This window comes from Sciurus carolinensis, chromosome 14 (genome assembly GCF_902686445.1).
Source record: "Sciurus carolinensis chromosome 14, mSciCar1.2, whole genome shotgun sequence".
In the NCBI taxonomy this organism is placed as follows: domain Eukaryota; kingdom Metazoa; phylum Chordata; class Mammalia; order Rodentia; family Sciuridae; genus Sciurus; species Sciurus carolinensis.
The window spans coordinates 58,489,938-58,562,026 of NC_062226.1; the positions used below are offsets into that span (position 1 = coordinate 58,489,938).

General features: G+C 35.4%; 1 protein-coding gene across 1 annotated transcript; it reads right to left on the reverse strand.

Annotated features, from left to right (window-relative positions):
* Positions 1–29,036: 29,036 nt before the first annotated feature.
* Positions 29,037–30,476, reverse strand: LOC124964582 (elongation factor 1-alpha 1-like). Its single transcript, XM_047525050.1, has one exon. It carries the CDS (start codon positions 30,438–30,440, stop codon positions 29,052–29,054), a length of 1,389 nt encoding a protein of 462 aa, XP_047381006.1. The 5' UTR covers positions 30,441–30,476; the 3' UTR covers positions 29,037–29,051.
* Between the last annotated feature and the right edge of the window lie 41,613 nt (positions 30,477–72,089).

Here is a 72,089-nt window from a genome sequence, read left to right on the forward strand (position 1 = left end):
CAGTTCCAATCTGGTGATCTCTGAGTTATCTCTTCCAAGTCTAGAGAGGGTTGGGTGATGGACTCTGCATTCTATTCTCCTACACCCAGCATGTGATCTGAGACTCTCAGAAAGAAGTTTATTGGAGTTGTCCATCCAAGGGGGAAGTGAAAACCCATAGGGAAACATTGTATACACACACCCCTAAAAATGTAACCACTGTGGGCCAGAACTGAGAATATATTCCATAATACCTGAAACCCCAGAAGGAAAACACTCCATTTCAAAAGCCTAGCCAAACAAACAAACAAACAAACAAACTGGATCCCAGCAAATGATGAAGGAACAATAGCAAATCTCAACTCCTCTACAGGGCAAAATTGAAGCAGTGGGAGAACAAAGGATCAAACAGCCTAATATAGTTCTAAAACAATTTTCACTTTCCTTATTGACTAATTTCTCAACCAAGTCAAGAAAAATCACTCCAGTTTACCTCCCAGAGGAGTGGACTGCTAAAGAACTTTATTAATAAGTATTTTTAAGACTTATTAGTATAAAGCATTAGTATAAAGTGACTGTATCAACTAGGGATTAATATTTCCTCTCAATATGGTTTTAGTGATTGGACACAGTATAGAGTTCAAATTGAGTAAAAATGGTCATATCAAGACATCTGCCCAAACCAGGACACATAGTAAAAAGAAAGCAGCTTGCTAAAATGTTCTGTATATAAAAGTGGAAGTGATAATCACCCCAGGAGATAGACAGAAACACTAACAATATAAGAAAGCATGGTAACAAACCATCCCAAAGAGTTCATTACACAACTGACCACATTGACACCACAGTGAAGGAATTGCCAGAAAAAGAATTTAAAATTTTGATGATTGAAATGTTCAATGAACTAAAAGAAAATCTAAAGAACAAGCTAAGGGAATATACAGGACACAAAAGAACATTTCAATATAATGACAGAGACATTGAAAAAGAATAAAAAAGAAATCCTAGAAACGAAAGATTCTATAAGTCAAATTAAAAATTCAGCTGAAAGCATCACAAATAGATCTGATCACAATAAAGACAGATTTTCAGGTCTCAAAGATGTAATATACAATCTTGAAAATAAGACAATAAATGAAATATGTTGAGATAATTACCAGAATATTCAGAATATTTTAGAAATTTGAGATAGCTGTAGGAGTCAAAATAAATAATCATTGGCATAGACAAAGGCATTAAAATAAAAATTAAAAAACACAAACTTTTCAATGAAATAATATCTGAAAATATCTCAAATGTTAAGAAATGAGATGGAAATCTAAACACAAGAGACTTTAGAATCCTAAATAGATTAGATCAGAAAACATCCTCTCTAAGTCACATTTCAATTGAAATACCTAATATACAGAAAAAAGATAGAATTCCAGTAGTTGCAAGAGAAAAATGGCAGGCCACATTAAGATGTGAACCAATTAAAAATTCCATTGATTACTCAGGCCAGACCCTAAAAGTAATGCAGCCTTGGAATAATATATTCCAAGCTCAGAATGAAAATGGGTATCAAGCAAGATTGCTGTATGCAGCAAAACTATCCTTCAGAATTGAAGATGAAATAAAAACATTCCATGACAAGCAGTTTCTAAAAGAATTCATAACCAGTCAAAGTAAGAATCAATAAATGGAATGGATTCAAACTAAAAAGCTTTTTCTCAGCAAAGGACACAATCAATAATGTGAAAAGAGAGCCCACAGAGTGGGAGAATATCGTTTCCACTTGCACCTCAGATAGAGCACTAATCTTCAAAATTTAAAAATAACTTACAAAACTTTACATCAAAAATACAAAGAACTCAATCAATAAATGAGTCAAGGAACTGGACAGAAACTTTACAGAAGAAGATATACAGGTGATTAATAAATATATGAAAAAGTGTTCAACATTTCTAGTAATTAGAGAAACAGTGTGGAGATTCCTCAGAAAACTTGGAATTGACCCACCTTTTGACCCAGTTATCCCACTCCTCGGTTTATACCCAAAGGACTTAAAATCAACAAAGTATAGTATCACAGCCACATCAATGTTTATAGCAGCTCAGTTCACAACAGCTAGATTGTGGAACCAACCTAGATGCCCTTCAACAGATGAATGGATAAAGAAACTGTTGTATATATACATAATGGAATATTATTCAGTCATAAAGAAGAGTAATATTATGGCATTTGCAAATAAATGGATGGAATTGCAGAATATCATGTTAAGTGAAATAAACCAATCCCAAAAAATCAAAGACTGAATGTTTTTTCTTTGATAAGTGGATGATGTTATATAACAGGGGTTGGGGGGTGAGAGAAGAATGGAGGAACTTTAGATTATGTAGAGGCAAATGAGAGGAAGGAGGGGGCAGGGGTAAAAGAAAAGAATTCATAACCCCTAAGTCAGCACCATGAAACATATTGAATGAAATATTATATGCCAAAGAAATTTTTAAAAATATCAGAACAAATGTCTGAATGAATTTCACTAGAAGAAAAGTCAATTAAATGAGAATCAACTGTGAATTAAATATTGCAAATGAATTTAAATGACAGGAAATAAAAATCATCTTTTTATTATAACAGTGAATTTAAATGGTCTAAACATTCCAATCAAAAGACATAGGTTGGCAGAATGGATTAAAAAAGAAGACCAACTGTATGTTGCTTATAAGAGACTAAACTTACAGGCAAAGACATTCACAGGCTCAAGGTGAAAGGATGGAAATAGATATGCAAATGAAAACTGAAAGGAAGTAGGAGTAACTAATATCTGACAAAAGGAAGACTTCAAGCCAAATTTAATAAAAGAGACAAAGAAGGTCACTTTATATCAGTTAGGGGACTCATTAAACAAGATATAATGGTTGTAGATATTTGTGCCCCTAATGTCAATTCACTTACATGCATAAAACAAACCCTATTCAATATAGAGAATCAAATAGATTCCGAGAGAATAATACTAGGAAATTTCAACACACCTCTCTCACCAATTGATGTCATCCAACATAAATATGGTTCAAAACTAAAAAAAAATGCTATAGTTAAATTGACTTAACAGACATCTACAATAGCCCATCATCAACACCTGAATTTACTTCCTTCTCAGCAGCACATGAAATCTTCTCTAATTAGATCATATTTTAGGACATCAATCAAGTATTAGCAAAAAGAAAAAAAAAAAGAAAAAAGAAAAATAAACCTTGTAGTCTATCAGATCATAATGGAATGAAATCAGAAATCAGTAACAAAATAAAAAAACAGAAACGACTTTAACTCCTAGAGATTAAGTAATACAATTTTGAATGAGAAATGAATCATAGAAGAAAGCAGGGAAGAAATAAAGACTTCTTAGAAACTAATGAGAAAAAAAGGTGCAACATATCAAAATCTGGAATGGTATGAAAGCAGGTTTAAGGGAGAGTCTATAGCACTGAATGCCTACGTAGAAAAAAGAAATATCTCAAATAAATAATCTAAGGTTTTCTTAAGACTCTAGAAAGAGAAAGAATGAACTAATTCTAATATAAGTAGAAAACATGAAATAATTAAGAGCAGAGATGAAATTGAAAATAAGAACAAAAATGCAAAGGACTTTTGAATTAAAAATTTGGGTCTTTGAAAAGATAAACAAGATTAATAAACCCTTAGACAAACTAACCAAAAGAAGACCCAAATCAACGAATTAGAGATGAAATAGAAGTTATCACCATAGATACTTCTGAAATCCAGAGAATCCTTGGAAATAGTTTTGAAAAATTTTACTCCAATAAAGGAAAATATAGAGGATTACTGACAAATTTCTAGACACATATGATCCATCAGAATTAAATTATGATGATATAGAAATTCTAAACAGAGCAACATCAGGAGATGAAATAAAAGCAGTAATTAAAAGCCCCCCCAACAAAGAAAACTCTGAGATGAGTTGGGAACTCAACTGAGTTCTTCCAAAATTTTAAAGAAAAACTAAAGCTAATATTTCTCAAATTGTTCCATGAAGAAAGACTCCAGAATCCATTCTATGAAGCAGTTATCACTGTGTTACTAAAACCAGACAAGAACATATCAAGAAGATCAATATCCCTTATGAACAAAAATAAAAAGTCTTCAATAAAATAACATAAAACTACATTATTAATCTCTAAATTTAGAAGGTATTGTTAGAGAAAGAGGAAGAACTGAGATTACCTACCAGAAATTATAGGATTGTTTCAGAAGGCATTTATTTTTCCTTCAAGTTAGATTACTTTTTTTTAACTATTTAAACAGGAGACTATATACCATAAATTAAATGTTTAAATCTAGAAATGATATAATTTCTTGCTCATTTCTACAGTTGTCCAACTATGAAACAGAACTATTCTCAATCTCAGATTACTTGAACTTTGCTCTGAAAGAGAGATTTTTACCAATAATTTTTACAATATTTTCTTTTTTTAGGGGGGCGTACCAGGGACACTTAACCAAAAAGCCACATCCTCAGACCTTTTTTATATTTTATTGGCAACGGAGTCTCACTGAATTACATAGTTCCTCACTAAGTTACTGAGGCTGCCTTTAAACTTGTGATCCTCTGGCCTCAGGCTCCTTATCCACTGGGATTACAAACTTGGGCCAGCATACCTGACTGTTATAATCATTTAATACATTAAGTGATTCTGAAATGATTATCACTTATAATTATTTAATCACTGTTCTAGGTAAAGCAAATATAAAGATAAAAACATATAAGCCAGTAGAAAAGCTATGTGCAAGCTCCTGGTTAGATTTTGGAGTTCACTACTGAACACCGTTTGGAAGGAGAACATTCTGGTCAATATACCTACAGGGTTAGCCCTCTGACCAACAACCTCTTTTCAAGGTTGTACTTTCTGTAAGTGCAGGGCCAGGAGTCAGATCTAAGATGTAGTTGAAACAAATGAGGCTCTTGTCTCAGGTCCAAAATTATTAGTTCCCCCCAAAACTCAATAATCAAGAAATATAGTAGTTTTATGTACAATTTAAAACAATACAAAAATAATGTCCAAAAACCCACAATGAACTGAAAAAAAAATTTATATGATGACTAAGTAGAACAGTGGAATACCGATACATAATGTAATGCATACAAAAAGGAAAAAGAAAATGTATACTCCTATTAACGCATTTAATGTTATCTTCCCTTTATTAATAATATGAAAATAGGAGAAGATATTGATTCTGAAAATGAGTTTGCTTTCATTAAGATAAGATAAAATTATAATTAAAAGTACAATTTAAAAATGTTTTATAATAAATGCAATTTTTAAAAACATTAGTCAATTTAAATATAAAAATTTTAATTTTTGTATTTTCAATTTTTAAATATCTCTTACTTTCATGTAACAAAATAGACTGTTTGTGTGTCTTGTTTAGAAGTGAATAGCGCTCAGGTCAAATTGATTTGCTCATGATTTTCCTGAGAGAACCATCTCTTGTCCTCATTGTAGTAAGACAGGATAGACTCCATTCTCCAATGTACTTTATTCTGAAAGTTTTCATGAAGTTCTGCAACTATTACCTTTCTCTTTCTCAGCTTCTCACTCAGAAAGTTCACTCATTCTATGTTTAGTCTACACTATCCTCCTATATTCAAACAACATAAATGAGACATTATTCAGTGACTGTTCATTAACATTGGCACTATAAGAATATGAACAGTGATACCATGAAGGATATGGAACACAATTTGCACATTAAGTGAAATATTATCCACAAACAATGAGCACCATAATGGAAAAGAAAGACTTTCTTGCAATGAAATGTTAGAAAAAGAACAATCATTTTATTTCTAATAATTATGGAAGTTTCTATAAATGCTAAAATTCATTAAGTTTATGAATCACTGGAGGAAGGTAAGTCATAAATACAATGAGTGGATAAAGACTACAATGGAATATTATTTTAAGATGAAAGGAACTAGCAAGAGGAGAGTAGAATGTGAAGGGTATTATTTTTGTTCAAGCTAATTTAAGGAAAGATATTTATAGCATAGGGGGAAGATATTGGCTAGCAAAATATATGTTGCAAATTCAGATAAACAAGTAATTCACAGATAACACATTTTCAAGATCATCATTGTCCATAATATCACCATTATCATTATTGTTGGTAAAATTTTCAGTACCTAGAATTGTTCAGTGAGAGTACTAAGGTGTGAAGAGCTTATTATGAGGTTAGTGTTACTATGCTCTCCATTTTTACAATTGAGATAACTGCAACTCAGAAATACTAAGAGCTTTGCTCCAAATCACATAATGATTTAGGACAAAGTTGAGGTTGGAAACTCAGGTTTTTAATCTATTGTAGTTAACTCTCTCTAACACATGACAGGGAAGCATCACCAGGAATCCATTGTCATGTTGAGATTGAACATTTTTTGACCCTTACTAACCCTATGAACTGATAACAGAAACTGAATCATTATCCTACATCACTTAAGAGAGTATCTGAAAACATCATCTCCCTCATTCTCAAAGTGAGGAGTCTGAGTCCCTTCAAAGGGCTGAAACAAAAGGTCATACAACTAACTACATCTCAGGTCACACTGCCCACATTTTAAAGTTTTATTCTCCAGATATATTATATAGCTCTACAGAAATGCACTTTGTCTTCATATTTCTTTGATGATTATTTTAATTCTGATTTTAAAAGAATAGAAACATGTTAATTTGTTTACAGCTTTTGTGAGATTCAAAATCTATTCAAGTTCCATGTATCCTCTTAGTGTGCATTGCTCCTCACCTACTTGGATTTTGCCCCTTATGGTGGTACTGAACTTTTTTTTGGTGGAGCGGGTGGGTACTGGAGATTGACCTCAGGGCAGTTGACCACTGAGGCACATCCCCAACTCTATTTTGTATTTTATTTAGAGACAGAGTTTCCCTGAGTTGCTTAGCACCTTGCTTTTGCTGAGGTTGGCTTTGAAATTACAATCTTCCAGCCTTAACCTCCCCATTGACTGGAATTACAGGCGTGCAACACTGTCCCCAATGGTACTGAACACTCTGAGATAGGAACTGTGTTGCCTGTTCTATCAGAAATTATTCTTTCTATCAAGATTCTTATTACATAGTTAAAGGAAAGCATATGTTAAGGGCATAGTTATGTTAAAGAGCATGAGCATAGTACTTAAATGTCTTTGAATCCTACCTCTGCCATTTTCTAGTTATGAGACCTTGGATAATTATTTTTAAAAAGTCTCAATTTTCTCTTCTAAAAAAATGGGTATATTAGGTTTGGAGTCTTTAATGTACTTCCAGGTCTTATAGGTAGATAGAAAATATTAGCAATTATAGTAATGATAATATTAACTACGCAAAGTATGTAGTGAATTAAAATTTATAATAAGATTTAACTAATGTTCACATAAAAACAAATTTTGTCCTATAACTAAATAGTAAGTCTCATAGTTAACCTATAAACAAATTTTATAAGACTTATTTATGGTCATATTGGTCTTTGTTTTGATACCTAATTTGGAGTACACCTGGACTTCATGGTGTTCCAGTGCTATTGGGTTCATGCTAAAAATCAGACTAGAAAAGTTAGATTTAAAGATCACTAGAAAACAAAAGGGTATTATTGTTATTATAGATATTGTGATTAGTTTAGGTAACCAAGAATGTTTAAGAGCTACATGGATATGGCCAGCTCTAGTCAACAAATTCATGTGTAAATTTGAATATTTTCTTTACCTTATTTCAGACTTCTTTCTTCTTTGGAAATATATGAAATTCCTGAGTCACAGGCTTGCTGAGGGACAGAGTAGGCACCCTAAACATTAGCTGCCATCATTTCATCACCACAATATTGCAAGCACAGATTTATGAATTTTCTGATTAGTATATAAACCAATAGTAATTGGATAGCTATTCCTTTTAAATGATGTCTTTTTGAACAATGTATGAAAGTTTCAGGAATATTGAAATCTTTAGTACAAAACATGCTGATTTTTATAGTTTATTTTGTTCTTTCAACTGAAAAAACATAGTTCAGTTAAATCACAAAATTGTCTGAAAACTATAATTTCGCCACATCCAACACAATGCATTTGCAAACAATGGGCACCATAAGGATTACTTTCTTGGCCTGACCAGGTGGTGCACGCCTGTAATCCCAGAGGTTTGGGAGACTGAGGCAGGAGGATTACTAGTTCAAAGCCAGGCTCAGCAACTCAGTGAGACCCTGTTTCTAAATAAAATACAGAAAGGGACTGAGGCTATGGTTCAGTGGCTAAATGCCCCTGAATTCAATCTCCAGTACCAATAAAAACCAAACCAAACCAAACAAAAATCAATCACTTTTTAAACATAGAGAGCATTTGATCAGGTTTCTACTTCCTTAATTAACTTTGTGTCTAGATTACCAAAGCTATAGCATATACTTGATCTCCCAACTCCACAAACCAATATTTCAAACAACTCATGAATTTCTTATCTGTTCACATTTTTCCCAGCGATAAAATATTGCAAAATAAACTGAGTGAATTGATTGGGACCATGAATTTTTTGAAACTGATATCATTATTATTTCCTCATCAATGTGCTAACATAGATTGTATTTTGACTTCAGAACCTGCTAACTCTGAATATACCTAGATGCCCAGATGTTTTTATGTAATCATCATAAAATAGGAGTAATCACTCCGAAAGGCCCATATTATCCTTTGTATATAAACAGAAATTCAACCAGATTTAACAGAGTGTCTTCTATATGTTGTAGAAAGGTACTAGATGTTGGATCATTGTATTTTCTATGCTATACATTTGTTTTTAACATTTTTAATAGATTTTGAACTCAGGGTATTTTTTAATTTAGTGTACAACATTTTCATTGATTAGCTTAACATTTGACAAGGCATTGAACCATTAGTTTCTTTCAGTTTTTGACTATTAATTAAATCCATATATATTTGTTTACTTAAGTAATGTGTAGCAGAGTTGTTTTACAAATGCAAAGTCTAATACATAGTCTGTAAAATAAAGAGAAACAACCTCTTTCAACAGTAAGAGTCACATCTGTCAAGTATGCTTTGTTTTAATATGCAAATAAATTAATAAGTAAAGCAAGGAAATGAAATGCCTGGGTAATGTGGTTCTGTGTGTATTCTGAGTCTTACATATTTAGCGTAAAACTTAACCAAAAATTGATTTCCTCTGTTGTTCACTTTGAGGAGCCCAGATGAACCTCCTTGACTAAGTAGCTGGGTCAGATTCTTTGACCCTGACTGAATTGTGTTGTTCCTTGTCTTATTTCAGTACCCTGGGATTCACTTTGCTCCTTTCTTCTTTACTTCTGTCCTTTCCTCTTTAATATTGTCACATTCAACTGTATACTGGTAAGCATCCTCATCAAGACCAACTGTGTTGGGGGAGCTTTTTCTCCATCTCCCCTTTCAGCATTTTTTTCTGCCTGTGAAACAAACTTAACTAGACTGTTATTTTTTATACTCCTCCCAGTGCTATCATGGTCACATCTCTGTTTTTCTAAATCAGTTAAAATCACATGGAGCACTATCTGCCACAGCTGCCCCATCTCAGCCACCTCCATCGTGGGATGCCCCAGCTGCCATTGTCATCTCAAGATGCAGCAGTCTTCACCTTGGGATACTGGCCAGGGCCTGGAAGTCCATTATCAAGGCGTTTGCAGGTTTGGCTACACCTGAGGTCTTCCTGCTACTGTGCTAAGAGCCACCATCTTACTGCCTCTGCACATGGTCACTCCTATATGTGAGCATATCCCTAATCTAATTGTAAATTAAAACAACACTGAGATCTTGGTCATGCAGCATGGTCAAGCCTATTGAAACTGAAAGCCAGATCCATGAGTTTGCAGTTAGAATTTTGTGGGCCTGTCTGAGAATAGCAATCCTGTGGAAAGTCAGAAACTGGGAGCATTTCACCTGGGAGAAAACAAGTTAGATAGGCTGGAGAGAGCCAGGCTATCCACAGCTCTGTGAGGCCAGAAGTGCATGGAGATGGACTGGGCTGGATATAGAGGTGAGAAGGTTGGAAGAAGGTGTGAGGGCATCTAGCTCTCAGTTTACCCAGCCAATCTGTCCAGCAACCACTGAGTTTCCAGCACCCACTCAGGACTGCACTTGCTGGGCCCTGGCACCAGCCTGGTCCCTGACTCCCTCCCCAGTCTGGCATCCACCAATCCCCTGGTTGCACTAGGTCTGGCACCCAACAGGGCCCTTAAGTCCCCCAATTCCCAGTCTCCCATCCCCTCCCTAGTCACCAACCTGGTTCAGCACTTGCAGCTGTGTGGTCAGCCTGTAGCTCTCAGCACCTGATCTGCCCAATACAGAACAGCTCTCCATGACAGGTGCACAAATACCAGTCCTCAGACCTCAAGATGGGAAAAAGCATATCTCTTATATGGACAACATAAAAGAAAAAGCAGAGATTTTCATCCTCGTGTAAGTTAAAGTGGACTTCAAGTCGAAATTAATCAGAAGATTCGTACTGCTTAAGGGAATGATACATTAGCAAGACATAGCAATTGTGAATATTTATGCCCCAAACAATGGAGCATCTATGTACATCAAAGAAACCCTTCTCAATTTCAAGAGGCAAGTAGACCACAACACAGTAATACTGGGTGATTTTAACACACTGTCTCACCCCTGGAGAGATCTTCCAAACAAAACCTAAACAAGGAAACTATAGAAATAAACCATACAATTAATAATTTAGGCTTAACAGACATTTTATCCATCAATGAGCAAATACATTTTCTTCTCTGCAGCACACAGATCCTTCTCTAAAATAGACCATATGCCACAAAGCAACCCTTTGCAAATACAAGAAAGAGAGAGAGAGAGAGAGAGAGAGAGAGAGAGAGAGAGAGATACTAACCTGTATTCTATCAAATTACAATGGAATGAAATTAGAAATCAATGATAAAATATAAAATAGAAGCTACTCTAACACCTGGAGACTAAATAATACATTATTGAATCAGGAATTGATAGCAGAAGAAATCAGGGATGAAATAAAAAAATACTTAGAGGTAAATGAGAAGAGTTATAAAACATCTCAAAATCTATGGGACACTATGAAGGCAATGATAAGAGAAAATCTCACTGCATTGAGCTCACTCATTAAAAGAATAGAAAATCAATGAATAAATGACCTAACATAACATCACAAAACCCTAGAAAAAGAAGAGCAAATCAACACCAAAAGCAGTAGAAGACAGGAAATAATTAAAATCAGACCTGAAATCAATGAAATTGAAACAACAGAAACAATTTAAAAAATTGGCAAAACAAAAAATTGGTTCTTTGAAAAAGTGAATAAAATTGATAAACCCATAGCCATGCCAATGAAGAGAAAGGGGGAAAAAAACTCAAATTACTAAAATTTGTGATGAAAAAGGATCATGAGAAACACAAGTGAAATATAGATGATAATCAGAAACTATTTTGAAAATTTATACTCCAATAAAATAGAAAACCTTGAAACATCAACAAATTTCTAGAGACCTATGACCTTGTCAAACTGAATCAGTTTGAACTGAACATACACAATTTAAAAAGATCAATTTCATGCAATATAATAGAAGAGGCCATCAAAAGCCTACAAATTAAGAGCCCAGGACCAGATGGATTCTCAGCCCAGTTCTACAAGACCTTCAAAGAAGAACTAACACCAATACTCCTCAAATTATTCCATGAAATAGAAAAGAAGGGAAACCTTCCAAACTCATTCTATGAGGCTAGTATTACTCTGATACTAAAACCAGACAAAGACATATCAAGGAAAGAAAATTCAGACCAATATCTCTGAAGAACACAGATGTAAAAATTCGTAATAAAATCCTGGCAAATTGCATACAAAAATATATTTTAAAGGTAGTGCACCATGATCAAGTGAATTTCATTCCAAGGATATAAGGATGTTTAACAAATAAATCAGTAAATGCAATTCATGACATCAATTGATAATCTCAATAGATGCAGAAAAAGCATTTGACAAAATACTGCACACCTTCATATTTAAAACATGAGAAAAGGTAGGGGTAGTAGAAACTTACTTCAATATTGTAAAAACCAAGGTTAACACCATTCTAAATGGAGAAATTGAAAGCATTTCCTCTAAAGATCAGAACACCACTTCTTTTCAACATTGTCCTTGAAACTCTAGCCAGAACAATTAGAAGAAAGAAATAAAAGGGATACAAATAGGTAAAGAAGAACTCAAACTATCACTATTTGCTGATAACATGATTCTTATTTAGAAGATTTAATAAACAGAACCAGAAAACTTTAAGAACTAATAAATGAATGCAGCAAAGAACCAGGATATAAAATCAACACACATAAATCAAATGTATTCCTATACATCAGTGATGAATACACTAAAAGAGAAATTAGGAAAACTAGCCCATTCACAATAGCTTCAAACAAAACAAAACAAAACAAAACAAAACCTTGGGAGTCAATCTAGCGGAAGAGTTGAAAGACCACTACAATGAAAACTACAGAACACTAAAGAAAGCAATGAAAGAAGACCTTAGAAGATGAAAACTTCTCCAGTGCTCTTGAATATGCAGAATTAATATTGTCTAACTTACCATACTAGAAAAAGCATTGTACAGATTTAATGCAATTCCCATTAAAATCCCAATGACATCCTTCATAGAAATGGAAAATGCAATCATGAAATTTATTTGGAAAAATGAGACCCAGTATAGCCAAAGCAATCCTTAGGAAGAAAAGTGAAGCAGAAGGCACCACAATACCAGACCTAAACTACACTACAGAGCAACAATAACAAAATGGCATGATATTGGCACCAAAAGAGACACATAGACCAATGAAGACACAGAGAAAACCCCACATAAATACAGTTATCTTATACTAGACAAAGGCATCAAAAACATTCATTGAAGAAAGGATAGCATCTTCAACAAATGGTCCTGGGAAAACTGGAAACCCATATGTAGCAAAATGAAATGAAACCTATACCTCTCACCCTGCACAAAAATCAACTCAAAGTAGATCAAAGACTTAGGCACTAGAACAGAGATCCTGTGCCTAATAGAAGAAAAATTAGACCCAAATCTTAATCATGTCAGCTTAGAACCTGACTTCCTTAACAAGACTTCTAAAGCACAAGAAGTAAAATCAAGAATCAATAAATAGGATGGAAACAAACTGAAAAGTTTCTTCACAGATAAGGAAACAATAATGTGAAGAGAGAGTCTATAGAACAGGAGAAAATCTTTACCACACACACCTCAGATAGACCATTATTCTCCATGATATATAAAAAACTCAAAAAAAATTAACAAAAAATAAACCAAATAACCCAATCAATAAATGGATGAAGGAACTGAACAGACACTTCTCAGAAAAAATACAATTGATCAACAAATATTTGAAAAAATATTCACCATCTCTAGCAAATCAAAACTACCCTAAGATTTTGTCTCACTCCAATTAGAAAGGCAATTATCAAGAATACAGGCAACAATGAATGTTGGTGATGATATGGGGGAAAAGATATACTCATAAATTGCTGGTGGGACTGCAAATTGGTCAAAATCATTATGGAAAGCAGTATGAAGATTCCTCCAGAAAACTTGAAATGGAACTATCATTTGACCTAGGTATCCTACTCCTTGTCATATACCCAAAGGATTTAAAAGTCAGTATACTATAGTGACCAGTCACATCAATGTTTATAGCGGCTCAATTTACAATAGCTAAACTATGGAACCAACCTAGGTGCCCTTCAACAGATGAATGGATAAATAAACAGTTGTACATATACACTATGGAATATTATTCAGCCTTAAAGAAAAATTAAAAAACCAAGGCATTTGCAAGTAAATGGATGGAGCTGGACAATATCATGCTGTGTGAAATAAGTCAATCCCCCAAAAACAAAGGCTGAATGATTTCTCTGTTATGCAGATGATCTATGTACATATACGATTACATGACCTTACATGACCAGTGTACCTCTACATCATGTTCAACTAGAAGACTGAGAAGTTATACTCTGTTTATGTATGTGAAGTTATACTCCGTTTATGTATGTGTCAAAATGCATTCTATTGTTATGTATTAATTAGAACAAATTCAAAAAATAAAGAAAAGTCAAACACCAAAATCTCATGGAATGCTTAAGTTCTACACAGACAGGAGAAAGTCAAGTCTACCCTAAATGTTTGTGGTACCCACATAAACACCAAAAAAACAAACAAACCAACAAACAAGCAAACAAACCCACATAAAGGCAAATTAACATGAAAATTCTATCAAAATATAGAGGTTTATATAGTTCACAAAGATTTTGTGAATTCTAGTCCCAAGTGGCAACAGTCCTGTGATGTAATGTACCAATGGGTACCAGTGTCCATTTTGCTCTGTTTGGCCACATTGTGCTCATTTGGAAAGCTACTTGGACATTTCTTGCCCTGAAACTATACTGTACCATCCAAGTATAATAGAATTAGGATCTTTCTCCTTAATATTAAACTAAGAATCTAGAGAGCTTTTTTTTAACTTTTAAAATGTAAATAGGTTATTCCACTGTTTTTCCTAAATAATGGGTTTCATACTTCAATTCCAAGGGAGACTTAAAATCTGAAACATCTTTGTATTCTATGCTCAATATTCACAAAGTTTCCCTTGGTATCATTAAGGTAAAAGAGTTGGAGGAAGGAGTATGCACATTTATTCTTTAGTGAAACATTCTGTTGCATAAAATGCAAAATCTTTACTTTTAATATCTGAATTTTAAGCATGGATAGAATGAATTTTTTTAAAAAATTGAAACAATTACAACAGAAGAAATTTCACAAATATCTAGAAATCATAGTTTCAGATTTATAATGGCAGACTTAACAGTTAGGCATTTAAGTGGATAGGTTTTGGTGTTCAAAAGACATATGTTCAACTGCAGGTGTTTCACTAGCCTTGTCAACAAAGCAAGCCAACCAAATCCCTCAACTCCTTAACTAATAAATCTATATTATTTAACATGTGGGATTTGGTTCCAATTATCATATTTTATTAATTCTAAATCATATGATTTATTTTCTTTGGATTTTCATATTTTGGAAGTGAAGATGTATTTTATAATCAATATGGGATAAAAGCATTGAATAATATTTTAATCCACAAAAATAAAACATCCTGTAATTGAATAAATTTGACCATGTAACAGGAGTCTGTATGCCCAGTGATTAAAGAGTTTGCTTTGTAATGAGACTTTAGACAAATTTTACTTCTGCATTTAAGTAGATACATGACCTCGGAAAATTGTTTTACCACTATTACCATTTTTCTGACCTGTGAAATGATTTCAATATAAACAATATAAGCCTCATTTTGTTGCTGTTGGCAGATATGGTGTGATGTTTAGAACTCTGTAATATAGTCAATACTCAAGGAAATTTAGCTAGCTTTTATAAAGTGATTTAAAAGTCTCCTTAAATTTAGGTATTTTGTGTTTTCTTTCCTTTATTAAACTATAATTATTGTATATTGCAGAGTCCCCTGAGGTTATACTGATAACTTTCTCCATGAAGTTCTGCACATACAGACCAGTGATGTAGTCACAGCTAAGCTTTTGTTTTAGACCACTATCCTTTCTGACACTTTCACTGAAAGATTTCAGAATGCTCATTGTCTTATTGTGTTCTGAATGGTTAGAGTTAGTTCAGAAATGTGAATACTCCTAATATACAAATTAGAACAGATGCAAGAACAAAAGAATGTGATAAGACGATTCAAGAGGGAAAAAATCAGTGTTTGAGTGGATTTCTATCCATCTGATGGATTGGGTTTCAGAAATTTCTCTAAAAGCGTTGCCATTCTAAAAGTTCACATTAAAGGAAAACCTCAGGTTTTGTCCTCCAGAAGTGCTGCTTTCCTATACCTGAGGCTTCTTGGCAGGGTGATGAGTGCCCAGCATTTGGAGATTTTTATTCAGGCTCCCACACTGGGATTGGTCTTGGACCAAAATGAACTATGAAAAGTCTGTGTGACTAATGGAGAGGGCACAACTTTTCAAACATCCTTAAATCTGTATATCCATATTAGTCTCCTCGATCTTTCATAATTAAAGTACCACACAGCAGATGGCTTAAAACAACAGAAATTTACTGTCTCACAAATCTGGAGGCCGGAAGTCTGCATCATGGCATCAGCAGGACCTGTTTCCCCTGAGTACTCTACAAAAGTGTTCTTCCTTGTTCGGTACAGTCTCAGGTAGTCCTGGTTGTTTCTTGACTTATAGATGCACCACTTGAACCTTCCATCTCCCTCTGTCTTTGCTTGGCATCTCCTTGTTTATTTCTGTGTGGTCACATGACAGTCTTTCTTACAAAGACATCTGTCATATAGAGTTAAGGTGCCATTCTGCTCCAGTATGACATCATTTTACCTTAACTAATTACATTTTCAAAGACTATTTTCAAGTAAGATCACATTCTGAGCTACTGGAGATGAACATTTTAGTATACATATTTTAGGGGTCTAATCGAATCTGCAATACCCTTATAGAGACATGTAGTAATTTAAAAACTATTGTGTTTTACCATTCAGCTGAAGCATCAGTTAGGCCTTTCGGATATACAGAAACGTCATACTTCCTTAAGCCTAGCATAGAGGTAAAATCCCAATCTACTTATCAACAGCCCAAACCTGTGAGCAGTCCCCAAATGAAAGTGTGAGGAGCAGGTATTTGCATACAACTCCCCCTTTCCCATAAACAAGGCTTAATTAAGATTACTTAAGATAACTAACTGATGAACACAACTTAATTCAATTTTATGTTTGTTGTTTATTTTGCTTTATTTTCTTCATTTTCTTATTAATGCTTGTGATTATTTGATTACATTGTATGCATTTCTTTCTCTTCCACTTTCCAATAATTTTTGACTTTTCTATTCTATCAATAGTTAACATTAATGATGCACTTTCCCAGGGCATATAAGCAAATAAAATATGTTTCTCTTCTATTGTATGAGAACACAGTGGTTCCCTTTCCATTCTCCTCACCAAGTAAATTAAGACTTTTGGACACTTCTATACCTGCAAAGCCTTCCACACTAGCCTTAGGTAATAACAATAACTGACATCATGGAACACTTGTAGATCAAGCACTGTTTTCTATTCTTTATATATATTAACACATTTAATCATTACCAAGCCCTCTGAGATGAACTCTATTATTATATACTCTAAAATAAAAAAATGGCAAGAAACCAATTTATTTTCTACTCTTTTGTTCATGAATATATCCCAAGATATAAAACAGTGATTGGAACATGGTAAGGATTCAAAAAAACATGTATAATAAATGTATCAACAATTAGATGAGGGGAATGATACAGAAGAGTGGTTACACAATTTACTTATTTAACTGATTACCCTTATTTAATCGACAGCATCTGGTAGAGTCTACATTGAAATTCACAGATTTTGCTCTTTTGTACTAGGGATTAAACCCAGGGGTGCTTAGCGACTGAGGCACACTTCTAGTTTTGTTTTGTTTTGTTTTTTTTTTTTTTTTTTTTTTTTGTTGTTGTTGTTTTTAACTTGCTAAGTTTCTTAGGGCCTTACTAAATCATTGGGGGCTAGTTTGAACTCATGATCTTCCTGCCTCAGCTGTGGAGAGCAGTGACAGAGGATGAGAGACCAGGGACTGAGATTGGGGCTCTCTGATGCCCTCATGGCTGTGGCATGCCCTGCAAGGGCACAGGATGCTTAGCTGCTGTGGCAATGCCCTGGAGGAGGGGGCTCTGTGTAAGAGTTCTATCATCTCTGATCTTCATCTCAGGCACACAGCTCCAGGAAAGGAAGGAATTCTTATGCTAGACAACTACAAAAATCTCCTAACAATGCACTTTACAACTGTGGATTGCATCTGTGGAGAAACTACATAGACGTCCTAGTTTCTGTAACTTTCCTAAATACAAAGAATAATGGTTGCACAGTCTTTAACCTGATAATGAGACATATAAGATTAGTGGATTAACTCTTTAGATCTGTATCTTCATCAGAGAGCAGAACTCCACCTGATCCCAGCTTAATCTTCAAGATCTCTGTGTGTGAATCTTTATTTTCTAATTCCCCTTCACCCATCACCAGACCAGAGTTTAGTCGAGCTGGTGGCGGCACTCAGCCTCCCAAGCTGCTGGGATTACAGGCATATTCCACCATGCCAGGCCACAAGTTTTGCTGGTAGAATTTGTGCTGCTAACTTTTATGCTTTTTGCAAAAGTTCTTTGTTTTGTTTGTTTGTTGCTTTCGTTTCATTCCCACAAACCAAATCCTAGGTTTTCTAAAGAAAAAATTTACTTTTTGATTTTTTTAATCTCTTTGAAGACACTATTTTCAACACATATATTTCTAGAAAATGGGTCATTGTCATCATGCTTCCTAGAATGCTCCGCTTTCTTGTCACCTCTAAATCTCTAAATCTGAATAATCACCCTTAGTTCATATGCAGTTAAAGTTTTGTAGAAATGACTGGCTGGGGTGATGGAACTGGAGTTGCTATGGGTGGAGGGGAGTGGACACCAATACTTCCCTGACTCACTCGATTCCCTTTTAAATTATGTTCAATCTAACTTTAGTTCTATGTTGTTATTGGTATTGGTAAAGTCCCCATTTTATTTAGTTTTAGAGTTTTTCAGACTGGTTTGTGAGTGGGACTGCTTTCCTGGTTTTATTCATATCCTCACAATAACTGATAATGCAAACATTAAATGCCTCTTATAATGTACCTTTAATTTTATGTAACAATTTAAAGTCCTTGTCCCTGAATTTTCAAAAACATATATTAAGTTGCCTCTCTAATATCACTTCAAAATTATTCATAACAATTACAATCTCAAGGTATAAAAATGCAACTTTTGATTCCCATTGTTCCACACCCCACAAAAAGGTTCCTTTGTCTTTCTAAATCAGTAGATGGCCTCAGTTTTCAACAAACTGTGAATTGTTTGACACATGTTATGGTTTGGATGTGAGATGTTCCCCAAAAGTTTACATGTGACATAACTCAAGAAGGTTCAAAGGAGAAATGACTGGGTTGTTAAGAGTCTTAATGCAATCAGTGATCTAATCCCCTGATAATTAACTGAGTGATAACTGAAGTGGTAGGGTGTGACTACAGGAGGTGGGAATTGGTTCATGGTTTTGGGTATATATTTGTATCTAACAAATGGACTCTCTCTCTGCTTTCAGATCACAATGTAAGCTACTTCCCTCCACCACATTATCCAGGATAATGTTCAACTCACCTGGAGCCCTGAGGAATGGAGATAGCCTTCTATGGACTAAGACCTCTGAAATTGCGAACCCTCAAATAAACCTTCTTCTTCTACAGTTGTTCTGGTTCAGTTCTTTAGTCATATCAGTGAAGAAGCTGATTAAAACAACACAGAAACCATAGCTTGTTTTATCAACAAATTCTCCAAAATATTTAGCAAATCCCTTTTCTTAGCTAACTCTCATGTACCAGCATCCAAGTCTAAGTTTGCATTTCTTCTTGCATCAGCTACAAGAATAACATGTTATTCTTTCCTCCCTTTGTTTTCCTCTACATTCAGCAATGAGAGCAGTAGTTGAAAATCATAACTTAGGTTATGTCAGGCCCTCACTTACTAACTCTCTGTTACATAAGCTCAAATTCACATATTCAATATCGTCTTACACAATTTCATTTCTTCTCATCAGATCACATGTGGATTTGAACAGATGTTATCTTTCCCCAAAGGTCCCTCTCTTGTTTCCTAGACCATTTATGTTGTTGACTTCTTATTCTTTAGACCTCAGCTTACGCTGAACCATCTCAAGAATTACTTTGCAGTTCAACTCCCCTTGATCATATTATCATATTTAATTTATTCTTTTCATCCATAATCATTTTTAATTATCTATTTGATATATGTACATTTTTCTTTTTTCTGCATTTCTTACTAAAATAGAATTCAGGGACTTTTTTTTTTTTTTTTTTTTTTTTACTACAATATGTCCATTGCCAAATATAACAGCCAGAATATATATGTAAATGATAGTAGAAACCAAGAAATTGTTTCTCAACATTCTTTAAAAGTTCCTGAACTAAAATTCAAATTAAGCTTAATAGGATATAAACTGCTCTTCTACATAAATGGGGGAAAGGGAGCAGAAAAAAAATATCCAAAGCCAGGTTGGAATTTCAGGAGCCACAATAGGCATGGGAATGGTTTGGGTGGCTTTCAGCAGTCAGTGTGGGAGAACAGGAGTGCAGTAAGTCTCCTGGTAATGGGGAGACAAGGAGTCCAAAGAGATGGCTCAAAAGCACATGTCCAATCCAGCAGGAATTCAAAATGAGCAGAAACTGGTCACTAACAAAAGGGTCAAACAGTTAATACAAGAAAGACTCAAAAATTTGAGGAGGGTGAGAAGAATATGAAACAGTAAAGGTTCTCTAAGGAATAAATGTATGGCATATATTCTCTTTTCAGGTAGGTACTGAAGCGCTGCCCTTGAAACTGGATCAGCATCTAAGAACATGGGGCCCACATCTCAGGCACTCTACACTGCAGGTAGAGAAAATGAGTTCTATCACATTTCCTAATGCTATAACTGAATAACCTTAAGAGAATTTTCTGCCTGCTTATTTTATTTATTTCCTTCCTGTTGTACCATACACCATTCCTGACCATACCTTGTCTGTACACTGTTATCTAGAGAATATATTTCAATGTTCTACACAAATACATGCAAGTAGCAGCATATGTACAGGGGCAAAAGAAGTGACTGGAAAGTTGACCAGAGAAAAGTTTAGTGAAAAATTAAGGCCAAATTATATGACAAAGACAATCATTCTTGAAAACTATTTTTAAGTTCAAAACACATCAACAAGGCTATGCTAAGATCTGAGGTGGCTAGTGTGCCCTGCAGAGAGATGTCTGTATAAACTAAAAAGAACTAAAAGAGATATGTGAAGACAAAGAGCAATGTAAAATATTTATTATTTACACAGTTGTAAAAGGATCTATATCACCATCTCTCTTTGAAGCTGAGATTTTGGAGATAGTTTGTAATGTCCCAAGAAAATACAAGTGATGTGAATTGGGCAAATTCAGCAGATCTCCAAAACTCAAATGACACTTTTGGTAATATAGTACTGAACCATTTTTAATGCCTCCCTCAGATTATATGTTTATCACTAAGCAGAAACATAGATCATCATGTTGAGAATAGGTCCAATAAATTTTGAACCCTAAAACTTCATATTAATAAACATTGAAGAGTTTATCAATAATATATAATAATAGTGACACAGATCATGACTACTGTCATTATAGAGCACTATCCATTGAAACTTTTAGTGAGTACATGATAGGAACTCTTCACAATTTCTATGGAGGCCTGGGATTATAGAAATTAAAGATCGGATATGCAATAATTTACAAGAAGCAAAGCTGATTCAGCTGAAAACTAAGACCAACTTGCTGGAACAGATTTTAGAAATAATAAGAAGAAAAGTCAAAGAGTTAAAGACCAGGTGCTGGCAGAGTGACAGACACAAAAAACTGCTAGTTCAGCGATGTGATTGCAAAATAGTCTGTTATACATGTCTGTGAATGGACCTTGTAGCCGCCACTGCTCTCAAATGAGTGGATGTAAGAGCACCTGTGTGATCATATTATCAAGTTTTTAATACAAGCTTTAATATTTAAGAATGCTCCCCCAACCAGTTTGTTTGCAATATTAAAAATAGTTATAATCCTCATTTTATACTTTATCATGATGCTCTGTAAAATTCTGCTTTTGAATCTATAATCATTTATTATATGATAGGTAACCTAATAGAGTTTTTTTTTTTTTTTTTTTAATGTTGTCTTACGCTAGTCTTGAGGGATGATTAAAAGCTGGTAAGTTCTTTTCCTAGCTAATTAAATCTAGATTTCATCTACTATGCTTATTAGATGCTCACGCACTCCAGGTCTGTATGTACCCACCCTGATCAACCAAGGGTCAGGCATCAGACAACTAGAGGCAAGAAATTATTCAAATTAGCCATCCACAGGAAGACTGCAAAACCTAGTCAACCTCACCCTGTTTGTCATACTCAAGTTCTCCCTGCAGTTCTAACTTGTTCCTCTGTTCCCAGGTACAGCTTCCCAGGCAGCCCTCTGTCTTTTGCAACTTTAAGTACAAAAAGTCTTGTCTTTCATCTATTTAAATGTCATTGTTGTGTCCAAACACCAAAATAATCTTATAAAATAGGCATATAATGTATGTTTCTGAAATTAATGTGATTGAGCATTAATCTGTGATCATTAATCTGTAAACCAAATGGTACTCTAATCCCTGTCAAAATAGTCAGTTTCAAAATACATAGTACATCTACAGAGTGGATAGTGCCTGATGAGGAGACGTGGAAATTTCAGTACTTACTTTTTTCAAGGACTCAAAGTTGGAAAATCTGTATCCCTGTTATGGTACCAACTCCTTAGTCATTGAAGGTTGCAAACTGAAGGTTGCAAATACTGACCAGTGCCTCAGGGCATCCACAATTTAGTAACATTTCCTTTGTGCAGTCTTGCTTCTGCTTAATTGTGGTCCCTGCTGACTTCACTTACTTGCTTGCAAATTACAGATACATCTCTATAATGCTTTTTAACATATTTTATTCAATATTTTCAGGTAGCAATTTTTCTTTCTTTGTAGTTTGTATTCTTTAATTAGAAAGACTTTTTAGAATACTTAGTGCACCCTATTGAGAGAATGGATGTCTGCTGATACAATCTTAATCACCGTGTTCTACAGATTAAGGAGGAAAAGAAAGAACCCAGCATTATACAACACACAGGTTAAGCCCTGTTCTAGGGAGACAGACAGAATTGTGTGGCATTCCAACTACAAAAAATTAGACTTTTTTTTTTTTTTAAGGAAATTAGGTAGAGTTAGAATGTAGAAGAGCAACCACAAAGGGTAGCTAATGACCCTGCCATTTTTAAAACAAAAACTTAAAAATGGAAAGGTGATTTATAAAAAAAGTAACTTGTTCTGCATCTGGTTTTACATGTCTTTCCTAGTATGCCATTTAGACTACCAATAGGACCATGATTTCCAATATAAAAACTTTTATGATGTGTAATGATATGTAAGTCTTCTAAAGCATATAGAAAATAAATTGCACTTAACCACTACTAAACATGAGCTTCATCTCGATTTTGATGTTGGTCACCTCTAAGAGTGTATCATCCAAATCTTTTTCTGCATAGTCAGTGTTGGATTTTCTCTTATTTTTGCCTTCAATATAAGCAAATCTATTTTGAGTTCTACTAATCATTGCTATTTTGTTATAGGTACCCTGAAACAGACTCCTTAAACAAGTAAATTCGAAATACAAAAAAGGAAAATATTTCTACACAAGCCGATTTGAATCGTTGTCATTGCTACAGTGGTAATGAAATGTCCTGTATGTAACACCATATTTGTAGAGCTGTCTTGGTTACAAAACTCAATAAAGTGTTTCTTCCCTGCCAGCTGGCATCTATTTCTACCAAAACCTGTTTTAATGTGCTGTTGTCTACACACAATCATGTTTTAATGCACCCTAAAGTCTGCCTCTATAATAAGCTTCATTCCTGAGCTGTTTCATTGGAACTGTAGGTACTAGAAGTAATAAAAGATTATTAGTAATGTAGACAGAGAATGAAAAAACAAAATCCATTTTGTTTGTAAATTGTGCCCTTTTAGCCAAAGTAGATATTTATGAATATTATGCTGGATTTAGGCATAATAACTAAAAAGAGAGCTGCGTAGGAACGTGTGTTGGATGAAAACATGTTTTCATCATTTAATATCCAGTCTTTCTGAATTTAACCTTTGAAATACTTTCTTTGATCTTAGTTGTGACACCAATAGTTTTGATACCTTAAAAAAATATACATACACTTATCTGTGTGTTGTATGAATTATATTTAAAAACAAGTGCAGATGTCCATGATTTCATGAAAGTCAACTGCTGTCATACTGTAAGAAGGTGAGCAAATTCTAAAGCAGGTTTCTGTCAAATTCACCAGCATATGTGTGCAATAACTGTTGGTCAGGTCATGACATATGCCCTCTGATAGGATTCATTACTATCATTGATTTGCTAATTTATTTTAAAAATAAATGAATTTGAAATTTTTCAGCATTTCTTGGAGAGATAATTTCAGTGTCTAAATAATTTTGATATTATAAATTTTTATTCTAGGATTTAAAGAAAGGTCCTTATACTTTGCCTCTTATACACACAGACCACATATGTGAACAAGCATGACTGGTAGCATATAGTCAAAATGAAACTATATTTTGATTCCAGCTACCCCTTAGTATTTATACAATGACTTCTTCTTCCCCTTACCTTAGATCAAACTTCTCACAGATCACATGTTTTTAATTGTTCGTTGTCATGTAATTTGAAAACCTAATAATCCTTTAAGTCACAAAAACTGCCTAACTTAAAAATTAGAAATGTATAGACCCATCCAATGAGTGCTTCATTGATAAAAATTCAGTTACAATTTCTCTTCCCTTTTTACAGACTTTACAGAGTCAGAACTCAAGGCAACCACAGCATGAAACCATTCTCTCAATAATTACTTCTGAGATTGCTCCTGTTCATCATTGTTTTGTGTTTTGAGAATGGTCTAAGTGTCAAAGTGCATTCTACTGTCATGTAAAACTAATTAGAACAAATAAAAAAAAAAAAAAAAGAATGGTTTAATTCTGTTGCCAGTGATTTTCACCAGAAATATCCTGGATGATATTATTAACCTTGTTTCCCTTGCTGTTTTCCAATTTCCTTTGATGAATACAGGAGTCCAGAGGTATTGGTGCTTCACTTGTTAGCCTGATTTGATCATTGGTGGCCCAAGTCTAAGATAAAGGGCCCCTACAAGTGAATGAGCCCCACTCAAGATATCAATATAATTGTTTTCTACCTTAATCTCACTTTGGGACTTGTCTTATTTTCATAAGTTATCTTTGTATCATTTTATTACATGAATATTTCATAAGTAGGTATAAATCCTTTTGGAATATAATGGGATATTTTTCTAAAAAAATATGCATATTATGTCACATCAAGTTGTAATGTTAGAAATTATTGAGCTCATTTTATTTTAGATAAATCCAAATGCTCTACTACCCAGAGTCATTTTCTTTTTTCCTGAGAAATGGTCATAGATGAATATACGTATAAGTTTATTTGGCTCCTTTGGGTCTGTTACCTGTACCTTTAATAATTTTTCCAAACAATGGTACCTAGCTAACAAAAAAATACATGGATTTTATGGAGTCCAGGGACCTTTAAAGGTGTCAGACACCAAAAGTCTTCTCAGTAGGAGTCTGCAATGTGTAAAATTGTAGTGAATGCTATAGTAGATTTTTATCTTCTGATTCTGTTTGAAAATTCTTTCTATGTTTAGGGAATTTCATTATGAAGAATGTGTGGCAGATACTCCATTCTGTTGAAATTTGCTTATGAAGGTGCTGTGTAAGAGCACCCTCAACTATCCAGATGGTGCAGTGATCCATAAGGCACTGGTATCTTATGCTACGTAGTTCTTTTTCAGAAAAAAATGAGCATTGTTTGTGCCTCCAACATACTACACCCAATTCTCTACTCTCTCCTGTATGATCTGTGAGTTACCTAATAATTTTTAAAATTAAATTTATTGGAGTAGATAATGTTGCTCATGAAAAAGAACGTTGATTGATACAGATAGTATATAACTAACCCAAACTTACCTTTTATAGACTTGAGAATATGATGTAGAGACAGAACTCAGCAGAATCAGAAACAAACTTGAAGAATTAGTAAGAAAGAATTGAAGTTAAGTGGAGGAAGTGGAGGTAGAAGATCAGTAGAGAAAAGAAGATACATACTTGTGGGACACAACCAAGAAGACCACAGGAGCTTCTGTAGTTACCACAGCTGTTCTGATTTTATCTTCTTACTAAGGGCCCATCTTAAACATCCCACTTAAACAGACACTCTTGCTTCCTCCCTTCCATGTTTACTCCGTTTAGAAGTCCCATAACAAGAGTATAAACTGTGACGATATTTCACATGGCACAGAGACCCAAACTCTATCTGTTTTTTTTTTTTTCTGTCTGTATCCAAGTTTATAGCACAGAACTTGGCTCACTGTAGGTTAAAATACATGATGATGAATAAATGAATCATTTTAAATACATAACTGACACAGCAAATCACATGAACTCAAAGGAGTGTTTTGATGAATTATCAGTTAATCCAGTCTCATTTTGTACCCCCCCCCCCACACACACACACACACACATTCACACCTTCTATCTATCTTATGTCACATACACATTTAAAAAAATTGTAATGATCATGATAGAGGTGCTTGTGATAGTTAACTGGAACAAAAGATACATCTACTTACTTTATTCTCAAATTTCTCTAGTGAAGGAAGCGGAATTTTTTTCATCTTTCTTTCCAAAAATGAAAGTCTTTCTAAAGAAATGTGAACATTAATGCCACCTGGTATCATTTATTATTCCATCTCCTGCTGCATTAGCTCTAGGTTCTAGTGGAATGTTTTTGAATATGTGCCTGTAGAGCTTAGGCTGCTTCAATAAATTTCTCCTTTCCCTGTGAGGTTTTCTTTGGTTAATATACCTTGCAAGTACTTAATGTGGCATTATGATTTGTTTTGAAGGTAGCCTGAGCAGTGCTTGACCTCACAGACTCCTGTAGCTCACTACTGATTTAAAGTGGCAGACTAAATTCTCCACATTAGCCTGCATCAGATGTTTAATACACCAATAAAACAGAATTATTCCAAAGGAAACAATTTTGTCAGTAGCTCTACAGCAGTAAACAGAATACAAATATCAGGGTACTTTTCTAAGTTACAAAACAAATATATCTAAGAACCAAATTATGTATCACAGAGAATCATAATTTTGCACAATATTTTGTGGGAAAAACAAAAAGCATTAGCTTTCAAATCAGGAAAATATTCAAGGTTGTCAAATATATCAAACTATTAGAAATAGCATTTTTTTAGTAAAATTCGCACATATTTTCAATCCCCTTTGACCAAACTGCATGCACTTTGCAGTATAATGCAGTCTATTCAAACCAAACAAAAGTATCTCTGCATTGCTTCAAATCAGGAAACTATCAAGAAAGGTATATAACAAACAACCAGATATCTTAATTCATTGCTCACAAAGAAATTAAATTTTCAGGGACTGGGGATTAACTCATGGGTAGAATGTGTACTATCATGTCTGAGGCCCTGGGTTCTGCCCTCAGCACTGCTGGAAAACCAAAACATTAAGTAAAGATGGTAAGTGGGGACATTTCTCCTTCCAAATTTGTAATATTATTCCTTCTTCTGACTAATGTCTTTCTTTCAACCTTAAATCATATAATTTAACACAAAAACTGAATTCAGATTAAGAACATATTTTAACTATATCATAAATTATGACTATATTGCAGCTTATTTCAATCCCCAGTCACATTGACAATTTACATTTGAAAATACTGAAATATTATTTAGCTCTTGATTATCATTCCCTTTGGTTATGTTCCTTTTTCTGGTCCCTATGACTATCTTCTGTATCTTTTTTCAAGTAATTCTGATACTGCTATTGTTTTTGTTTGCTATTCTAATTTCGATAATCTGTTCATTCTTACATATTTTCTTAAATTTCATGAATGCCACTTCGTTTCAGGTGAGTATTTACCTTTATAATTTTTCCTCTGCAATTATTTTGTTTTGTAACTTACTGGAGGTACAAGATAAATGCTTATTAGAAGTAGAGCTCCTTTCTATTGAAATATTTAGCTGGAAAGGACCATCTCCAGATCACAGCAGGGATCCTCTACATGTGCTCCCAGCTTGCCCTCACCTTTCTGCTCTCACTAGTGACTATGCAGTGTCTAGGCAATGGCTCTTCAGAGTTTTCTCTGAGTGTTCCCCCTCCATCTACATTACATCCATTAATTCTACAAACATGGACTATGTTCCCGTTGACCAACCAATCTCTATTGAGATGAATAAACATGCCTGGCTTTATTACCATTACTTTCTTTCTTCACTGTTTTTCCTATGACTTTCATCTCCTTGAGTCTATGGGCCATGTTCTTTCTCTTTTCTTTACATTACCAAGGATATATTCCTCAAAGGCATTTGAAAGAAAGGCTTAGTGCATTATTAATTTTTATAGGATAAGTAATAAACATCAGGAAATGACCTGATTTATATTACATTTATCATAATACCATACATATACTGAGAGTTTTCTATACAAAGTTTATTCCCATAAAATTATGTGAAGGAGATCAAACGAACACGTAATGGCTTTCCTTTCACAATGTTTATCTTCAATCAGTATGCACTTCATTATTTTTTCTGTTTCTAGATCCCAATTACCTTTCCTTTTTTTATTTGCAATGCTGGGAATTGAAATCAGGGCCTTGTGCTTGCAAGGCAAGCACTCTACTAACAGAGATATGTTCCCAGCCCACCTTTCCATTATTTATACTATACCTTTCAGTCTGTGTTCATTTATACATAAAGTCTGTATTTGTCCTTAAATCCAAACTTCATAATGGATAATTTGTGAATCATAATTTTGTTACATAACCTGAGCAAGTTCAAGGAGTGTAGTAGAGAACAAAAATGACAAAAATCCTCCCATTCTTTTTTTTTTTTCTCATTAAACTTTTGTTTTAATGGGTCTCAAAATTCTGTGACAGATTTTTGGTCAAGTTGTTTCCATTAAAAAGTACTGATTTTAAAAACTAATAACTTAAAACTGCCACACACACACACAAAAAAAAAAACAAATGGTCCACAAAACATTCTCCTTTCCTTCTGAAGGTTTTACGATGCATTGTTAGCGTTAACCAGTCTTTTACTATTAAACTTAAATGGCCAATTGAGACAAACAGTTCTGAGACCGTTCTTCCACCACTGATTAAGACAGGGGTGGCAGGTGTTAGGGGTAATATTCATTTAGCCTTCTGAGCTTTCTGGGCAGACCTAGTGACCTTGCCAGCTCCAGCAGCCTTCTTGTCCACTGCTTTGATGACACCCACAGCAACTGTCTGCCTTATATCACGAACAGCAAAACAACCCAGAGGAGGATAGTCAGAGAAACTCTCAACACACATGGGCTTTCCTGGAACCATGTCAACGATGGCAGCATCACCAGACTTCAAGAATTTAGGACCATCTGCCAGCTTCTTACCAGAATGGCGATCAATCTTTTCTTTAAGCTCAGCAAACTTGCAAGCAATGTGAGCTGTGTGACAATCCAGTACAGGGGCATAGCCAGCACTGATTTGGCCTGGATGCTTCAGGATAATCACCTGAGCAGTGAAACCAGCTGCTTCCATTGGTGGGTCGTTTTTGCTGTCACCAGCAACATTGCCACGACGAACATCTTTGACAGACACGTTCTTGACATTGAAGCCCGCATTGTCTCCAGGAAGAGCTTCACTCAGAGCTTCATGGTGCATTTCAACAGACTTTCCTTCAGTTGTGACATTGACTGGAGCAAAGGTGACCACCATGCCAGGCTTGAGAACTCCAGTCTCCACTCGGCCCACAGGGACAGTACCAATACCACCAATTTTGTAGACATCCTGGAGGGGCAGACGCAAAGGCTTGTCAGTTGGACGAGTTGGTGGCAGGATGCAATCTAAAGCTTCAAGCAGTGTGGTTCCACTGGCACTGCCATCTTTACGGGTGACTTTCCATCCCTTGAACCAAGGCATATTAGCACTTGGCTCCAACATGTTGTCACCATTCCAACCAGAAATTGACACAAATGCTACTGTGTCAGGATTGTAGCCAATTTTCTTAATGTAGATACTGACTTCCTTAACAATTTCCTCGTATCTCTTCTGACTGTAGGGTGGCTCAGTGGAATCCATTTTGTTAACACCAACAATTAGTTGTTTCACACCCAGTGTGTAAGCCAGAAGAGCATGCTCACGGGTCTGCCGATTCTTGGAGATACCAGCTTCAAATTCACCAACACCAGCAGCAACAATCAGGACAGCACAGTCAGCCTGAGATGTGCCTGTAATCATATTTTTGATGAAGTCTCTGTGTCCTGGGGCATCAATGATAGTCACATAATACTTGCTGGTCTCAAATTTCCACAGGGAGAAGTCAATGGTGATACCAAGCTCACACTCAGCTTTCAGTTTATCCAAGACCCAGGCATACTTGAATGAGCCCTTTCCCATCTCAGCAGCTTCCTTCTCAAATTTTTCAATGGTTCTTTTGTCGATCCCACCACATTTGTAGATCAGATGACCAGTAGTGGTAGACTTGCCCGAATCTACATGTCCGATGACAACGATGTTGATATGAGTCTTTTCCTTTCCCATTTTGGCTTTGATTTAGCGGTGGTTTTCACGACACCTGTGTTCTGGCGGCAAACCCGTTGCGAAAAAGCAAAATCCTCCCATTCTTGAGTGCACAACTCTTTAATATCACTTTGTCACTCATCACTTCAACAAGTAAAGCCTATTTCTCCAATCCTTGAATCTGAACTTTACCATTCATGGTCCTTTATTTAATGAAAAGTTAGTAATTGTGACATAAACAGGCTTGAAAAGCACTTGTGCATTGGAATTTGCCTACTTTCTGCTATTTGGAATTCTAGCATTGTTCTGCTAAGGGAAAAAACATTTTAGCCTATTGGAGATTAGAAGAGCACATAGATAATCATAAAAAATCACATCCAAATACTATCGACATACTGTCCTGAGTATATACATATATAGAGATACAGATATATAGACCTGAGTCCTCCCCACCTAGAGCCCTGCAGATCATGCAACCTGTTCACAGCTGGATGTGTGTGTGAGGCCATCCCCAATCCTCAAATCAACCAATATTAGGAAGTATTGCCTAGTTAAGTTACAAATTTGTAAGAAATAAAATATGTTTCTTTCCTTACACAGGTAAGAGTAGCTGTTTTAACCCATTTTCCTCATAAAAGCAAATGAACTAAGGTAGTTAAGTACAAATACAAGAATTTAGCAAAATAATCACCATTTACATTAATCAGTCTTATACTACTGGCTCATTTACTGTATAAGAAGATTTCAATAAGCATTTTCCAATAGCGGTTAGCTCTGAGTTGAATTGATTATTATGAAGTTTATTCCAAAAAAGAAATAGACGTTTATGGAAAATGTTGTTAGTAATGTATGGTTTTTGAAGGCTTTCTCTATCTTTAGAGGAGTTTTAAAATAGCTTTAAAAAAGTTAATTGCAGATAAAGAGTGGTAGAAGAGTATTTTTCTCAGTCACCAAGGATATTTCTTGGTAATATATTTAAATACTATTTTAATTATGTAGAAATTTAAAATAAAAACAGTTATGGCAAAAGCACTTTTTAGTCCTTGCCACACAGTAACCAAGTTCTGTGCTGACATATATTCTAGTTATTTAATTGTTACAGGAGTTATCACATATAATGCACCCATAAAAATGCAGATTAAGTAATTTATTGAAAACCCATGTGCTGCCATTAGGTTTCAGTTGTTTCTATTTATTTCAAAACCTGTGCTTTTAACTGTGATGTATTGTGGCTCCTTATAAACCCAGGTTGAAAACATCGTTATTTATAGTAAAGTTGCCATTTACCTTCTGATAAAAACACATGAATGTCTTTCCTCCTTTTCAGACTCTATGGGAAAAATTATGTTTTTTATTTAGGACAATGTATTTTAATGATTAAGGCTCAGCAACATAGCATCACATGTAGTAGCAAATAAATTAGGCATCAAAAACAATGGGGTGAAAAGGCAAATGCATGACTAATGAATGGAAAGTCCCCAAACCAGGGACTGGCATTTACAATCTTGGTGCCCATTCTTCTTGCTAATTAGACATCCTTTATCTGGCTTATTTGAATTTCATCCAATACTATTTACATTAACAAATTAACAGGTCTATATCAATAAACACATACGAAATGTGTTAGTGTTACATTATTTTCACAACTAAAGGGAAATAAGTTGGGAAACAAGAAAAACGATACAGCTTCAAAGTTTGTCTGCGATTACTTACAAGTAAATATTAGCACTTAAACTAAAGTAACCCCTTGGGTACAAATAATTGTTCCTCCTATTCTTTCCAAAAAATATTATTTTATGAAGAGTTCTCAGGATGTGTATATAACTTATATAGTTGACAAAACATATTTCACAGTTGTTTTGTTTTCTTTATTATTTGTGTGTTATTAGTGACACTCTGAATCTCTGAATTATAATTTTTATGAAGTAAGACTATTACACAATGATCTTGTAGGCTTAAAAATTGTATGTGGAATGATGCTGATAAGATAGAATCTTTTTAAAGATCATTATCATGACCAATAAGCCACCTTAGGAAAAAAACTCTTTGTATTTGAAAGTTTTTGGAATGAATGTGAGTTAACCAGCACTCCTTAGCATAGAGAAGAGACAGAGCAAGACTGTGCTCAGACACAAGTGTACATATAGAATCTTCAGGGTATATCCATTTTCACAATCATCAAGAACACAAGCGACAATAAATGTTGGCGATGATGTGAGGAAAAAGATACACTGAAGCGTTGCTGGTAGGAATGTAAATGGTGCAACCACTTTGGAAAGCAGTATGGAGGTGACTAAAAATCTTGGAATGAAACCTCCATTTGACTCAGTGATCCCACTCCTCTGGTTATACCCAAAGGATTTAAAATCACATATTACAGTGATGCAGCCACATCAATGTTTATAGCAGCTCAATTCACAATAGCTGAACTGTAGAACCAACCTAGGTGTCCCTCCAAAGATGAGTGCATAAATAAAATGTGGTGCATATATATACACAATGAAATATTACTCAGCCATAAAGAGAAATGAAAGTAGGGCATTTGCTAGTAAATGGATGGAACTGGAGAATATTATGCAAAGCAAAATAAGCTAATTCCAAAGAACCAAAGGTTGAATGTTTTCTCTGATATGCAGATGCTAATTCACAATAAGGAAAAGGGGAGAATAGTGGTATTTTCGAATAAACAGAGAATAGTGAAGGGAGAGGGGGTGCCTGGAGTGGGAATGATAGTAGAATGAATCAGACATTATGACCCTATGTGCATATATGATTACATGACCTATGTAACCCTGATCATATACAACCAAATGGAGGACAAGTTACACTCCACTTATGTATGATGTGTAAAATTGCATTCTACTGTCTTGTATACCTAATTAGAAAAAAATCGAAAAAATAAATAAAAATAAAAATAGATGCATGCCCAGCTAAGCAGACCCCGGGATGCTTTTGGTCTCATAGTTCTTGGAGTAGTTGCTTTAACATCCTTTTTAGCTTCTCTTGTGACAGCTTCAGTAGAATTATCTCAAAACATTCAAGATGCTCATTTTCTTAATAATTTGGTTCAAAATACTTCCAAAGCTCTACATAATCAGGTGACTATTGACAAAAAGATTGAGACTAAATTTAATGCTTTGGAAGCTACTGTCATAAATATCAGACATGAACTTGCTGCTCTCAAATTCAAGCTAAGGCTTAAATACCATGCCAGCTATAAGTATGTCTGTGTTACTGCAACCAAATATAATGCTTCCCAATGGGATTGGGAAAAGGTCAAAAATCCTCTAATGGTCATTTGGCATAGCAATAATAACACTTTGGACCTTATGGAGTTAAATCATCACATTCAGAATACTCAGAGGAGCAGGATTGATCTCCTGGAAACTGTGTCTCTAGCTGAACAAATGCCTACTGATTTAAATGACTTTTATCCTGGAAATATTTTGAAACATTCCACATGGTATATTTTTCAATGATATATTTGCTACTAATTCAATTTTGTGTCATGATAATAGGTTACTGTACCCTCAGAAAGGAAACCCGGAAAATTTAAGTAACAGCATACCACTTGTGCTTAAAAAATAAAGAAGGGGGAGATGTTGTGACAGGTAAATAAATCATTGCTTTTAATTATATAAGCCTGGACAGTGAATGGTAGCTTTTGGGAACACTTCAGTGAAATAAACCAAACTCAGAAAGTCAAGGATTGAATGTTTTTCTCTTATATGTGGAAGCTAGAGAAAAATAAGGGGAAAAGGGAGGGAGTGATAAACCTATAAAAATGGGCATGATATGAGAAGAGCAGAAGAAGAGGATTGAGGGAAGTGAGGAGGGATAGGAAAAGAGAGGAAGGGTGAATGAAATTGAACAAATTATGCTATGTACATTTATGAATATATGATAGTGAATTTTACCTTTATCTATCTATAAAGCACTAATTTAAAAGAAAGTTATAAATAAATAGGATGAAGATCCAATAGAGTAAAGGAAGAGAAAAGGGCTTGGGAGGAAGGGAGGGAAAGGGGAAGTACTGAGGACTGAAAGGGAGAAAATATGTTCCATACTTATATGATTATTTCAAAATGAACCTTGATATTATGTATAACTATAATACTCTAATAAAACATAAAAATAGTTATTTCAATGGTTGAGAATTACATCTTGTGGAAAAATATCTAGGACTGGAGGAAATGTATCCCACTGTTTTCAAAAATAAGGAAATTTAATCCTGTATGTATGAAATGATTTGTTCTAGATTAGGGCATATATTTAAGATAAGAAAGCATTAGTACTTTTATATTTGAGAATTGGCAAATTTTAAAAACCTTTTAACTAAAAGTGGGTATTTACTTCTATTAGACTTCTATAGCATCCTAAACTAAGAATTATATTTGTAAGACAGTAAAAAAAAACAAAAAAAAAAACATAAATTGATATAGATGATGCTTCTCTGTAAAATAATTCAAGTGGATTTAATTTTTAGGAAAAACTTTCAATTATTCACTAATTATTATATAATCCTCATATTATGTCATATTTCAATAGATTTGACTTTTAAATGAATTTTGAAGATCTGCTTGTTTTGCCAAGAGTTTCGTCACTTATCTTTCCATCTATTAATTCAAGATTCCTGAACTTCGAAATTTTCATTTCTTTTTCCATTAAGCATGTTTGTCTCCCAAAATTGTCAGTGACTATACGTTGGGGACAGTAGTTTGTGCTCCTCCTACCAGTTCTGGCAGCTGGTTTCTGGGACAGTGGCGCTCTGTGTGTCCTCTTTTCCACTAGTAAGTGTGCTGCCACTCCAGGCAGGTACTGCTGCAGCTGGGTGCACCCTCATCCTATGGCACATGCCATCACTGACAATTCTGTAGTCACTTTCTTTCCTGTTTAAAAAAAAAAAGAAAGATAGGAAGAGAGTCTCTCAGGTTCTTGAAAGGAGAAACAAAAGGATGTCTCCTCCTTTCTGGGTTAATTTTCAAAACAGCCTTGGTCATGTCTCAATATTTAACAGAGATTTTCTTTCTTTCGAATTTTGTCTGTAACCCAGTAAATCTCCTGGGAGGAAGGTCAACAAGAAGATCGCTCAAATAAGCTTATTCCAGTCATCTTGGACTCAGAACAGAGGGACAATTCCAGAAAAAGCGTAGTGCACCTTATTCTATATCCCACCTGTCCAAATCTTCCTGGAGCTGTGTCTGAGTTTAAACAACAAGATGACAGCTCAAGAATGGAAGTTACTGATATCAAATGTAGCATGTAAATCTTTATGCTTTTTTAAAATTTGTTTTTAAAAGAATGTAAATTAGAGGAAGGAGATACATACCGTTTTATTTTTTTTGTTCAACTGTATATGAATACACATACATGCACACTGTAGAAGGAATTCTTTTAAGTCATGAATTTTAAAAAGATTTTCCTCAGAGAGATGAGAACAGATTTATAACCAGCTGGTGCCAGGCTATATTTGGCATATGGAACCTAGATTTAGTTATCATCTTCAAAGTCTATGAATACTGTTCTAACAACATTACTGTGCATGTAAGACAAATGGTTGGGGAATTCCTTCAAGCCATCTCCAGGTGAGGAGAACAAGGTCGAATGCCACTGCAAGGAGCTCCAGTTCCTGAGTTTTGAGTCCTTAAATAGATTCTCTGAGGCAGCCAGAGCTGTCAGTGATGCAGGAAAGGCTGGGGGTATTTTGAAAAAAGTAAGGGTGGCAGATTTTTTTTTCTTCTGTATTTTTGTATGCTAGTATAGAGACATGGTTTAGTTAACTGAAAATATGTGAAAGATGCTGAATTCTGAGAAGTAGACAGCTGGAATAGAATGAGGTGCCTTTCTTCCCCTCTGAAATAGGTACCATGGTACTTGTCTTTGTTCTAAGGAGACCTCTGTGCTCCTTGCTGAACAGCTATTGAGTTTTCTGTGTCAGGATTTTTCATCAAATCATCTCAGTTCCACCTCAATATCTTCTACTTCAGTAGCCCTTACTGAGGCAACATTTTCTTCCACATTCTGGGAAGGAATTCCTGATGTTTCATACTATGTTCTCTTAGAAATCCTTACCTACCCAGCTCTGCCCCCTGCCTGCCTTTCAGAATGTTTCCTCTGTTGCCCACTTGTAAACCACAGCCTAACCCGCAGCCAGCAGGACCAGGGTTAGACCCCTGGTCTCTCAGGAAATAGTTTTGTAACCCAGAAAGCACAATTTGGTTTCCGACTAATAAAATATGAGAATTACTTTAAGTCTAAAGCTGAAATGGTTACACTTCCTTTGTTAAATTCAACAGAGACTGGGCTGCATTTGGCTCCAGTTATCTTCAGAACTTGAAGAACATACTAGGTTTCTCTATGTCAGTTCTCTCGTAGTTTTCAAACACATCTCCATGCTATTCTTACCTTTACTTGTTTGGAGTCTCCTTTCAATAAAATATTGGCTGAAAAATACCTGGGAAGACCAGAGTCTATTTAGTTACTGTTAAATTTTGGAATTCTTGTATTCACTATGACCAATGAAAACAGCCTTTACTGAAACATTTACCTCGATTCTACTCTTCATTATTTCTCAGCAGACTTGTGGTACTGCAAGTGTGAGACAGAAATGGAGAGTGGCTCCTGTGTCCTCAGGAATTGTAGTCTGAGGAAAAGAGATTGCTTTGAAATTTGTTTCTACTTTTACTTTTAATTATAAAGCGGGTTTCATTCATGCTTCATAAATTTTCTGGAAGATTTATCTTTTAGAGAATGCATTTGAATCCAAATAATATTTTCTCATCATTACTGACTTTTAAAATTTCTATGATTTTGCTCATATAGGATTCAATCTTGACTAAGATGTTTTGTATAAAAGCATAGAATTCTTTCCCATCTGTGCCTGGTTTTTTAGATACATGTACACTCTTGAAACCATGGGTTTATTATTTGAATACTCTCTCACTCTTAGCCCTACCAGGAATCTTGTTTTCAAAAAACTGTACAGTTCAGTCCAACAAATATTCATATTCGTATCCTACTTATTTTAGAATGTTTGACATAAAAAAATTCATTAGATGACTGCATGAGAAATCATATTAACAACTATGCCAGTCAGACAAAGCCAAATATCTCTGAAAAGAGTCTTGCATGAATAAAGTTGGGTCTATCTTTTTACAAAAAGTTCAATTAATAATGATTTGTCATTAAGAATTAGAAGGCTTACTGTGAAAAAATTCAGAAATACTAGAAGTCATTTTAAAATGTCCTCTAAAGCAAGAGAAAACAGTTCCTGTACATAAGTCCAAGTCAAGTAGCGACTTTTTTCAAATGCTCTGGTATTTTTTATTATCTCACTGCTTTTCTTTTAGTAAAGTGTGCCATGGCAACTGGGTTTTAATTGTCATGAAGAGATCCTTAATTGGTATTTTTGGCATGTTTTTGGTGTAAGATTAAATATTTCCCTTTAACCTATGTTTCTATATCCTCTGATATTCTAAAACTAATCATGTGGAATATTGTCATGGAAATGAGGAAAAATAAATACTATGTGTCTTTAAGGTATTTACCATAGTAAGCCTCCTGCAGGAAGAATATGTGTGCATGTGTGTGTGTGTGTGTGTGTGTGTGTGTGTACATCTGCACCTGTTCATGGGTCTTAACTCATCTAGGTCCCATGAATTTTCAGTTATCCCCGCTCTCCCTCTACTATAGTACTGTAGTACTATTTTCGTATAGTAATAATATTCAGTATTAGACAACACTAGACAAAATAAAAACTCCAAAACAGTCACTATTAGAGATCACTATTAGAGATTTAATAGTGAAACAACTTTTGTTTGGATAAATACTGGATGCTTCAGATAAATGTAGAACACAAACAAAAAAATAAACTGAATAAAGAGTAATGTCAAATCATCAGAAGAAAGAAATACATTTGTTTTCATAGTAGTTTTAGTTGAATTCTCTAAAGTAGAATTTCCCTAAATAATCCAGGTGAAAGGAAGTGAAGTATAAGGAATATAGAAAAAATATAAGGTGAACAAGGAAGAATTTTTATATGACAAGAGGATATTGCTTCAATGATGTTCACTGATAGAATTTTTGAGAAATAAAAATGTTATAAAAAGTTATTTTAAAAATCATTTGACAGAATTATTTACTGGGTTAAATGACAACTACTTTCATTAATTTCTTAGTAAAAACATGTTAATTAAATATTCACATAACTATTTTCTGTCAAGGGCTGCTATAATTATGAGAAATAAAGAAAAGTCAAAGTTTATTAGGGAGTCATATTTGGAAATAATACGTAAAAATTATGTGAAACAAAGTTATAGGTACATGAGCTTCCCAGGACACAATAGGCATGTCAGACCTGAAGGACTGTGACTTGGAATTAGAGGTTTCTCCCAATTCTACCATCCCTTTAGACTAAAGAAATTCTACTATTACCCACCCCTTCATTCTGTGTGAATTACAGATCAAAATTCATACAACCATGGGTAAGTACAGCTCTTGCTTTGGATATTTAAGGTATTTTATACCCTAGAAATAAAACACAGAGGCATGTCTAGAGGGCTCATGGCATGTCACCGTCAAGTATTGCTTCATATTTGAACTGTGGAAATTATTAATATCAAAGAAAACTTTAAATTAGACAAATACTGACTTAGGTCAATGCTTCCATGTGTGGAAAGTTATGATTATCCAAATACAGTTTACAATCTGTTTCAGATTGTCCTCTGATACGTGTTAGGAATAGGAAGAGAAGCTTACATTAACATAAATATGAAAAATTAAGAGTCAATTTATAAATTAGATTATATACAAGAAAGCATAATATAACATTGGTAATATGGTAAGTGATAAAACAAAAAATGAAAGAAAAAAAAAACTGCTGTGGACAAAAGCCCATCAGACTGAAAACCCAAAGCAGAATCAGTTTATGTGCATTGGCACTGAATTAATAACAACTCTGGAAATGGCAGAAATAGTTCTAGGAAACTATTTTTACAAGTTTCACATTGGTTTCTGAGAGGAAATGAAACTATGATGCACAGTGACCCTAGAAATCATTCTTCAACCTTATAGTTGACACTATTCAGAGACCCAGATCAAGATGAAGGTATTTTAAGGACTGTAATAGCACAAAAAGATGACTTTAGTGCAAATAAGAAGGTTCTTAGGGTTTTCTAGATGTTCTGTTTTGAAAGAACTAAAATGTGTCTCTCTTCCCACAACTGAGTTCATATGGAATTATTCTATCAGGAGGTTAACTTTACTTCCTTCTTTTATAGAATAGAAGACACAGAGGCAAATCCACACAGATACAGTTATTTCATACCAGACAGAGACACCAAAACAATCAATGGAGAAAAGATAGTCTCTTCAACAAATGGTGCTGGGAAAACTGGAAATCCATATGTAGCAGGATGAAATTAAACCTCTTCTCTCTCACCCTGCAGGAAACTCAACTCAAAGTGGATCAAAGGGGCTGGGGAGATAGCTCAGCTGGTAGAGTGCTTGCCATGCAAGCACAAGGCCCTGAGTTTGATCCCCAGTACCGCAAAAAAAAAAAAAAAAAAAAAAGTGGATCAAAGATTTAGGCACTAGAACAGAGACCTTGTGTCTAATAGAAGAAAAAGTAGACCCAAATCTTCACTATGTTGGCTTAGAAACTGACTTCCTTAACAAGACTCCTACAGTGCAAGAAATAAAATCAAGAATCAATAAATGAGATGGAATCAAACTAAAAAGCTTCTTCTCAGCAAAGGAAATAATCAATAATATGAAGAGAGAGAGCCTACAGAATTGGAGAAAATCTTTATCCCATGCACCTAAGAGAGAACACTAATCTCCAGGATGCATAGAGAACTCAGAAAACTTAACACCAAAAAAAACAAATAACCAATCAATAAATGGACAAAGAAAGTGAACAGACACTTCACAAAAGAAAAAATACGACCTACCAACAAAAAAATATGAAAAAATGTTCAACATCTCTAGCAATTAGAGAAATACACATCAAAACTACTCTAAGATTTCATCTCACTCCAGTCAGAATTGCAATTATCAAGAATACAAGCAATAATAAGTGTTAAAAAGGATGTGAGGAAAAAGGTAAACTCATACATTGCTGGTGAGACTGCACATTGATGCAAACGCTTTGGAAAGCAGTATGGAGATTCCTCAGAAAACTTGGAATGGAGCCGCCATTTGACCCAGCTATTGCACTTCTGGGTTTATACCCAAAGGATTTTAAATCAGCATACTACAGTAATGCAGCCACGTCAATTTTTGTAGCAGCTCAATTCACAATAGCTGAACTATGGAACCAATCTAGATGCCCTTCAACATAGGAGTAGATAAAGAAACTGTGGTATGTAAACACAATTGAATATGTATCAGCCTTAAAGAACAATAAAATTATGGCATTTGCAGGTAAATTGATGGAACTGAAGACTATTATGCTAAGTGAGATAAGCCAAACCCCAAAACCAAAGGCTGAATGATTTCTGTGATAAGCAGATGCTGGTCCATAATGGGAGATGCTAGTGAAGAATAGAGAAACTTTGGATTGAGCAGTGGGAGTGATGGGAGGGGACACTGTGGGGGTGGAAAGGATGGTGGAATAAGACAGATATTTTACCCTGTGTGATTACATGACGGGTGCGAATCTGCACCATGTGCAGTCAGAGGAATGAGAAGTCGTACTCCATTTGAGTACGATGTTTCAAAATGCATTCTACTGTCCTGTGAAACTAATTAGAACATATTAAAAAATAATAAAAGAGCAAAAGTTTATTTAAATATTTGAAGCAAAGAATTCTTATCCTTAGTTCTATATTTGAAGTACTATTGTTCTGTTCCAACAAAGGCTTTGTTCCACGTGTTGTGTTGACACATTATGTATGTTGTGCTGACAAGTAACTGACAAGCCTACACATACCTATAAGCTATGTTCTATGGCCAGAAAAAGTAAGGGTTGAACATACTAAAATGAAATTACCTTCAAGTCCTGTCAGAATACTGGAATCTTGTTTCATTTTTCCCCCTTATTTAGTTATTTATTCATTCAAATATTTATTCATTTATTTGCTGATGTCATATCAGGACCTGGTCCATAATCACAAATTGAGGGAAAAATTTCCAGTATTTTCGAAGTATTGTTGGATTAGTAGGTTTTGTTTTTGTTTTGTTTTGTTTTTTAACATGAGAGTTATCATTTAATCAGTATTTTTTTATCACTATTCAGAAGAACAGACAACTCCAAATCATTAGAATTAATAAAGAATGGAAATTCTGTACAGTTAGGAATATATCCCTTAGAGAAAGGCAGCATCTATGTAATCCTGAATGATATTTAAAGATAGATGACATTTTTTCTGAGAGTCGAATCATATACTTAGTAGATGAGAACTGCCTCTGGGCTTGCTAGAAATTGGGTTTTTAGGTCCTAGGATTGCAGATACATCTTGGAGATCATAACTATGAACAGATGTGTGCTGGGTTGTCAGTTACTTATAATATGTCAACACAACACATGGACCAAAAGCCTTTGGTGGAATAAAACAATAGTACTTCAAATATAGAACTATGGATAAGAATTCTTTGCTTCAAACTTTATTAGTGTTTTTTTTTTTACATTATTTTTATTGTAAACAAATGGGATACATGTTGTTTCTCTGTACATGGAGTAAAGGCATACCATTTGGGTAATCATACATTTATGTAGGGTAATGGTATTTGATTCATTCTGTTATTTTCTCCTTCCCCTCCACCCCTCCCACCCCTCTTTTCCCTCAATACAGTTCCTCTTTCCTCCATTTTTGCCCCCTCCCACTCCACATTATGGGTCATCATCCGCTTATCAGCAAGATCATTTGTCCTTTGGTTTTTGGGGATTGGCTTATCTCACTTAGCATGATATTCTCCAATTTCATCCATTTGCCTGCAAATGCCATAATTTTATTATTCTTTATGGCTGAGTAATATTCCATTGTATATATGTACCACTGTTTCTTTATCCATTCATCAATTGAAGGGCATCTAGGTTGGTTCCACAATCTGGCTATTGTGAATTGAGCAGCTATGAACATTGATGTGGCTGTATCTCTGTAGCATGCTGATTTGAACTCCTTTGGGTATAGGCCAAGGAATGGGATAGCTGCGTCAAATGGTGGTTCCATTCCAAGCTTTCTGAGGAATCTCCACACTGCTTTCCAGAGTGGTTGCACTAATTTGCAACCCCACCAGCAATGTATGAGTGTACCTTTTTCCCCATATCCTCGCCACCACCTATTGCTTCTATTCTTGATAATCTCCATTCTAATTGGGGTGAGATGAAATCTTAGGGTAGTTTTGGTTTGCATTTCTCTTATTACTAGAGATGTTGAACATTTTTTCTATCTGTTGATTGCTTGTAGATCTTCTTCTGTGAAGTGTCTGTTCATTTCCTTAGCCATTTATTGATTAAGTTATTTGTATTCTTGGTATAGAGATTTTTGAGTTCTTTATATATTCTGGAAATTAGTGCTCTATCTGAAGTATGAGTGGCAAAGATTTTCTCCTACTCTGAAGGTTCTCTCTTCACATTGCTGATAGTTTCCTTTGCTGAGAGAAAGCTTTTTAGTTTGAATCTATCCCAGTTGTTGATTCTTGCTTTTATTTCTTGTGCGATGGGAGTCCTGTTAAGGAAATCTGATCCTAGGCCAATGTGTTAAAGATTTGGACCTACTTTTTCTTCTGTAAGATGCAGGGTCTCTGGTCTGATTCTGAGGTCTTTGATCCATTTTGAGTTGAGTTTTGTGCAGGGTGAGAGATAGGGGTTTATTTTCATTCTGTTGCATATGGATTTCCAGTTTTCCCAGCACCATTTGTTGAAGAGGCTATCTTTTATCCATTGCATATTTTTGGCCCCTTTGTCTAGTATGAGAAAATTGTATTTATTTGGGTTTGTGTCTGTGTCCACTATTCTGTACCATTGATCTACCTATTTTGGTACCAATACCATGCTGTTTTTGTTACTATTGCTTTGTAGTATAGTTGAAGTTCTGGTGTTGCAATACCCCCTGCTTCACTCTTCCTGCTAAGGATTGCTTTTAGCTATTCTATGTATCTTATTCTTCCAGATGAATTTCATGATTGCTTGCTCTATTTCTGTAAGGTACGTCATTGGGATTTTAATTGGAATTGCATTGAATCTGTATAGCACTTTTGGTAGTATGGTCATTTTGACAATATTAATTCTGCCTATCAAAGAGCATGGGAGATGTTTCTAACTTCTAAGGTTTTCTTTAATTTCTTTCTTTAGTTTTCTGTAGTTCTCATTGTAGAGGTCTTTCACCTCTTTTGTGAGATTGATTCCCAAGAATTATATATTTTTTGAAGCTATTGTGAATAGTTGTGAATGGGGTAGTTTTTCTAACTTCTCTTTCTGAAGATTCATCACTTATGTGTAAAAATTCATTGGATTTATGAGCATTAATCTTACATACTGCTACTTTGCTGAATTCACCTATGAGTTCTATAAGTTTTCTGGTGGAATTTCCTGGTTCCTCTAAATATATAATCATATCATCAGCAAATAGGGATAGTTCCAGTTCTTCTTTTCCTATTCTTATCCCTTTAATTTCTTTGGTCTGTCTAATTGCTCTGACTAGAGTTTCAAGGATGATATTGAATAGAAGTGGTGAAAGAGGGCATCCCTGCCTTGTTCCAGTTTTTAGGGGGAACGCTTTCAGTTTTTCACCATTTAGAATGATATTAGCAATGGGCTTAGCGTAGATTGCCTTTATAATGTTTAGGAATGTTCCCAATACCCCAATTTTTTCTAGTGTTTTGAGCATGAAGGGATGCTGTATTTTATCGAATGCTTTTTCTGCATCTATTGAAATAATCATGTGATTCTTAACTTTAAGTCTGTTGATATGGTGAATGACATTTATTGATTTCCTGATATTGAACCAACCTTGCATCCCTGGGATAAAACCCACTTGATCGTGGTGCACTATCTTTTTAATATATATTTGTATGCGATTTGCTAAAATTTTGTTTAGAATTTTTGCGTCGATGTTCATTAAGGATATTGGTCTGAAATTTTCTTTCCTCGATGTGTCTCTGTCTGGTTTAGGTATCAGGGTGATATTGGCTTCATAGAACGAGTTTGGGAGGGTTCCCTCCTCTTCTATTTCATGGAATAGTTTGAGAAGTATTGGAATGAGCTCTTCTTTAAAGGTTTTGTAGAACTCGGCTGAGAACCCATCTGGTCCTGGACTTTTCTTTGTTGGTAGGCTTTTGATGACTTCTATTTCATTACTTGAAATTGGTCTATTTAAATTGTGTATGTCCTCCTAGTTCAGTTTAGGCAATTAATATGTCTCTAGAAACATGTTGATGTCTTTGAAATTTTCTATTTTGTTGGAGTATATAGATTTTCAAAGTAGCTTCTAATTATGTTTTGTATTTCAATCATGTCTGTTGTGATATTTCCTTGTTCATTCTGAATTTTAGAAATTTGGGTTTTCTCTCTTTTTCTCTTTATTAGTGTGGCTAAGGGTTTATCAATTTTGTTTATTTTTTCAAAGAACCAACTATTTATTTTGTCAATTTTTTCTATTGTTTCTTTTGTTTCAATTTCATTGATTTCAGCTCTGATTTTAACTATTTCCTGTCTTCTACTACTTTTGGTGTTGCTCTGTTCTGCTTTTCCTAGGGCTTTGAGCTGTAGTGTTAGGTCATTTATTTTCTGAGTTTTACTTCTTTTATGAAATGCACTCCATGAAATAAATTTTCCTCTAAGTACTGCTCATAGTGTCCCAGAGATTTTGATATGATGTTTCTTTGTTCTCATTTACCTCTAAGAATTTTTAAATTTCCTTCCTGATATCTTCTGTTATCCATTCATCATATAATAACATATTATTTAATCTCCAGGTGTTGGGGTAGTTTCTGTTTTTTACTCTTTCATTTATTTCTAATTTCAATCCATTATGATCTGATAGAATACAAGGTAGTGTCTCTATCTTCTTGTATTTGCTAACATTAGCTTTGTGGCATAATATATGGTCTACTTTAGAGAAGTATCCATGTGCTGCTGAGAAGACAGTGTATTCGCTCTTGGTTGGATGGTATATTCTATAAATGTCCATTAAGTCTAAATTATTGATTGTGTTATTGAGATCTATGGTTTCTTTGTTCAATTTTTGTTTGGAAGATCTGTCCATTGGTGAGAGAGGCGTGTTAAAATCCCCTAGTATTATTGTGTTGTGGTCTATTTGGTTTCTGAAATTGAGAAGGATTTGTTTGACATACATGAATGAGCCACTGTTTGGGGCATAGATATTTATGATTGTTATGTCTTGCTGATTTATGTTTCTCTTAAGCATTATGAAATGTCCTTCTTTATCCCTTCTCACTAACTTTGGCTTGAAGTCCACATTATCTGACATGATGATGGATACCCCAGCTTTTTTGCTGAGTCCATGTGCATAGTATGTTTTTCCCCATCCTTTCACCTTTGGGCTATGGGTATCTCTTTCTATGATGTGCAGGCAACAAATTGTTGGATCTTTCTTTTTAATCCAATCTGCCAGTCTATGTCTTTTGATTGATAAGTTCAGGCCATTAATATTCAGGGTTATTATTGAGATATGATTTTTATTCCGGTCCTTTGGCTCTTTTTAAATTTTTTTTTTGACACAACTTAGTTTATCCTTTATTTGACTCTTCCTTTAGGATAATTCCTCCCTTTACTCATTTGTATCTTTGTTTTTCATCTCTTCCTCATGGAATATTTTGCTGAGAATGTTCTGTAATGCTGGCTTTCTTTTTGTATATTCTTTTAGATTTTGTTTATCATGGAAGGATTTTATTTCATCGTTAAATCTGAAGGTAAATTTTGCTGGGTATAAGATTCTTGGTTGGCATCCATTTTCTTTCAGAGCTTAAAAAATATTGTTCCAGGCCCTTCTAGCTTTTAGGGTCTGGATTGAAAAATCTGCTGATATCCATATTGGTTTCCCCCTGAATGTAACTTGATTCTTTTCTCTCACAGCCTTTAACATTCTGTCTTTATTTTGTATGTTTGGTATTTTCATTATAATGTGCCTTGGTGTGGGTCTGTTGTAATTTTGTGTATTTGGAGTCCTATAAGCCTCTTGTACTTGGTTTTCCATTTCATTCTTCAGATTTGGGAAATTTTCTGATATTATTTCATTGAATAGATTATTCATTCCTTTGGTTTGTTTCTCTAATCCTTCCTCAATCCCAGTAATTCTTAAATTTGGTCTTTTCATGATATCCCATAATTCTTGTAGATTCTGTTCATGATTTCTTACCATCTCTGTTTGGTCAACTTTGTTTTCAAGATTAAATATTTTGTCTTCAATATATGGTTCTGTCTTCCAGGTGTTCTATCCTATTGGTTATGCTTTCTATGGAGCTCTTGATTTGGTTTATTGTTTCCTTCATTTTAAGGATTTCTGTTTGGTTCTTTTTCAGTATCTCTAACTCTATTGAAATGATCTTTTGCTTCCTGTATTTTCTCTTTTAACTGTCGATTGGTGCAATCATTGAATGTCTGCATTTGCTCTTTCATCTCATCATTCAATGCCTGCATTTGCTCTTTCATCTCATCATTTGCTTCCTGGTCATTTTAATTATGTACATTCTTAACTCCCTTACTGTCATTTCTTCTGCCATGCTGTCATTGGATTTTATTGATGTAACATCTAGATTTGTTTGGGGCATTTTCTTCCCTTGTTTTCTCATATTGTTCATGTATCAGTGGATTGCTGAGATATTGCAGATTTCCTCTATTGACTTACAGTGTCCTTGAAGATTTCTAGTATATCCCTCTTAGCCTTCAGTAGCCTGAAGTCTTGGAGGAAGTTGATAATGCGGTGCTCCACAAGGAAGCTGCCTCTCTAGAGTTTGTGACCCTCAGATGGGGTATATTCCCTGATAGTGGACAGAGGTGCCTCCACTTGTTGACCAATGATCATCCAAAGGGGAACTAGGCTGCGGGCTGAGGCAAGGCCTGTTTGGGCATGTGTCTCTGGTTTTACCATCCTTGTGGGAAAACCTCACCGGCAGGGAAGACTCACCCGGTGGGGAGGTCTCGCTGGTCAGTTCCCCTCCTAGAGGTTCCCCTCAACCCACAACTACTGCCTGGGCTGGGCAGCCTTCCTCTGCAACGTTCCGGGCCCGGACCTACCTCCTGGGCCTGGGAGCCTCGCCTTGCACAGAAGAGTCTCCTTAGGCTGCCTCTCCTCAGAGAAACTGCCCGCAGTCCTGGAACCTTTGCTTCGCCCCTCAGCTTGTCTCTGTGTGGCTCTTCCACCAAGAAGCCGCCTAGGTCCTTGGACTGTGCTCTGTACCTAATCGCCTGGTTGTGTAGCCCCTCCACTGAACAGTCATCTGGAGCCCCGGCGCATGCCTCCTCCTCCAGGCAGCCACCTGGAGTTCCAGTGCGGTCGCTCCGAGTCCAAACAACTCGCTGCATGCCTCCTCTTCTGGGCAGCAGCCTGGAGCTCCAATGGGTTGCTCCGAGTTCAAGCGTTGTGCTGAGTGACCCTCCTCTACAATGCTCCCAGTTGTCTGAGTTCACTGTTCCAGCGGGGGGAGGGGTGTCTCACTGGGCATCTCTACTTCACAAAGTTCCCTGCTTTCCGGGACTACCGTCCCATCTGGGATGCCTCCCCAACGGGAGAGACTCACCCGGTGGCTTTGAGTTGGTCCCAAGTCTCTCAATATCTCCTCTTCTTGAATCCTGAGTCCTGGTGCAACATGAAATGCAGCCACTCTCTAGTCTGCCATCTTGAAACCTAGCTTAACTCTTTATGATGAAAAACATGACATGCATGGCAGTCTTAAAATTTTTTAAAAGGAATCATAGTGAGGCTGAGGGGTGCAAAAGGACAGTCAGTGTAGGTAATAAATGATTGTGTCAGAAAGAGAAGATGGTGGCTGTTTAGAAAAGAAGGGAAATAAAATGCTAATACCTTCTGAACACTTCCCCCTCACCCTCAACCTGTTGCCAAGGTTACTTGCCTCCAGGTAATTGTTCTTCTTGGCAAGGAGTTGTTAATGAATGTCACCTGGGCCACACCCTTCATGCCTCTATCCCTGGGTGGTTTCCTTCTCACCCTTGGATCACTCCACCTTCTGGTCTACCTTTTGGTCATTAGTCACATAGGCAAGATAAGGGGAGAAGGGGGACATGAGAACAAAAGAAATCTAAAACCTATAAAAGGGGAGGACACCCCCACTTCCTTGGACACCCAACTCTGTGGTCACTTCTATTCAATGAAGTCCTTCTCTGTTCTATCCTTTAAATAAAATTTGCTTTCTAAACTTGACTTGGCATTTCTTGGGTGTTCATTCTTTACCTTAGGGAAGTGGGACTCAGCCCTGATTCTCATCATTGGTATCAATAATTCTCTGGAGGAAAGAACATATTGATAATTTTTTCTTTTTAATAAAATTAGCCAGGGGAGTGTTACACTTATTGTGTGGACTGTAAAGTAATTTCCATTTTAAAATGAATAAGAAATTCTTTGTCACAATTATTGTTTAAATATATTTTTATCTCCAGTACAAACAAGAAGACATTGTGTGATAGACATGTATTCTGTTATTCTAATTTTATAGAAAACATCTACTCCTTTTAACCCCGTGTCATGAATTACATTCCCGAACTTCTATGAGCATTTCACAGGCAAGAAATCATCAAAGACTCCATCAATTCTTCTCTCCAGAGATCTGGCTCCTCTAGTAAGGCTGGATAAAATATTTAATGAAGAAGGGGTTTCTGAAAACTGTCCCTGCAACTTTCAAGGCCTAAATTGAATTAGTGCTAATACTACTGAAACTGTGGTCAATTCACTTCCATTTGATCAGTGGTAGGTCTCATTTATTCTTCTGTAATAAAAGAGGAAGGAGGAAGAAAAAGATAATGTTGGTCACTTAGCATGTATTTGGTACTGTACTATATTCATCACACATATATAATTTCTCTTACAATTTACACTCATTGCGTAATTTCATTTTTCTGTATTTCGGCAACGTATCTGTCTGAATTCACAGACTGACTTCCCACATTAGAATAAAGCAACCATCTATGCCCCAGTCTAAAATGAACCTTTTGCTTGTTTTAGAATAAATTTATCCTCTTCTAATTTGGCTAGCACTTTTAATTCTTCCCTCTAATATCATCATTTTCACTCTCTAATATCATTTCCATCAATGTACAGCAGTGCTATTTTGTCTACACTCTTTAAAAAAAAATATTTTTGGAAGGGAGGAGTCAAGATGGTGGAATAGAGGAGGCTACTTTCCGAGCTGCTCCATGGTATGTTTAAAAAAAAAAAAAAAAAAAAGACAGATAAACACCTCCTCTTTGTGATCAGTGAAAAAAGAACAACCTAGGGACTCAGAAGTTTGGATAGACTAAAAAAAAAAATAAATAAATAAGAAAGAAAGAAAGAAAGAAAGAAAAAACTTACCTCCAGCATTGCCAGACAATGCAGATCCACTAAGGGCAAGTCAGTAAGAGGCAGCAGTTTGGGTGACACCAAGGTGTTCTTAAAGTGAAGAGGACAGTGTCAAACTGATCCAGTGGGTGAACTGTACTTTGTTTTGTGTGAGAAAGGCTCTGCACATCTTCTCGTAGTACACAGAGAGCAGGGATAGCTACCGGCTGCCATCTTTTCCCCTGCTGCTCTTACAGCAGCCAGCAGGTATGGGTCAAAACCCAGCACCCAGACCTGTGTAATTAAAGTAGCATCCAGAAATCTGACCTGGCAGAGGCCCGCCACGTGACAAAGAGTGTTACTGGAAAAACGGGTGAAATTTAGGAATGGAAAGTCTTGCACCCAGGGGAATTTGAGACACTCAAATCTGAAAGATCCTGGGTGCCTCTCACTCCTTAAGTCTTGTAATTCACAGGACCAGCTAGGGAACACTGGGAACTTTATAGGGCAGGGCATGGGGAGGAATGAAACTGTGCTTTGGGACTGAGCCATGGTGACTGAGATATGGGAGCTGTAGGAGGTGGAGGGGGGCCAAGAATTGGCTTCTGCTCCACTTGAGTGGAATCTAGGGGAGATTCCAGCAATACTGACACCCAAAGTGGCTCAGGAGGTGTGCTGATTTTAAAGCTTCACTAAACATCATTCTCCAAAGTACCTGGGATCTAACTAGACCCAAATCTCACCTCTGGGAGTTTCACCTCTGGGAACTCCTTTCACAGCACTCTACAGCAGCCCCTCACTATGAATGGAGTAGACAACACCCTTCAACCTCAGCTCCACCTCATGCTGCTGAGAAAGGAAGTGGAGAATGGGTAACCTGACCAACTCCACAAAAAAAGAAAGAATTGATAGCCCCCAAGTACTACTCTTTTGTGCAAAACATACCTCAAGACAAAAATGGAAAGAAAGACAATTGGGAACTGACAACCAACACATAACATTATAACATAACATTTTCTGACCATCACAACAGATGGTCAATTCCCATCAACGATTTCTTTTTTTTTTTTTTTTTTTTTAATTTTTGTGTGCTGATTGGTCTGTGGATATTTACACATATACATATGTGTCTCACTCTTCTCATTTCTATCATTTCTTGAAGCGAGTAATTTTCTTGACTCTGTCTTTTGAGAACTGGGGTTTTTGATTAGTATACCTTGGTTTTGTTTTATATTGTTTTGTTGTTGTTGTTTTAACTTGTTTTTCTCCTATTTCCTTTGATTCTCTTCCTCTCTTTTCTTTTATGAGAAGTCAAAAACTATTCTATCTTTCAGTGTTCCCCTAAACTCTTTACAACTACTACTAACTCTTTACTACTACTCTCTCTCTTCCTACCTCTCAATTAGTGTATCCTATTGTCACATCTGCTTTCTTCCTCTTCATTGTTTTGAAACAGCAAACCCTTTTGCAAACATAATATCTACTGCTGGCAATTGCCTTCCATACCATTTCTGTTCATAGTGCCAGTTAACAATATAGATGCCAAAAAAAAGTAACTATTTGTTTTAATGCTGAGTATTGATTGCACTAATTATTGTTATTTGTATCCCTCTAAATCATGAGGTACTAGAAATCTTGAGGAACACTATGAATTCATAGGGTAGAAGCTCTACCACCTCAGCAAACCATCCCAAACAAATCAAAATACCTCATTAAGAGAATCCACTGATATCATGATGGACAGACTGTCAGAGTAGGAATTTAGAAAGTTCATAGTTAAACTGATCTGCAAGATGAAAGATGATTTAAGGAATGAAATCACAGGGAAAATCCAAGAAGTGAAATTTGACTTCAATAAGGAGATAGAAATCCTGAAGAAGAATCAATAGGAAATAATTGAAATGAAGGAATTAAGAAGTCAAAATAAAAACCCCAATGGATAGAATCACCATCAGACTAGACCACTTGGGAGATAGAGTTTATGCAATGAAGAGAAAATATATAATCTGGAACCAAGGAGAAAAGATGTTAAGAGAACACAAACAGAACTTTCAAGAAAAGTGGGATAAAATGAAAATACCAAATTTAAGATTTATCAGGATAAATGAAGGTTTGGATATACAAACCAAAGGTATGCACAAACTTTGTAATGAAATAATATCAGAAAATTTCCCAAACATTAAGACTGCAAGGAACATCAAACACAGGATGCTTACAGAATTCCAAATATGTAAAATTACTATAGACCTACACCAAGGCAAATCATGCCCAACATATGGAATAAGGATAGAAATTTTAAAGGTGCTTAGAGGAAAATTACAGGCCCCATTTAGAGGGAAATCTAACTGGATCTCACTGGATCTCAGTTGATTCTTCAACTCAGAACCTTGAAACCTGAGGTCTTAGAATAATATATACCAAGTCCTGAAAGAAAATGATACCAACCAAGAATACTGTGTCCAGCAAGATTAAGCTTCAGATCTGATGATGAAATAAAAACCTTCCATGATAAGCAAAAGTTAAGAGTTCACAACTAGAAATCCTGCCTTAAAAACATACTCAATAAAATATTTTATGAAAAAAAATAAAATTGAAAATCAGTAAAGGGAGGACCTTCACTAGAAGACTAGTCAATCAAAGGAGAAACTCATTCCAAAGAAAAACTAGAAATAATCAAAATTACAGGGAATAAAAATAATTTCTCAATAATAACATTGAATATAAATGGCCTTAACTCATCAATCAAAATTCATAGACAGGCAGAATGGATTAAAAAACAAGACCCAACAATGTTGTCTCCAAGAGACTCAACCTCGTAGGCAAAGACATCCACAAACTGAAGGTAAAAGGTTTGGAGAAAACATAACATTCACACGGATCTTGTAAATAAGCAGGGGTTTCTAACCTCATAGCAGATAAAGTATACTTGAAGCCAAAGCTAATCAGAAGGCACCAAGAAAATGATTTCAGACTGCTTAAGGAAATTATACATCAACCAGACAAAGCAATCATTAATATTTATGCTGCAAACAATGGAACACCTAAGTATCTCAAATAAACCTTAACAATTTCAAGAATCAAATAGATCACAACACAGTAATACTGGTGAGTTTAACATGGCTCTTTTATCACTAAATTGATTGACCAAGTACAAACTAAACAAAGAAGTTATAGAACTAAAAGTTAAAAAAATAACTTAGATTTAACAGACATATATACAATATTTCATCTGTCAATGGCTGAATGTACTTTTTTCTCAATAGCACATGGATCATTTTCTAAAATAGACCACATCTTAGGCCACAAAGCAGTGTTTAGTAAATACAAAAAAAATAGAGATAATACTTTGCATTCTATCCGATCACAATGAATGAAAATAATCACAATCATTGATCACAATCAATGATAAAATAAAAAATAGAAGATACTCTAACAACTGTAGAATAAAAATATGCTACTGAATAATCAACATATATGAGAAGAAATCAGTGATGAAATAAGAAAATACTTAGCTGTAACTGAGAACAGCAACACAACATATCAAAATCTCTGGGATACTTGCAAGGTGGTTCTAAGAGGAAAGTTCATAGCATTGAGCTCATTCATTAAAATAATAGAAAGCCACCAAAAAATAACAGCTTTACATCTCAAGGTCCTATAAAAAGAACAAATCAACACTAAGAGCAGTGTGTTACAGTTTGGATGTGATGTGTAGCCCCAAAGGCTCACATGTGGGACAAAGCAAAAAAGTTTAGAGGAGAAATGATTGGGTTGTGATAGTCTTAACCTAATCTGTCAGTAAACCCAATGGAATTAACTGAGTGGTAACTGGAGGCCGGTGGGGTAGGGCTGGAGGGAGTAGTTCATTGGGCGTGGCTATGGGGTATATATTTTGCATCTAGAGAATAGAATCTTTCTCTCTCTGCATTCTGATTGCAATATGAGCTATTTATCTCCGCCACACTCTTCCACCATGATGTTCAGCCTCACCTAGAACCAGGAGGAATGGAGCTGGCTTTCTATGGACTAAGACCTCTGAAACTGTGAGCTCTCAAACTTTCTTCCACAAGTTGTGCTGGTCAGATCCTTTAGCCACAACAGTGAAATAACTGACTAAAACAGTAAGAGAGAGAGAAAAAAAATAACATTAGAGCTGAAATCAATGAAATTGAAATGACAACTAAGAAAAAAAATTCAAAAAAATCAACAAAACAAAAAGCTGATTCTTTGAAAAATAATCAATAAAATTGATATGCTTGTAGACATGCTAATCAAGATAAAGAAGGGAAAAATACTCAAATTTCTAAAATTGATGATGAAATAGGAAATGACAACACAGACCCCACTGAAATACAGAGGATAATCAAAAACCATTTTGAAAATTCATATTTCAATAAAATAGAGAATCTTGAAGACATCAATGAATTTCTATAGATATGACTTACCCAAGTTGATTCAGGAGGACCTAGAAATTTTAAACAGATCAATTTTAAGAAATGAAATTGAAGATGTCATCCAAATTCTACCAAACAAAGGAAAGCTCAGGACTGGATAGATTCTCAGCCAAGTCCTACAACATCTTGAAAGAAGAACTAACACCAATCCTCCTCAAACTATTCCATGAAATAGAAAAGGAAGAAAACCTTCCAAACTCATTCTTTGAAGCTAGTATCACCCTAATAGCAAAACCAGACAAAGAGATTTCAATCAAAAAAACTTCATGTCAATAACCCTGATAAACACAGATACAAAAATTCTTATTTAAAAAACGGGCAAATCACATACAGAAAGCACATTAAAAAGATAATGCACGATTATGAAGTAGAGTGCATCCCAGGGATGCAAGGATGGTCCAATATATGGAATTCAATAAATATAATTAACCACAACAAGAAATAAAGAATCACATTATTATCTCAATAGATGCAAAACAAGCATTTGATAAAATACAGCATCTATTCATGTTCAAAACACTAGAAAAACTAGAGATAGTAGGACATATCTCATCATTGTAAAAGTTGTCTATGTTAAACCCAAAGCCAACATCATTCTAAATGGATAAAAACTGAAAACATTCCCTCTAAACATTGGAACAATCATAGAACAAAATGACCTACACCATTTGTGTACAATGAATCAAAATGCAGTTTGTAAAAAATTAAAAGCTGAATAAAATGTAATAATAATAAAAAGTCATCTTAAATAAAGAAGTCAAAATATTAAAAAAATAAATAAAACTTGGAATAAGACGGGGATGCCCTTATTCACCACTTTTATTCCACATAGTCTTTGAAACTCTAGCCGAGCAATTAGCATTAGTGTTTTTTGTATGTGATTTGCCAGTTTTTTAATTAGAAAGAAATTAATGGGATATAAATAAAAAAACAAGAGCTCCAAGTATCTCTATTCCAATGACGTGATCCTATATTTAGAAGACCCAAAAACTCCACCAGATACTTCCAGAACTCATAAACAAATTCAGCAAATTAGCAGAATATAAAATTAACACCCATAAATCAATTGCGTTCTTCTACTTCAAAGATGAATCAACTGAAAGAGAAATTAGGAAAACTATCCCATTCAACAAAAAATTCTAGAATCAATTTAAGCATAAAGGTGAAAAGACCTCTATCTGGAAGTCTACAGAACTCTTTTTAAAAAAAGCAACTGAAGAAGACTTTATAATGATGGAAAGATCTCCCATGTTCTTGTACAGGTAGAATTAATATCAAAATGGGCATACTACCAAAAGTGTTATACATATTTAATGCAATTCCTATTAAATTTCCAATGCCATTCTTAGGAGAATAGAAAAAGCAATCATGAAAATCATTTGGAAAAATAAGAGGCCCAGAATAGCCAAAGTAGTCCATAGAAAAGTGAAGCAGGAGGCATTACAATATTAGACCTTAAATTATACTATAAAGCTTTGGTAACAAAAACGGCATGGTATTGGTATCAAAACAGACATAAAGACCAAGGGAGGCAAATAGAAGACAGAGTCAAACCTGTACAAATACAATTTTCTTATACTAGACAAAGGCACCAAAAACATACATCAGAAGAAAGACAGTCTCATCAACAATGGTGTTGGGAAAACTGAAAATCCATATGAAGCAGAATGAATTTGAACCCCTATCTCTCACTCTGCACAAAACTCAAAGTGGATGAAAGACCTAGGCACTAGATGAGAAACCTTACATTTACTAGAAGAAAATGTAGGCCCAATACCATCTCATGTAGGCTTAGGAACTGACTCCCTCAATAAGGCTCCTAAAGTGAAGAAGTAAAATCCAGAATCAACAAGTGGGATGAACTCAAACTAAAAAACTTCTTCACAACAAAAGACACAATCAAGAGCATGAAGAGAGCCTAGAAATTGGGAGAAAATCTTTGCCACCTGTACCTCAGACAGAGCATTAATCTCCAGAATATATACTAAAAGCAAAACACGAAAATCCCTGCCCAAAAATAACCCAATTAATAAATGGTCAGTGGAACTGAAGAGGCACTTTGCATAAGAAGAAATACAAATGGTCAACAAATACATGAATAAATGTTTAACATCCATAGCTAATAGAGAAATGCAGATTAAAACTACACTGAGATTTCATCTCACTCCAGTCAGAAGGACAACAATCAAGATTACAAGTAATAATAAATGTTAGCAAAGATGTGAGTAAAAGGCACACTCATACATTGCTGGAAGGACTGCTAATTGGTTCAATCTCTCTAGAAAGTAGGTTGGAGATTCCCCAGAAAACTTGGAATGAAACCACCATTTGACCCAGTTATCCCACTCCTCAGTATATACTTAAAGGATTTAAAAGCAGCATACTATACTGATGCAGTCACATCAATATTTAGAGATGCTCAATTCACAATAGCTAAGCTATGGAACCAACCTAGGTGTCCTTCAACAGATGAATGGATAAAGAAAATGTGGTCTATATACTCATTGGAATATTAGTCATAAAGAAAAAAGACTTGGGCTGGGATTGTAGCTCAGTGATACAGGGTTGTCCAGCACATGTGAGGCAATGGGTTGGATCTTCAGCACCACATAATAATAAATAAATAAAGATATTGTGTCCATCTACAACTAAATTTTTTAAAAAAGAATGACTATGATGTTTGTTGGAAAATGAATGGATCTGGAGACTATTATGCTAAGCACAATAAGCCAATCCCCAAAACACCAAAAGTTTGATATTCTCTCTGATATGTGGATGCTAACACACACCAAGTTGGGGAGTGGAAGAATAGAAGTTAAGTAGATTAGACAAAGGAGAATGAAGGGAATGGAGGGGGGACAAGAATAGAAAAGACAATAGAATTAATCTAACATAACTTTCCTATGTACAAATGTGAATACACCACAGTGAATCTCCACATCATGTACAACCACAAGACTGGGATCCTAATTAGAATAAAATGTACTCCATGTGTGTACAAATATGTCAAAATATAATGTACTATCATGGATAACTGTAAAGAATATAAAAGAAATCTTAAATTTAAAAAAATTTTTAAAAGGAAATATATAATAGTAGCATGTATTCCACTACAGAAACATAAGACTATTCAGTGAAGCACCCAAAGCAGTACTTTATAAACAAGTCCAGACTAACCTTCCCACTGAATTAGATTTTGTGGGAAAAAACTTTTATCTAAGAGTCAGTATTTACCATACCAAATGATACTGTCTCAGCTATTATATTTTACTTTTAACAAAATGTACTGTTTGGAAAAGAAATATTATCCTGAAATATGCCCAGGAACTGATGAAAAAAAAAAAAAAAAAACTAGGGAACTAAAAACAAAATCTAACACAATCTAACACACATTAAGTCATTATTCCTGAGAATATGACCTTATAATTCTTTAAGAGTTATATATCATCCTAAACAAACACAGTAAACAATATTCATAGCAAAGTACAGTAAGTGGTTAAAATGTAGAAACATAAAAAAGATTTTCAAAGCAAACTTTTGTCCCCATTTTTTGTGCCTCATTTATTTTCTTAGGCATATTCTTAGAAATATTAAAACTATTTGATAAAGATCTTGAAAAAAAGAATATTTAAGAAGAGAGAATATTTAAGATGAGAATATTTAAGATGAGATTTGATAATTCAAAAACATTCTTTGGTTCTAACTGATATGAACTTCAAGTATATAGTATATAGTTTTTATTTCAGACAACATAATATTTTAGTTTTACTGTAGAAATGTACTTAATATCAAGGTTGATGTTCAATATTAAGATAACTTAGTGGACATACAAAATTTCTCAGCACATGAGAGTAAATTTATTATCTTGAAAAATTTTAAGGGCTCTTTACACAGGAATATGTCCTTGTTTCTTTAATATTCACAACAAATGAGTGGGGATGGGATTGAGGGAATGAGGGCATTTTGCTCGCTCCTCCTTCCTCTTCTGAGTGAATCAATAATCAGAAATTTGATTGAAAAAACCTGATATGTTTGTTTTCAGGTATCCTACTAATAAAGATTTTTGTAGTACTCTGAATTCACTGACATCCTATGAATTTTCAATTCACTGTTTTAAGTTATTTCTGGGAGAATAGTATATAGCAGTCTGGTGTATTTTGCTGAAACATTCACATTTTCTTTCCTAATTTTATAGAGAGGGGTAAAAGGTGCTCTAATATCAAGGAGAAATGTGTATATTTGAGCATCTCTCTGACAGTTTTAAAAGTTAAGTTGTCATTTTGTAGTGTTTTCTTGGCAGTAATAGACAGAAGCTGAATAAATTCCAAAATAATGCCCTGAGATAAATATGAAATTAGTGAACAAAATAGACTCTACTCATATAGATTAGGTTACTAGCACCAATAAGAACAAGATCAATTATAGTTTGAAGGGAAAATAAACATTACTTTTTAGTTATAATCTTGGCATACTTAACAAATCTGTGGCTTCAGTATTGCTGTTTATCTACTGGTATAACCAGCCAAGACCAAAGTAGTAAGAAGTCAAGGCAGTATTTTTGAGTTTAGTCTTTAAGGGGGGGAACGTAATTACTTATTTTAAACAAATCATTCTTTTCATGAGTCTTATAGCAATTTTGTAAACATATGTCTTCTAAGAAATAAACATGCAGTGACATCTACATATAGCACAAGTTATTACAGGATCTCTATTAAAATAAATTTCACTGTACAAGTAAATGAACAGACACCCAATTGAAATAATGTGCTTTCAAAACAAACATAAAATTGAGATTGTAAAAAGAGTAGAGAAAGAAAAATGTATAGTATTATCAAATGCATAAAAAAATGCCAAAATTTGACATGGTAAATATGCCAAATATACTACAATATGTCTGGTTGTTGAAAATACTTGTGACTTTGTTTGTGTTTTATTGATGATTTGGATCTGATTTGAGTATCTTCCCCTACGATTTTGTATTGAAGTTTACCCACTGTGAAGTATTAGGAGGCTAAAAATGATGAAAATTTAATCAGATGATAGAGTTTAGAAGTGAAGTGCATATGAGGTAATTAGATTAGATAAAGTCATAAGGGCAGATCCCCATGATTGAATTCTGGTGACTTTTCAAGAGGAGTAAGGTGGAGCAGAAGGACATACCAACACATAATTGTGTGTTTCCTGTCTCTTGCCAGTTGATGCTCTGCACGTCCCAGAACTCTGCCAGCAAAAGAGAAATCACTGGATGAATCTCATCAGCCTTGGACTTCCAGAATGGTGAGCAAAAGGAATTGCTTCTTTTTATAATTTATCCAGTCAGTGGTATTGGGTTACCAACAAGAAGAAATGGAGTAATGCAGTGATCATTTGTATAGCTGTATTTAACACAGAAAAAAATTATATTTGAGTTCATCTTTCTCTCTGTACATACCACAAAAGTTAATACAACTAATATTGAAAACTTCATACCAGAAAAATTACCTAAAATACTGAAAATCATTTAAACTTAATAACTTCTCTTATACATCATTTTCTCAGTAGCAATGCATGACTATTTTGAACTCCTCAGGTGAATTATGAATACACTATAAGAAAAGAAAAAATAAATTTTTAAAAATATACTCATGATAATTCCTGGATTTTTATATTTCCTAACATTTTGTTGTTGTCATTGATTTCATATAACATTTGAAAATATTTTTCATAGCCAACATATGTGAGTTTTTTAATATTATACAATGAAACACAGAGAAAAACCAGGGCTGAGGTATAGCTCAGTGTTACAGTGCTTGCTTAGCATGCATGCATAAGGTCCTGGATTTGATACAGAACAATAAGAGAATAAAAAAAAAAAAAACAGAAATTAATTTTCTATAATGAAAAATAAAATAGAATTATCATCTCTTATTTATTTAAGGAATCAGTAAATAAATTACATGTATTTAGGGAAGGTTCATTAATTATTTAATATAAAGCAAGAGACTATTATTTTTTAAAAATTAAAACACTGATAACATAATAAACCTATCTCAACCAAAATGTGTTTATGTCATAGGTAATAAAAAGTGATGTGTAGATTAACTGTAACTGGACAAATTTCTACTCTGACACATCTGTGCAAAATTTTCCAAATTCTTTTAACCTGTTCAACACCATTATTCCAAATTACAAGATAGTTACAAATAATTGCATTAGCTTCCTAGGTTCTTTTAACACATTATCACAGACCAGGTGGTTTCAGGTCATAGGATTTACTTAGTCACACTTCAGGGGGTGAAGAAGTCCAGAATCACCATGTTGGCAGAACCATGCTTCTTGTGAAGACCAAGGAGATAACATATTTCTTGTCTTGCTCTTACCTCCTAGTATTGCTGCAATCCTCGGAGTTCTTTGGCCTGAACACACATCATTTCTATCTCTGCCTGTCAGGGGCGGGCTCTGAGGGCCCCAGAGCCGCATCGTGGCCTGATCTCTAAGATGGCGCCTGGCAGCTTGCCAGACATAGCTGCCAGAGTTTTAGGAAGTAACTCTGGTTGGCTGTTGTACATGAGGCGATCCTGGTATCTGCCTGGAGACTGTTCCTTGATAGGCTGACTTTCCTGGTAGTCTACTCTCTGATAGGCTGATGTTCTCAATATAAGTCTGAGACTTGTGGAATAAAGCCCTTTTGGTTCCTGTGCTCAAGAAGAGCATACGCATTGTGATTGTCCCCGCGGGCAGTGGGCGATCATAAGTGGTGCCGAAACCTGGGACCTCGAGTTATAAAGAAGAAACTGATCAGGTAAATACAGGGAAAGTAAAGTACAGTCTGGTCAGGTTAAAGTTCGCTGGATAAGCGACAAGTTAAAGTTTGCTCGATAAGCCACGAGTTAAAGTTTGCTGGATAAGTGACGAGTTAAAGTTCGCTGGATAAGCGACAGAGTTAAAGTTCACGGGAAGTGACAGAGTTAAAGTTCGCGGGATAAGCGACGGAGATTGAGTGTTTATAAGTGCTTTCACTTTTGTTTTGCTAGTTAAAGTGCTTTGCATTCTGTTAGTTTAATAGAGAAATATGGGCACTGAAATGTCACAAATGCGCATGGAAGGTCCCTTAAAGGATTTGCTCCGGGCCAATGGAATTCCTCTTGAAACTAAAACAGCCCGAACCAAATGCAGAGAGGCCATAAAACAAGGGGAAGAGGTTTTGGAAGAAATAAAAGAGGAAAGGTCTAAAGCATCAGAAAGGGCGTCAATAAGATCAGAGACAGACAAGGAAAATGAAACTGGGTGTGAGGAACAACTTATTAGGAAGAGGGAAATCAGTTTAGAGGAGGGTCCCCCATTAGGAGTCTGCCCTACGTTATCAGCCCTTAAGGTTTGCTTCTCTCCAGGACCTCCCAAAGGGGGCTTCAAGTTTCTCCCCAAAGAGCCGTTGCCTAAAGAACCACCAGCTCCTCTCCGTTGCATCTCCTTCCAGAAACTCACAAACTCTAACCTCCCCCCTCCCTGTAGGGCCTTCCCGGTAAATGTTAAAATCTTAGTTTGGGAAGGAATGACTACCGATAACAAATTGGCCTGTGCAGGGATGAAAGATGGCTCCATGGGAAGGTGGATTGTGGCTACCAAAGATATTGGCACACAGCATCCACAAGCGAGCGGGCAGATGGAAAGGGATTTCTTATCTTCAAGTCTCTTCTTTCTTGCTCTTCTATGCTAATTCCTTCTCCTCCTCCAACTTCGCCCCACCCAGCCCACCTAGTCCTCTTGCCATGAGGTCCCACATATGCCGGTGTGGAGGGAGTAACCAGCCCAACAATCAGTGGCATGTCCTAGTTAGGAGTATGATATAGTAGCCCCAGTCCCCACAAATATTGGGAGATAATTGTTTCACAATTTTCTGTGTCCAAACCTGAATTGATTACTAACCAGGATTAAGGGCTAAAATGCCCTAGGCATCAAGTTTCTGCTGGAACATTTTCTCCCCTTTCAGATCCAAATCTCAGTCAAGGCTTACATTGAAATGTAAATAGAGAAAGTCTGAAGGCTCAGTAGGAGACCCGTCTCAAACCCAAAGGAAAAAAAAAAAAAAGAGCAAAAAGAGTCTTACCTGAACTCCAGCAAAAGTAAATTTTATGGTGCTTTACTAAAGTACTTAACAGCCGCTTCATTTTTCCAGGACTCTTGATTTTTTTGAATTCTACATTTTTTTTGAGCTCATGATTTTTTTGATCAGTTCTATTTTTTATTCAACTAGAGTTTTTGAACATCTGTTACATTGCAATGGAGATTCACCTATAAAGTTACAAGGCCTTTGATTTTGTGTTATTTGTATGTTGTGTTGTCTGATGTCATGTTTTGTCTGTATCAAAACTGAGCGCTCCTAAAATTAAAATTTAAAAATGGATCCAAATACTTTTAATTCACGTGATTTAAAAAGGTTCAATTTAATTTGGGTAAACTAATAGAAGTAAAATGTCTTGAAAATAACTTGCAAGTCTCTAGGTGGTCAAACTAATAAAATGTTGATGTTAATAAAATGTTTAACATCAATTTTTCTAGGACTTTCCTTCAAGAAAAAGATGGCAAATACTGTTCAGGACACTTGTCTAATATCTTGATTTTTTTTTTTTTTTAAGAAAATAAGTGAATTAGAATTGACATGCATGGGATTACTCAAATGTGTTTGTACAGAAAATTGTTTTGTGTCATCACTAAACTAAAAACAAGGTTACTAAGAGTTATGTCCTAACAGGTACAATTCTATACACAAAGGGTTCTAAAAGTTTCAACTGTGTTTCAATTAGAGTACTATAAATAACAAAATATTTAATCTTGTTAAAATAGAGTAATTTATCTAAATTCAGAAATTTCATAAGAGTTGTTTCAGAATGTGAACAAAAAGGGGTCAACAAATAGGAAAGAGAAAATAAAAGGTTCTGGGTATGGAAATATATTTAGTAAAAGGGAAAAGGAAATGTTTCTGGGTAAGAAAGTGCTGGTGTGATGAAATAAATAAGGGTCTAAGTAAGTGCTAAGAAAGTCTATGTAAGTAAAGGGCAAGTTTCAACAAGTTTGCATGTAACTAAGTTGGTTGTATGTATGTGACACATTTAAAGCTATTTAAGGTTTTTCCTAAGGTGAAATACTAATGTTCTAATATAAACCAAAGTTTAATCTATATGGTAAAATGACATGGTAAAATAACAAGGATTTCTTAGAAACACTAATTTACTCTTTGTGTCTATTAAGTTTTATTCTTTAGAACAATTAGTCTTAAAAATAGGGGTTTATACAATTATGGTTAAGCAACTGTTAGAGTATTGTACTACGTTATAGAGTCTAAATTTTTCTTTAAAAACTAAATTTGGTAAGAACCAATTTCTCACTAAATTTGAAATAACTCTAACCACAGGTATACCTTATAACCCACAAGGACAAGGTATTGTTGAACGTGCACATCTCACCCTCAAAAATACTCTATATAAACAAAAAGGGGGAATAGGGGAGACCTTCAGGTCCCCTAAAGATAAACTTTCTCTTTGCCTCTTTATTTTAAATTTTTTAACTCTGGACAGGACAATGGAACGGCCCGGACCCAGTGCTTTACTGGAGCCACGGCTCGGTTTGTGTGTTTCCCCCCTTTTATGTTTCTGCTAACTAACGAAACAACTGCTTCTCTCAATTGTACTTCAGATTTATGCTATCTCTCTCAATGTTGGAATGCTTCTAGGTTCCCGCTGGCAGTCTTAATGTGTGTTCCTACCTTCCTACCAGTCCCAGTCTCTGTTACAGATGCGGAATTGCCAGTGTTACTATCAAGAAATAGGAGAGATTTTGGCATCACAGTGGCCGTGGTCACCACGGTAGCAGTCTCTGCAGTGGCAGCCGCAACCGCAGCAGCAGCATTGACAGCAACAACAATCACTTGACAGCTGCAGCCTTACAGACTAAAGAGACCCTAAACCAACATCTAACAGCAGGCATACTCCTTGTAAATCAAAGAGTGGACTTACTACAAGAACAAGTGGATATCTTGCAAGAACTTTTGAGACTGGGATGTGTTTATCCTTTAAGAGCAGTGTGTGTCACCCCTATTGCTTATAATAACCTTACCTCTGCGGCTATGTTATCTAAAAATCTCTCTGTCTACCTTACTGGTAATTGGTCATCTACGTTTGATAATTTAACCAGTCAGCTACGAGCTGAAATACTCAGAGTCAATGCCACCAGGGTTCAAGATGCATCGGTATCTGAGATGTTCTCTTTGTTATCTAAAGCCCTGGGATTGACAAAACAGTGGGCTGGAACAGTAGCTGTTCTGATTATTATCTGCTTAGGGATAGCCTATGTTATACGCAGCCAAATCAGAGCTCGCCAAGATGCCCCACATCATCAACGGACTATAGTACAGACTTTGACAGCCATTGAAACAGGCACATCCCCCCAAGTATGGCTAAGCATGCTGGACCAGTAGACAAAGACGGGTAAGATCTGTGGAAATGCATACCAACCTAAGACAGGGTTCTGACGCCTGGAGGTCAGAATTCCAATGATGGGTAAGGATGTAATTTGCCATGGACAACCTAAGACAGGCATGGTCCCAAGTCATCTTTTCTTTATTTAAAGAATAAGGGGGAGATGTCAGGGGCGGGCTCTGAGGGCCCCAGAGCCGCACCGTGGCCTGATCTCTAAGATGGCGCCTGGCAGCTTGCCAGACATAGCTGCACTCATAAACAAAGTTTTAGGAAGTAACTCTGGTTGGCTGTTGTACATGAGGCGATCCTGGTATCTGCCTGGAGACTGTTCCTTGATAGGCTGACTTTCCTGGTAGTCTACTCTCTGATAGGCTGATGTTCTCAATATAAGTCTGAGACTTGTGGAATAAAGCCCTTTTGGTTCCTGTGCTCAAGAAGAGCGTACGCATTGTGATTGTCCCCGCGGGCGGTGGGCAATCATATCTGCCTGATTGCTCCTCTGTGTATGTCTCTGTTTTCTTTCTATAAGAACACCTGTCATAGTCGAGTACAGGCCCATCCTATTCACATATGGCATCATCTTAAAAACAGAAAGAATGGAATTAGCAACAAGCAACACTAACATTCAGTTTTTTCCCCTTAAAAGTTAATAAATATGACCTTGATTTTATTGAATTGTCACCATTATTCACTTCATATACAGACAAAAGGACAAATGAAACCAACATTGAGTAAACATAATGTAGACTTTTTATTAACCTGTTTGAATATGCTATTTTACTGTTCAATTTTGATTAACTTTATATCTTAGTGATACCACAGGTTATCAGTGATAAGTTCTGCTTCCTCAAATGTTGATGTTTGAATATTAGAGAAGCACACCAAGGCAATCATATGAAACAAGTTTTATTTAAAAGTAGTAACACAGACTTCTCCTCGGAGGCAGAAGGTGGCCATGGCTGGTATTCAAGTATCCCATGAAGTGAGAGCACCCTACTCCTTTTTTTATAAAGTTTGCTTTGTTTCCCCTGCTCTTCCCCCCAATCTTTCTCCTTCCTGCATATGTGACTAGACCCAGGAGATGCTGGTGGGATGACCAGGGGGTGAGCAGGTGGGTTGGAAGGGCCTAGGTGGAGTGCTAGGAAGAAAGGGAGTGGCAGCCCAGGGGATATTGATTTATAGCTCTCTGCTCAAGAGTTGCTTCATTAACACCCATTTTGGGAGGGGTAATATCAAAGGACTCTGGAGACAAGAACATTCTAATCTCCCAGGGGCAGTTTCCAACTTCCTGGACTCAAATCGCCCTCCATTTTCTATATTCCACCTGATGACCTATTCTACACTAACTGCCTGTCTTTAATTCTGGCTTTATTATTTATCTGTAAATACCCTTTTTCCAAGTAAGATTGTACTTATAGGTACCAGGAGTTACAGTTTCAATATATCTTGGTTTCAGAACAGGGATCCCAGTTCCAACTACAAAGATGTACCCAACTAAAATGTTATGAGGTAAACAGTAAAATAGAATATTCAAACAGATTAGCAAAGCATCTACATGTTAGGTACTCAATATGTTTCTTTTCCCCTCTTTATCGTCTGTGTATCAAGTGAATAATGATGACAATTCAAAAATCAATGTAATATCCTTTAACTTTTTTGTATAACCTTGTTTCTAAATTCTTTCAGGAAAAATTATAAATGACTTTGAAACCAAATGCTACGTGTCCTTTCATGCATATTTCCTTCTTATCTGACTCTATGGGGATCTGAAAGTTTCATTGTCTTTGAGCTATTCTGAAACACTTCAAATCAAAGAAAATGGCTGGTTATGTACATGATTATCCATGGTGATACCAATTAATTTTGTTAGGTGGAGATGTTAAATATATCACTAGTAAAAAGCTATTTTCTCTTAAATTCATTCCAATATTTAAAATTTTTTCTATATTATGCATCTGCTTTTTCGACTCTCATTTGAAGTGGTTCTTTAACATCTAACTGGTTGCCCCATTAAATAAAATCCTTGTCTGTGCTCATTTTACATTTTTTTTGACAGACATGGTTTCACCTTTAAAAAAAACTTTAATATTCTATGTAGTTCTGAAAATGCTTTGATGAATAGAGATGAAAGAAAGGAAGTCTTTTAATTTCTCACTATCTTTCACATGTGGCACCTCATATGTGGAAATTAACTGAACCCAATGCCTTCATAACTTTTGAATTAAAGGTCAATTCATAGGAAAAATTTCTTGGCAAAAAATAATGCTAGGTAATTAAGCACTCCTTTAAGTAACAAGCTTATAGATTGTCTTACAGAGAAACTTAATGCCTTAGAATTTATCAACCAAATTTATGATCAGATTCATTTGTTAGCAAGTACAATTTTAGTAGCAAGAGGACATCTGCTTTAGTTAAAGTCCACTTAAGGGACTTTAGTCAGCATGCAAATGGATGGAGGTAATCCACTACAAGAAAAATTGCACAGGGATATCTGAAAGCATTTTTTTTTCTAAATGCCATTTTAAGATATAATGGTAAAATAGTAGATAGTAAATGGTTAATTAGTCATAGTTCAGTAGAACTGAGAATAAAAACAAAAAAAGAAAATCTCAAACATCAATTCATGTTGTCAGCAACTTGATGTAATTGGAGATTGCTGACTCTTCGCTCAGGGATGTACTGAATTAACATCTAAACACAGATCTGTCTCCCCTAAGAGAAGGTCAAATACTGATTGAGAGATTTCTGCATAGTTGGTAACTGAGAAAATATCCACATCAACTAGGTAGAGAAAGCTGAAACACATTAGGAAAACTCACTTTGGGGACTGTGTCATAAAGAGAAGAATTTCCAACACCCACTTTGTTCCTGAGGACATTAAAATTTGAACCACATGTATTACATCCTAATGGTTTCACCAAAGTTAGTCTCTTAATTTATTCACCTCTGGAGCAAAGGTGTTAGACACACACAATCTCCCTAGTGGACAGATGGCAGTGGTTTTGTATGGATTCAAAGGCCCCTTCCGGGGCTCCATTACCTTGATAAAGGAAGAGAAGAGACTGATACATAAAGCTCCAACTTTTCCCTGGGAGGGTTTTGACAGTGTATTTTGTCAAGTGCCAGTAACAGTTGAACCTCTAACTAGCCTGTATCAGAGAGTTAACTGGGTCAACACACAATAGATCTCTGGAAGCCCAAATGAGAGTTCAACACTTTTTAAAGAGCCTTCTTCACCTGGTTTTACTTCATTTCATTTTCACCAAATTTCCTTCTTTCACTTTTTTCCCTCACTCACTCCTTTGATTACTTGAGTTTCCCAACTATTAAAGCTTCACCTGAGGAACTATAACCTAAATTTACTATCTTTGAGAGTAAACAGGATTAGGCATGTTTTAATCTTTCCATGTATCAGAAGAAAGAGTGGTTTTAAAGGGTATGCAAGTACTTTCATGGGTTATCCTCCCAGAAAGCAGGAATTATGGTTTTGACATGAGGATCCTCCAAAAGCTCATGTGTGAGACAATGCAAGAAGGTTTTGAGGAGAAATGATTGAGTTGTGAGAGTCTTAACCTAATCTGTAATTAATCCCCTGATAGGTAACTGAGTGGTAACTGAAGTGGTAGGGTATGGCTAGAGGAGGTGGGAATTGGGGGCATGGCCTTGGGGTATATATTTATATCTGGTTAGCAGAGACCTCTCTCTGCTGCCTGTGTGAGCTGCTTCCCTCTGCCATACTTTTCTGCCATGATGCTCAGCCTCACCTCGAGCCCCAAGGAATGGAGCCTGGTATCAATGGATTAAGATCTGTGAAACCATGAGCTCTCAAGTAAACTTTCCTCCTCTACAGTTGTGCTGGTTGGGTCCTTTAGTCACAGCAACAGAAAAGATGACTAAATAGCAGGGCAGGGAAGGATCTAAAGCATGCAGCTTTTATTTGTCCTTGAAAGGAGTTTCCTGCATATTCTTCTAGTGGATAATAGATTATCTGCTTTCTAAGTATGTTGCTTCAGATAGTTAACAGGGCAGACAAACAATCAAACTCTGCAATCTGAATAGCACTTGGGTACTTCCTGAACCTTCTCACCCTGCTCACCTTGAGTGATGATTCTAGGTTAGTAATGATTTTTACTGAAGGAATTTGTCCATGCATGCAGTGTCTCCTTTTCTTTAACTCATAATCAAGGTACTGTGTCCTTAAACACCTGGCCAACTCCTAAAGCCAGGAGTTGATTACTGTCTAGCTGGGTCACAGAAAACAAAAAATGTGGGCAAACAGTTCACTTCCAACAGCTATATATCTAGGATCAGAGGATGCAATCTGAATGGCAGTACAGGCACTTGCCACAGATTCTCTTCCCCCATATGATGAAGACAGGTGTACCCCAAAAGATATGAGGTATGCCCCAAAAGTTCTTGTGTGAGAAAATGTAAGAACATTCAGACATGAAATGATTGGGTTATGAGAATCTTAACCCAATCAGTGAATTAATCCTCTGGTAGGGATTAACTGAGTGGTAACTGACAGCAGGTTGGGTGTGGCTAGACGATCACTGGGGTGTGCCTTTGGGGGATATATTTTGTATCTGGAGAGTGAACTCTCACTGCTTTCTGATCATCATGTGAGCTGTTTCCCTCTGCCACACTCTTCTACCATGATGTCCTGCCTTACCTAGAGCCCTGAGAAATGGAACTGGCTATCCATAGAATGAGACCTCTGAAACTGTGAGCCCCTAAATAAACTTTTCCTCCTCTGAAATTATTCTTGTCAGATCTTTTAGTCACAGAAGAAAAAAAGCTGATAGAACAGTGGGAGATAAATGTCTGTCCTAGCTTCATCCTGGGGATAGAAGAAATTGGAACACTCATGTAACACTTCAACATATCCATCTGCATCTAGAGGATCTAGCTTCTATTTTTACCTGTGTGAGGTTATTGAAAGGACTTAATTCCTTTAATCTTCCAGCAGATAACAAAATGAAGATAAAACAAAGATTTGAGAGGACCCTTAGAATCTTTGGATAGATGGATTGTTTAGAGAGATGCCTCTTTTATATGAGGGAACTCTGACAAGATTGAGAGAGAACATTCTCTTCTGTAATGCACATAAACTAACACAGAAAGCCAAGAAAAACATGGGGGAGGGGCAGGGAGAAATTTTCCAAATAAAAGAAAAAAATAAATTTCTACAAACTGGAACTACTGAAACAGACATATATCAAAATAATTGTCATGAAGATTCTCATTCTCACCAAGATTAGGAGAGTAATACAAGAACAAACTCAGACTTTCCACAAAGGTTTAGAAAACATATGAAGTACCAAACATAAATCATAAAGCTGAAAAATACAATAATTGAAAAAGTTCAATGGAAGGATTCAACAGCATACTAGAAAAAGCAGAAGAAAGGATCAGCAAATTTGCAGACAGGTCACTGAAAATCATCCAACTGAAGAGTAAAAAAATGGAACGAGAGTAATGACATATCATATACAAAGAAAACTCTTGATTACTATTGATGGATCTTCCAGAAACTTGCAGGTAAGAACAGAATGGGATAACATATTCAAAATCTTAAACAAAGAAAAGAACCTTCCAACCAATAATAATATAACCAGGAATCTTGGGGTAATGAAGGAGTAAGAATAAAGGGGAAGTAAAGATGTTCTTAGAAAAACAAAACCTGAATAGGGAGTTTATCACTACCAGAACTCCTGCAAAAGAAATGCTATAAGGGAGTTCCTGCTAAGGAAAAGTGTCACGGAAGAGTGAGGAGCTTAAGTTCCAAATCTCAGTTTTGTGTTCCAATAAAAGAAAATTTAGATAGACAGGAAAAGTTAAGCAAGAGACTTCCAATATTAGTGGAAGTAAAGTAAGGTTCAACCAAGGAGCATTCTCAAGAGAGAGAGAGAGAGAGTCCTCTCCACACAGAGAATGACAAAGCAAACACTACTGCTTCCAAATTTAATGTTGTTTGATGTTTATCAAAACTTGATTCTACTTTCTGCAGACTTTGCCAATCAGATGTTTAGCTCCTCCTTCACCCCTGTTGGGCAACTTTTTGACCCTAGTTGGTCCTCTTCCATATTGTCATAGTAATCATCCTATTCAGGGAGGATTCGTGTACAAATCAATCCAATTTTAATGTGGGTATTGGGATCAGTGTCCAGACAAACTTTATCTTAGTGCACCCGCACTACTAAAGAAATTTCTCTTCTGAAATATATTGAAAAACCTATGACCACATATCCTAATTTTACAATGACCCCCAATAGACCCTATCCTGAGTAAACCTCATTGTTCTTTCTTCTTGAGGCATTTCTTAATTGATTCCCTTTGTTTCCACCTGTTAATTCTCAAAGTTTATCCACCAGTTATTTTTCTATAAGTTACTCAATTATTCATTTGCCTTAACAGTAATTTAAAGAAAACATGTGATTCTACCATGTTATTGTTTTCAATTCCACTGCTCATTACTAATTGCCACTTAATAAAAGGGTCCTAATCAGAACCATGAAAATAAATAGAAGTATGAAAGTGTATTAGTCAGGATTCTCTAGAGGAACAGAATCAATAGGAAGCATGATTATAAAAAGGGGACTTAGTAGATCAGCTTACATGACCAGAAGCTGGATCATCCAAATGGCTCTCTGCAGGCTGGAGAGCCGGAAGAACCAGTAATGTGCAGTCCAAGAGGTGGAAACCCCAGAACAAGAGGCATCAACAGTGCTACCCTAGTCTAAGACCAAGGCTTCTGGAAACTCCTTGGAGAATGACTGTCAGAGTCTGCTTTGGAGTGAAGAAGTGAGAGTTTGATATTCTCAGATGCGATGGAAGTAGCAACCAAGAACCCGATCAAGAAGAGTCGAGCTTACATCTCCATCTGCTTCCTTGTTCTTCCAGCTTTTATTCCATCCAAGCCAACAACTTATTGGGTGATGCTGTCCACGCTTAGGGAGGGTCTCTATTTCAGTTCACTATCTCACATTACATTCATTCTTAGACATGCCCTCATTGACACACCCAGAAGCCTCTGCCTCATAGTCATCTCCTAATTCAATCAAGCTGACAATTTGATTCAACCATTACAAAAAACAGGAGTAAAATACCTTTTCAAATTCAAAATAGGATTGCTATAACAGTGTTTAAATCAATTATATATCTAGAATAAAGGTAAAAACACAAACTTAAAAACAAAACTAAAACTATGAAAATTTATTCAGGAATGAAAGCGTTAAAAATATATAATCTGTAATAGCAAAGACAAAAAAGATGGGGGTGAGAGAGGCAACAAAATTGTAGAATATG

Coding starts and splice junctions, on each gene's coding strand:
- LOC124964582 (XM_047525050.1), bottom strand. CDS start 30,440: ATGGGAAAGGAAAAGACTCATATCAACATCGTTGTCATCGGACATGTA.